The sequence below is a fragment of the Carassius auratus genome, unplaced genomic scaffold, assembly GCF_003368295.1.
Source record: "Carassius auratus strain Wakin unplaced genomic scaffold, ASM336829v1 scaf_tig00048289, whole genome shotgun sequence".
Classification (NCBI taxonomy): Eukaryota; Metazoa; Chordata; class Actinopteri; order Cypriniformes; family Cyprinidae; genus Carassius; species Carassius auratus.
In genome coordinates this window covers 1-63,131 of record NW_020527069.1, presented here as the reverse complement: position 1 = coordinate 63,131, position 63,131 = coordinate 1, and the positions used below count along the sequence as shown (strand labels likewise).

Sequence of the window (63,131 nt, the reverse complement as noted above, 5' to 3'; positions counted from 1 at the left end):
TGCCTGTGAGGAGAGTGTGCGGTTGTTTTATTATAAGTGATCAGACACTATTTTCACCTGCTGACCAAAAAAAACGTTAAAAAAAAAAATTACACAAATTTATTACACTGAAGGATGGACCTGCATTATTTCTTTGACTTGGATCACCAACAACTATACGGAACTCCATAGCAACACACAAACCATTATTGTTTCCAAGTCCGCAGTTTTCCTGCGGTTTTGGGCTATATACTGCTACTGAGGGTTGTTTTTTTAGGCTGTAGGTTGAAACAAAAACCCCACGCCCCCTTGAGTGAGGTGGAACCCCCGGAATATGATTGAAGGGTGATTTAGATTTTTGCCATTTACTCCTGGAACGTGATTGGGTGTTTTGGTTGTGATTTTGTTATGCAGACCTGGCAACCCCGACCCACAATCCTCTAGCATAGCAGCAATGTATTTTGCCAAGGTACACATCATTCAGTTTTCAGAAAATGAAAAAAAATAAGTAGTTAAATGTAAAAAATAAAAAGTAGCTGTGAGAGTAATGTGGAGGTGTTACTATTCGGCATGTGCATTTTTCATTTTTTTTCTGATGGATGTTCTATAGGAGATATTCAGGCATGTGTATTTTCGACAGAAAGAAAACATTTCTCGTCATCCTTCCCATGACCGGCATCAGATGATGGAGAGGGGCCTCCTCTCCACGGCACAGTTACTAGGGAACCAGAACTGAACCTCTCTCAAGTTTCTCTAGACACTGCAGAGCTCAGGGAAAAAAAGCCAGTGTTTCCTTTGGCAGCGGTGCTACTTTTTCTAACCTTCCCAGAGTAAGAGAGACGAGCAGCCGGGTGACCCAGGGAGGGGAGGAAGGGCAGGCCTGCTTTTCCACCCTTTCTCCTGCTAGAGATCGGAAAAATGTCTCTCCTGTCCACATGCGTCCCCCTCTCCCCCAAGGTGTACAGCCCCTCCTTTATACATAACCCGGCCTGTTCTCAGAGGAACAAAAACCTCATCCAAACCACATGTCTTTACACTTTAACTACCTCGAAAAAGAGAATGACATTAAAAACAGACAATCTAGGATGGAAACAGACTCCTTACAGGGAAGTCAGACTCAGCTCATTCCTTATCAGAAAATCTAACGTGGTCTAAAAACAACAGAAATGAGAGCGAGATCTCTGTCAAATCTCAACTGCTTCTCCAAGAAAGCAACCAGATGGAATAGAGAGCAAATTGAGGCCTTGCCTTAAAGGATTAGTTCACTTCCTGGATAAAAAAAAAAAAAATCCTTCAGAGTCATCCAAGATGTTCATGTCTTTCTTTCTTCAGTTGCAAAGAAATGAAGGTTTTTGGGGAAAACATTCCAGGATTTTTCTCCATATAATGGACTTCGATGGGAACCTGTAGGTTAAAGGTCCACATTACAGTTTCAGTGCAGCTTCAAAGAGCTCTACACAATCCCAGCCGAGCAGGGGCATATCTAGAAAAATATTTATGGGGTGGCGAGAAGGGGGCAGGTATTTTTGAAGGGGTGGCAACATATGGCAGACGTGTATATACTGAATTTAGTCACAGTTATTAAAGTTTGATGATAAATATATGTGCACACTACAAAAGGAAACCATTTACAAACTTAATCACATGTAATCAATGTTTTGCATTTGAAACTGTTATAACAAATATTAACAACATATAAGGAATAAGTCATAATAACTCAACCAGTCAAGAGCTACATCCTTAGATGTTATATGAATATGGTCCCTGAAGCATAGGTTTTATAAGCTGACAATAATAATAAATAAATAAACATTATAGGCACCAATACAAATGTACTTTTAGAAATTGTTTTTGAAAAATATGGTGTTATTGTTTTGGCAAGCTTAAATTAAACTTCTATGAAAACTTGTGTGATATTCCTTAAAAATAGTGTTTTAGTATATCTTTTTTTAAGTATATTTTACTAAGCAATTTCTTACATAATTTATTTGAGTTAGACCAACTTTTATTTGGGTGGGTTGTAACCAGAGTTTCTGTGTTTTTTTAATTAACTATTATTATTAGCTAATAGCATACTCTACTGTGCAATAGTACTATATTTCTGTTTGAGTTTCTTCAAGTTATACGGGAATTTTATTTTGACAGGTTGTCATAAAGACATTGCTGTTTCTGTCAGTCTGTGTATATGATACGAGTGAATGACGATAGTTTTATCAAATGAAATGGTGAAATCCTCTCATAGCGCACTAATGTTATTTTTGTAAGGGTTGTGATATGCACGTTTTTTGTTGAAGAAATTATAAAGCCTGTGTCATCTATAGCAGAAAGGTGGCCAAAAATGAAAGATTAATTGAATATTTGAATTAAATATTTGGTCAGTAGCCTAAACACAGATTTGATTGTCCTGTAAGTGTAACAGCAGCAATCACATGGCATTTTTAATAACATGTACATAAATTGTTTATTTTGTATTTGCCTACATTATGTATTTTAACAGTGTTATTATTAACCAATCATTATTGCCTCATTATTTTTTATATAATGCATTGTAAGCCATTTTAAAGGCTGTTGATGGCTTAAGTCTGTTTTTATAACAACAACAAAAATATGACAGTATATTAATACTTTGTAAATTATTAGAGTTTGGGGATCGCAAATCATTTGAATCAGTTCGGGAGTTAAAAGCGGATTCGCCAATCATTTGAGTCAGTTTGGGGATTGTGAATCATTTGAATCAGTTCGGGAGTGCGTAGAGGGATCGTGAATCATTTGAGTCAGTTTGGGAGTTCGGAGCGGGATCGCGAATCATTTGAGTCAGTTCGGGAGTTCAAAACGGAATTTGCGAATTATTCGAGTCAGTTTGGGGATCGCAAACCATTTGAATCTGTTCGGGAGTTCGGAGCGGGTTCGCGAATCATTTGAGTCAGTTCGGGAGTTCGGAGCGGGTTCGCGAATCATTTGAGTCAGTTCGGGAGTTCAAAGCGGAATTCGCGAATCATTTGAGTCAGTTTGGGGATCGCAAACCATTTGACTCTGTTCGGGAGTTCGGAGCGGGTTCGCGAATCATTTGAGTCAGTTCGGGAGTTCGGAGCGGGTTCGCGAATCATTTGAGTCAGTTTGTGGATCGCGAATCATTTGAATCAGTTCGGGAGTTCGTAGCGGGATCGCGAATCATTTGAGTCAGTTTGGGGATCGCGAATCATTTGAATCAGTTCGGAAGTTCGTAGCGGGATCGCGAATCATTTGCTGTCCTTATTAATTTTATAACTCCAACAATTGTTTATTTTTGTTTCTCACTAAAACATTTAAGAGAAACCTATAAGATGATGTTAATTTTAGTTTAGTTTTTTTTTGCTCTCTGAACTTTTCACAATATCTACAAATAATGGAAATGAGAGCAAAATTAAATCTCTTTCATATCTCAATTGTTTCTCAATTGGAGAAAAAATACTGAGAAAATCCAAACGAGAATCTTTGGGAAAAGATCCCCGTAATCTCACGAGTTTGGGAAGAGATCTCAACTATGTCTCAAACGGAGCTCAGATTTGCCAAGTCTGTAATGAAAACATTTCTCATTCAATTCTCTGAAGATCACAATTATCGGAGTTACAATATTCTACAATATTCATATTAATTCATAATTCAAACAATTGTTTCAATTCTATTTATTTTTATTTCTCTCTTATAACTGTAGGAGAAATATCTGAGACTTTGTAAATGCAACATAAATGAGAACTCCATAAAGCCTCCTGAGTGATGAACGAGCAACCTCTGATCAATAAAATCTTCCTCAGAGTAGCTGTTTAACTCATTTTTAATGAGTCTAGTTTTATAATCGTATCGTTTTATTATCTTAATTCCTCAGTTATTATTATTCTTTTTTTTACTTCCCGTTAAGAATTTCGGAAGAGACAAAATTAATATTTAAATGTAACAAATGAGAACTCCATTAAGCCTTTTGAGTGATGAACGAGCAACCTCTGAACAATAATATCTTCCCATGAGTAGGTGTTTTAATTGATTTTTAATGAGTCTTTTTAAAACTTCCTTTCAGTTTCTTTAAATCCCTAAAACAAGATAAATGTAATTGAGAAAAACAAAAACAATGCATACAGTATTATATTGTAATAATAATAATAACTAGTAATAATACTTGCTTTCATGGATCTTTTTCCACTGCTCAATTTAAAAGTTTATTCTCTGAAAGTAAAGTACACAAGCAAAACAACCTTTTTGATTGATTTTTTTAGTGTTTTAACTGGAAAATAAAACATAAATGCTCATTTAGAATAGTTTGTTTTCACTAAAGCGATGCTATCGAACCACATGGGCATTGCACATTTAGCACATCTTAAAGGAATACTGTTACAATCAGTACTAGTGCTCAGAAAAACACAGTACAAATCCTCAGCAATACAGTGTCAATTGTGGGTGTCCAGAGAAGAGCATAGGCAATCACAGCAGAGTTTTCCCCTAAAAGTGCTCCTCTCCACCGCCTACGATTTCTCGTTCTCTGTCTCTCCTCTGGCTGACTGCTGCTTAACTCAGCTGCACGCTCACAACTGCAGTGGAGCAACACAGGCAGCCAAAGAAAGAAGACAATTATCCTCAATATCTGTCACTCACATGACAGCCCAGCTTCTCCTAGCCACGCTTCAACAGATGCAGGTGGGGGAACAAAGAGGTTTGGGCTGCTGCTTTTAAACAAACTCTCTCTCTGTCTTTCTCATTACCTGGCCCATTTGCATGCAGACTGTCAAACAAAGGTGTTGATGGGGAAAGATACGAGAAGAAAGGAGTAAAGATTCTGTATACCGCCTCTGTGTGTGTCTGTTTACGTGGGTTTGGGCTTTTGCAGGCGCTACAAGCAAGTACAAGTGTTTTGTCGTCGCGTATCACATGCACAGTTCCCTCCAAATCGATCACCCACAATGCATCTTTTTGCACCCACGATTCGCAAGTGAAATCCAGACCCCTGTGTGGATTTAAAGATATATATCCTTCGTTCACTACTAGAAATCTGAATTTAACCTACACAAACTCACGATAAATCATCGCTTGTTGCATTTTGCCATGCACAATTTATCATGTCATCATAACAAAATGTTTTTATTAAACTATGAACATACTGGACAGCTATACAAGACTTGGATGTATTTTAAAGTGACTTTACAAGTTTCCTAGCAACAAGGAATTTGTCTATCAACTAACTGGAACATATTTGAGGCTTAATATACATTAAATTGGGTTCATGTAACAATTATATATAAAGCAGGATTTTAGATCATGGAGATTTCAGCAGACACAAAATATACAGGCCTACAATTATATATATGACAAGCAAAATTATATTAAGTCTAGATGATTTCTCCTCCAAAATCGAAATTAAAGGTATAGTTCACCCAAAATGAAAATTTGATGTTTATCTGCTTTAACACTCCTAATTGAGATTGTAGGTAGAATGTCAATGGTCCTCTTGAGAGATAGGTGGTGGTAATGCACTTATAAGTCTGTGATCAGCCATAAAGCAAGAAGAAGACGGCTCACACAACTGCTTGAGAACGTGCTTAGAAGAGTTTGAACTGTTTGCACATTGCATGAATCAAAGGTAAAAAAAAAGAAACTATATAAATACTGTTCAGTTTCTTGGACAGACAAATTTCTTACAAATGTCAGCCAGTCGGTTAAGAAAAATAAATTAAATTCAATGGGAAAACAAGTTTTTTTTTCTTACCCCACTGACAGCAAAAAGTCACTTAATTTTCAATAAAACAAGACTTAATATCTTAAGTCATTTTGCTTCTCATGTAAATGAACTGCGACCAAGACAAAAATATGAAGAAAATCAATCACCTAAAGCATGATGCCACTGAAATTAAAACGTGCAAAAAAAAAAAGTTAGAACATGATGTATTGTTAATCTGCATGATTCTGTATGAGTTTGTTTTTAGTTAAACTTTTGACTTGTTCTAAAAACATATTTTGAAATCCCTAAAACAAGATCAACTCTTGCAACTGGCAAATTAGCAGCACAGTACAAAAACAAACAAAAATTCCTAGTCTAAATTGCTATTTATGTTTTATTCTCCAGTTAAAATATAGTATTGAAACAAGAAGACTCTTGTATTCATGTTACAATGGAATGCACTGGCAGGTTTTTTACATGTTTACACTGAAAACAAGCAGAAAATATGACAAAATACATCCTTGTTTTAGATATTTTGATTGGAAAATAAGACTAGGGTTGCTACAGTGCTCGTGTGTGTGATGCATTATGCAAATTCATGCTATGACTGAAATATCTCCCCATATAGTTGTACAAACAAATTATAATCACGTGAAACGTGTTTACTGGCGTTTTGGAAGCGCATCAGAGACAACACTGCCATCGCAGTTCTGGGCTGAATTTAGCTGGTATGTAAATATGTTTGCTCGATCCTCACGACTGGGCTGCGTACAGTGAGATAGACAATGCTCAGCGCTGCTTTTATTCATTAATGGCAGCTTTTGTTCCTGTAAACAACATGAATATTTAATCCGTCCTAAGATTCCCTCTTGGTTAATGAATGTGTCTCATCCAGCACGCCTGGCTCTCTGGGGACGCGGGCCGCCGGGAACGGTTGCTAAGCAGTCATCGCGAACGCACTGCACTCTTTCATCATCAACAACACGAGCGTTCTGCACCACGGCTCGGATCCCGCACGCATGCGTGCACGCGGACACGCTCCGACCCTCCACGGGTCTCCCGTAGGGAACGACGAGATACGCGCACGCACTGATGTCACTTCCTGTGAATCTGTTGCGCGTTTGCAAGATTTTGAAACTGGTTTACGAGCAATTACGGGTTATTTATTACCATCTCTCTCCAGTACATGAATGCCACATGTTCCACCACAGACACGGAGAGAGGATCGGGCCGCGCGCACGCAGACAGACACTCGTAAACTTGTGCGTCTCCGTGCGCAATTGGTCCACAGGGAGAGAGCAGCGATCTTATGGAGGAACCCACGCCAGACCCTGCCTCAAGCAGGCTTCCAGCTGTTGTCAATTACTGCCACTTTAACGGCGCGTTAAACACACAATGGCCAATGAGGCGCTGCCACCAGAGTCACTATTTAACTGCAACACGGCCATTAGCTGATCCTGAGGGCCTGTCGCCTGCTGCTTTACCTAGCGAGGCCCAATTTAATGAAATTAAAGCTCAACTCCCTTTAATAGCCAGGTTCCCCGTCATAAATTCATTAGCTGCTGATGAGTATCTTCCCGTTACGTTTTAACGCGAGATTTACAGTGGCCTAATGAAAACCATCAAGGGTTTAAGGAGCTCGTCTCATTAGGGAGGGTTTTTAATAGACAAACAAAGACGATATGATTGCCGAGGGGGCTTGTGTTTTACCGGGGGGTCGAACAGTTATATCCGAAGGGGTTTTCCTCGTTCCCGAGCTCAGAAATCAGCCTACGCCAATTACTTTAGGTAACGTAGTGAGCGCGCGCTGTTGACTCAGGTGAGCCGGTGACTCGCGCTCGCGCAAATGAAAGGCTGCACACACACACTACTGCCCTTCAGGCCGGGGATTGCATTTCTCTCGTCTGTTTTGCCGCTGTCGGTGTGTGCGCGTTGGGGGTGAAATATATATGGACGGGGGCAGGAATGCCGCACTCCCCTCTTCCCCGGTACCCCAACGTCTCAAATATCCTCAATGTCAAACATGGTGGGCTCCAAAAATACCTCTCTGCATAGTCTCTGCTTCCACTGGATGTCCATCTATAGGTCTGTCGCTCGCAATAGCTGCACTAATGCAGAACACTATCGCTGATCTTATGCGCGCGCTTGTTATCAAAGCGACTGTCACCATCTTTTCAAAGCGACGTGGTTTTGGAAAACGATGCTGAATGCAAATAATTAAATGCATCTGATTATGATAAATGATATAATAATTATACGTTGAATAAATTATGCATTTGTTATTATTATTTATAATAGATGTTTATATAGTGTGCTTTTATTATAATTAAAAAAGCGTTAACTTGTGTGGAGGTTGTACATCAAACACAAACTTTAGGAGGGCAACACGGACAGGTTGGCATGAACAAAACTACACCAGGTAAAATAAATAAATAAATACAGCCCATATTAATGAGAATTCACTTGAAATGAAAGTAATAATTCATTTTTGAATGCAATTTTCATTATAAGTATTATTGGTAGTATTCATATGACCAGCAACAACGTTATTATCGTCATCATTATATAAAAATGTTATTAACATTTATATTTTATTAACGTTAAAATTATTATAATATGAGCATTTATTTAATATTAAAGTGGATAAACATAGTGCAATTATTACTAATATTAGCAAAACAATCCAAAATAAAATTATATTAAAATGAAAGTATTGTTTAAAATATATAAGATACAATATAAGATATTGTATTAATTACGAATAATAATAAAGTTATTATAATATTAAAGTATGAAATAAAATGTATTAAATTATATTAAAACCAATGTGTTATTAAAATTGGCATTGTGTTAATATTAATACGAATATGAATGTTACAATTTATATAATATTAAAATGTATATTGTATTAATGTTAATATTAAATGTTAAAATTAATATAATAAAAAACAGTATTACCATAAATATTAATATATTCATTAACACTTTCAGATTTTATAAGTGTTTTTGAGATGCCACGTCATACCAGTGCCGAAGCAAAACCAGTTAAGAACCACTGTCATCAAGTGTCCCGTTAAATGCTAAAACATCTGTTGTTGAGTTTGCTGTCAGCAGTGATGGACAAGATTTGTGCTTTGACTGATGACATCGTGCAATACATCAGCAACTGTTTGCTCAAAGTGGACAGTGAGATGGGACCCCTGCTGCCAACACATGTACTGTATACCGTTTGCTGTGCTTCATCCTTTCAGCATTCACTTTACTCATTCTGATGTGGATCTACCGCTGCATCTAAAAGAAGTGAATCACAAAAATGTGATGTAAGTCTTTGACCTTGTGACTTACATGCAACATCTAGACTCTGCTGCCTCCCAAACACAAACGCCTCTGGGCTGCCCATCATCTTCATGTTACGCTCTCAGACAGCTAACATAAACAGATTTTCTGACTCCAATGAAAACATACCGCACCGGCCAGTGTGTGTCTGAGAGAGAGACAGCCTCTTCTTTCAGTCAGAGACGACCTGAACACCACAAACTCCAGACCACCATCTGCAAGACCCCATCCTGCAGGAAAAGCACAAATCGAATACCTTTAAGTTTATTTCTCTTAGCTCGCTGGCAACTAGTTTTCTCTTGTTTTAAGCAAAAGTGTAACCAAATTTGGGGAGGTTTATGCTTAAAACAAGAAACTGTCAACCAGTGGGGTAAGAAAAAGAAACTTAATTTAAGAAATATTACATGAAAATAATAACTAACACAGGTTTTCTTCTAAGTAAGTTTATCTTGTTTAAAGGCTATTTAGACATTGCAAAGCTTGACAGAAATATTGATTATAAAATACTGAATACCTCAGCTGTTTCTCAGAGAAAGCAGTGAGATTAAATGTTTCTCCTGAGGGGAAAAAAAATCAACAATGACTTTTAGGAGGAACATTTGGAATAAAGTACTTAAAATATAATTCTGAAACTCTAGGATCTCATTCACTGCTCTAACAGAGGGAGATGTACCTAAAAGGCAAAAATTAAATCAATTAAATATAATATATACAGGGGCGGATCTAGAAAAATATTGATGGGGTGGCGAGAAGGGGTCAGGAATTTTTGAGGGGTGGCAACATATGGCAGACGTATATATACTGAATTTAGTCACAGTTATCACAGTTTGATGATAAATATATGTGCACACTACAAAAGGACACAGGCTATCATTTACAAACTTAATCTCATGCAATCAATGTCTTGCATTTGAAACAGTTCATATAAGGAATAAGTGACCATACCCCATAAGCACCACCACACTCACTAATGCATACAGTATCCATCGACATGTAATTAAGAGCATTATAAAAGGTTCAGTGTTATCAATATGTCAATTTATTATAAGAAACACAAGATTTTAACAGCCATTTCCAGCTGGGGAGACTCAAATGATTTTCTACTGTTTAGTGTTCATCACCATCTAACTCAACCAGTCAATAGCTAGATTTAGCATTAGATGTTATATGAATATGGTCTCTGAAGCATAGGTTTATTAGCTGACAATAATAATTAATAAATTAACATCATAGGCACAAACACAAATGTACTTTTAGAAATTGTTTTTGAAAAATATGGTGTTATTGTTTTGGCAAGCTTAAATTAAAACTTCTATGAAAACTTGTGTGATATTCCTTTAAAATAATGTTTTTGTATATCTTTTATTTCTTACATAATTTCTTTGAGTTAGACCAAACTTTTATTTTGGTGGGTTGTAACCAGAGTTTCTGTGTTTTTTAATTAACTATTTTTATAGCTAATAGGAAGTATAGCATACTCTACTGTGCAATAGTACTGTTAGAATTTCTTCAAAGTTATACCAAAATTTCATTTTGACAGGTTGCCGTAAAGACATTGCTGTTTCTGTCAGTCTGTGTTTACGATACGAATAATTGACGATAGTTTTATCAAATGAAATGGTGAAATCCTCTTATAGCGCGCTGACGTGCACATGTGTAGCCTACATCATGCATCAATATAGTGAAGAGCTGAAAACAACACGCATGCTTCAGTGTGTGTGTGTGTGTGTGTGTGTATGTGTGTGTGGTAGAGCACACATTCCCAGAGACGTGTATAACAACACCTTAAGGGTTCCCATAAGCAGGATTTTTTTGTTGTGCCCCCCTTCCTCAAATATGACGATGGAAAAAAAACCTACTATAGGGGTGAAAAATAACTTTAATCAAATAAAAAACTAAATGAATAAATTGCTCTCCACATTTACCTGTGGCTATAACTTTATTATGACTCTAATTTATTTTATAGTCTCAAGCATTCAGAAATGATGCAAAAGGAAACTAAGCAGTTTTACTATGATAAAACCATGGTTTATTTTTAATACCATGTACATACATTTTTTATTTTTTATTTGCCTACATTATGTATTTTAACAGTGTTATTATTAACCAATCATTATTGCCTCAATATTTTTATATAATGCATTTTAAGCCATTTTAAAGGCTATTGATGGCTTAAGTCTGTTTTTATAGCAACAACAACAAAAATATTAGGCTACAGTATATTAATACTTTGTAAATTATTAGAGTTTGGGGATCGCAAATCATTTGAATCAGTTCGGTAGTTCAAAGCGGATTCGCGAATCATTTGAGTCAGTTTGGGGATTGCGAATCATTTGAATCAGTTCGGGAGTTCGTAGCGGGATCGCGAATAATTTGATTCAGTTATGGGGAAAATGGTGAAATCCTCTCATAGCGCGCTGACGTGCACATGTGTAGCATACATCATGCATCAGTATAGTGAAGAGCTGAAAACACCACGCGTGCTTCAGTGTGTGTGTGTGTGTGTGTGTGTGTGTGTGTGGTAGAGCACACATTACCAGAGACGTGTATAACATAAGCAGGATTGCATTGTTATGCCCCCCTTCCTCCAATATGATGATGAAAAAAAAAACTACTATAGGGGTGAAAAATAACTTTAATCAAATAAAAAACTAAATGAATAAATTGTATTATTTACAAATCACAATTGTAGCTTTCCACATTTACCTGTGGCTATAACTTTATTATGACTTATTTTATAGTCTCAAGCATTCAGAAATCATGCAAAAGGAAACTAAGCAGTTTTACTATGATAAAACCATGGTTTATTTTTGTAAGGGTTGTGATATGCACGTTTTTTGTTGAAGAAATTATAAAGCCTGTGTCATCTATAGCAAAAAGGTGGCCAAAAATGAAAGATTAAGTGAATATTTGAATGAAATGTTTGGTCAGTAGCCTAAACAAGGATTTGATTGTCCTGCAAGTGTAACAGCAGCAATCACATGGCATTTGTAATAACATGTACATAAATTTTTATTTTGTATTTGCCTACATTATGTAGCCTATTTTAACAGTGTTATTTTTAACCAATCATTATTGCCACATTATTTTTTTAGATTATCCATTTTAAAGGCTATTGATGGTTTAAGTCTGTTTTTATAGCAACAACAACAACTACAACAACAACAAAAATATTACAGATTATTAGAGTTTGGGGATCGCAAATCATTTGAATCAGTTCGGGAGTTCAAAGCGGATTCGCGAATCATTTGAGTCAGTTTGGGGATCGCAAACCATTTGAATCAGTTCGGGAGTTCGGAGCGGGTTCGCGAATCATTTGAGTCAGTTCGGTAGTTCGTAGCGGGATCGCGAATCATTTGAGTCAGTTATGGGGATCGCGAATCATTTGAGTCAGTTTGGGAGTTCGGAGCGGGATCGCGAATCATTTGAGTCAGTTATGGGGATCGCGAATCATTTGAATCAGTTCGGGAGTTCGTAGCGGGATCGCGAATCATTTGAGTCAGTTATGTGGATCGCGAATCATTTGAGTCAGTTATGGGGATCGCGAATCATTTGAGTCAGTTTGGGAGTTCGGAGCGGGATCGCGAATCATTTGAGTCAGTTATGGGGATCGCGAATCATTTGAATCAGTTCGGGAGTTCCTAGCGGGATCGCGAATCATTTGAGTCAGTTATGGGGATCGCGAATCATTTGAGTCAGTTATGGGGATCGCGAATCATTTGAATCAGTTCGAGAGTTCGGAGCGGCTTCGCGGACCATTTGAATCAATTCGAGAGTTCAAAGCGGGATCGCGAATCATTTGAGTCAATTCGGGAGTTCAAAGCGGGTTCGCGAATCATTTGAGTCAGTTTGGGGATCGCAAATCATTTGAATCAGTTCGGGAGTTCGGAGCTGGATCACGAATCACGAAAGATTCGCGCTTGTAAATTTTCAAATTGGCCATAAACTTTAATTCGTTGCTGCCAACTGGGGTGGCAGCAGGGGTGGCAAGGCTTTCTTTTAGGGTGGCATTTGCCACCCCGGTAGATCCGCCAAGGCATTTTTAAAGTCATCTTTAAAACATTGTCTTGATAAACTTGCTTTTCTTTGAATTTGATTTAATTTAAATTCTGCTTACCCTATGCCACCCTGGTAGATCCCGGCATTTTAATATGACGATTTGCTGCTCAAGAAACATTTTTGATTATTATCTATGTTGAAAAGTCGCGCTGTCAAAAGCAGTAATGCTTTTTTTTCCAAGATTGATGAATAGAATGTTCAAAAGAACAGCATTTATTTGAAATATAAACCTTTTGTAAAAATATAGGCTTAAGTGACTTTTCTATCACTCTCGATCAATTCAACACATCCTTGCTGAATAAAAGTATGAATTTCTTAATGCATTGAATTTGGGTTATGGTGTTTAACAGTAGTCTGCCTGCTGCAATATATGCAAATAATAACCAGGAGGTTTTTGGATGTAAAATAAAACTAATTCCAACGCTACCCTGAGGCCCCCACCAATGCATCAATCAATAGGGAGTGTGTCCTCCACAGCGCCTGAGTGAAAATCCAGACATGAGCTAATGCTGGAGAAATATACACAAAAGGCTCAGAGTGAACGCAAACACACACACACACACACACACACACACACACACATTTGGAAAGCGCTGTGGTGATGTTTTATGACTGCCTCGCATTAATAAACAAAATAAACAAATATACAAATGTTCGGGAACTGTTTTCACGAGGCATGAACCAACACATGAAGTAGTAGTTTGTTCACGCCTTTGTGTTTAATAACCCATAAATGCATAAACCACACTATAAAACTCTAATATTTTTTCCCCATTCCAAAATCTGCCAGCCAAAAGGGCTTCAGCTGTTTTACAGTAATATGACCTGTAAAACAACATGTGTATACAAACGAGTCACAAGAACTGTAAGGCTGCAAAGATTGCTGACATGATCTCAACAACTGCTTGATTTTTTTATATCATCACAAAATGTCACTATATTATTGCACAGCTCTATATATAAGTATTTCCAACATTATAGCACACACATTCAGTAAACTCAAGTAAAGCGATATATAATAAATCTCATCTTGTTTACCGTTGCAAAATACAGTTTAATCTATATTATCGCAAAGCTCTATATATAAAGCTGGATATATAACTTGGTATACACAAACTTAGTATTCTCAAACAATCTTTACTTTATAAAGCAAGTTTCACATTTTTTTGTTAATATCGTAGCAAAACGCGAACTATTAAACACATGTCTATATGTAAATTTGGATGTATGTGTATAACCCACTTTATTAATTTGCATACAGTAGACTCATAGAAAGCAATATATAGCAGATCTCAAAAGTTTACCTATATATAAAGTTGTATATAAGTATTTCCAACTTTATTTGCACACACTCAGTATATACGTGTAAAATTATAACCTATAACAAATCTCAGTTGCTTGATTGTTTATATCTAAAAAACAACAAACAACCAAATAAACAAACAAAAAATATTTTCACCCAGCTCCCTATACAAATCTCAACAGCTTGAGTGTTTACATCATTGCAAAATGCAACTATATTATCGGCTAGCTCTGTTAATGCAACTATAGGGCATGAAAATACAACGATTTTCTACACATTTTTAGTAAAGTAAAATAAATTGAACATGACTTGTTTTGAAACACAGATGGTGCGAAGCCATTTAGATTTGAGTTGTGAAACTTGAGGACCATTCAGATATTATTTTAATACATTTTTATCACAATTGAGTGCAGTGTTCCTGTGTCTTGTGAGACTTGGTCTGTGTGTCGCGTCTGAGTTCATTGGTGCCACATGGGTCAGGATTATTTCAGAAACTTTAGTCCCCATGGAAGAAATCCGAGGCATGTGCATCACCAGTGTTGTGGGTGTATTTATGAGCATGATGTACACCAGATATTTTTGGCCCAGCATGAGGACAGAGAGAGTAGAGGGTGATCATTTCAGGGACGAGGAGTGGGGGCTGGTGCTCAGCGCCCGGTTAATTTTATCTAACGGCCCGAGCACAATCAAAACTAGAGATTGACTCGTCGTGAAGAAGTGAGGGCCGGTGTCAAGGATACAGAGAGAGAGAGGCTGCTTGTGATTAATCTGGCTGCATTGCATCACCGCCCTCCGGAGCAGCCAACTGGAGCACCCAGTGAAGTGAGCGCTGTCTATTCTGAGAGCAGAGCCTCATCTCGACGCCAGCCACCACCGTCTTATGACTGCTACTAAACACCAGTCGCTCTCACATCACTTTCGGGGTTTCAGAGCTTGGAGGGTGACCTCATCAGGGCCATTACACAACACTTAACACCCATCGACCAGCACACCGACACGTTTGCTTTAATGGCAGTGTGCTGGAACTTTATATTCGATATTAATTAGGTAGGACGAATACTGTATGTACTGTATGCATACGATATACTGCAGCAATAGTATGAATAGTATAGTAGAAATGCATAATAGTTTTACTCACAGAAAAAAAGCTTAAAAACAGGATTATTAGTCAACTAAAACCTTGAAATGTCATATAAACATGAGGGTTTATGAACACATTGATGATACACAGTTTTACCATCTGACACCATCGCTGTACCACGGTACATCATATGACTCCTCCAGTGCTGCAGAGACAACCAGACCAGACCCTGGAGGAAAACTCACATGGCATCACGCTAATGTGTTTCGTAAGTTTAAAAAAAAGAAAGAAAAAAAGAAAAACTTTAAGGAATTGATTCTTTTCTGAACAGACAAACCAGGCTAAATTTATAGAATGAATGAAGGAAAAAAAAAAAAAGGAAAAACTCTCATAAAAACTGTTAAACACACAATTGAAAGTTTATAGCCAAAAATTGCAAGATATGATTATGCAGTTCTCATAAGAAATGTCTGAATGGTGAGAAAAAAGGGGTTGCAGTTAATTTTACAGTACTTTGTACTTACAGTTCTAGTAGTAGTAGCCCTTTATTGTCACAAGTACCAGCGAAATTAGCCATCAACCTGTCCATACAAACACAACATACAATATGACAAGGGGGTAGACAGGACAGGAAGACAGGAAACTGAGTAAGAAATACAGCATAACTCCAAACAGCTGATAAAAACATCACAATAATCCACAAGTAATCCACACCACTCCAGTCCATCAGTTAACATCTTCATGAAGTGAAAAGCAGCATGTTTGTAAGAAACAAATCAAACCTTAAGATGTTTTTAACTTCATTTATTTATTTATTTCCAGTTCTCTATCCAAAAGTTCTGGTAATATAAGGTAACTACATGGGGTAGGGTTAAGTTTAGGGGTAGGTTCAGGGTTAGTATACCTACAGTAGCTATTGTAATTACTATAGTAAGAACTTAGTATTTACATGTGGAACAGGGTTAAAATGAAACTGCTACAGAAGAAAGAAAGATTAGATTTTTTTTGTCCATCAGGAATTGATGGGATGGTGAAAAGTGTCTGTATATGACATGTGATTGACTTCAGCTGAAATGCAAAGACAAAAATGTTTAGAGTACTGTGCACTGATAAAACAGTGACAATAGAACCAGGAAGATGAACTCAGGAAATAAATAGTTAATTATAGTCTTGTGTTGAAGTTGCACACCAGCTTGTCCTGTTCGAGTCAAATTCAGAAGTGTTTTGGTGATTTGATGTCTCAGAATTCCAGCAATGGGATCTGCACACACACACGCACACGCACACACACACACACACACACACACACACACAGCCCTTGGCTAAACTCTAAATTAAAGACCTGGCGATGTACTATCCTCCTTTGAGGCGAACAGCTAATGAAATGGAGCCACTGAGCCCCAGAGCGACACCTGACACTCTCTGTGCTGCTTTACTGTCTGTCTCAGTGCTGCTGTAAATACCTGCATTACTGAACAGCAGTTTCATCAATCCACACTGCATGATTCAAATGCTAGATCATTTTAAAAATACTCAAATCATTATATCAAATATGTATATGGTTTTTGAGTATATGAATTTGTACTAAGGGAACAAAGGGAAAAAACATTTGCAATTAGAATTTAAATGTAAGGAAGCAGAATTTAAATTAACTCAAATTCAAAGAAAAGCAAAGTTTTTCAAGACAATGTTTTAAAGATGACTTTAAAAATGCCTTGGCGGATCTACCAGGGTGGCATAGGGTGGCAAATGCCACCCTAAAAGAAAGCCTTGGCACCCCTGCTGCCACCCCAGTTGGCAGCAACGAATGAAAGGTTATGGCCAATTAGAAAATTTACGAGCGCGAATCTTTCGTGATTCGTGATCCCGCTCCGAACTCCCGAACTGATTCAAATGATTCGCGAACCCGCTTTGAACTCCCGAACTGACTCAAATGATTCGCGATCCCCAAACTGACTCAAATGATTCGCGAACCCGCTCCGAACTCCCAAAACTGACTCAAATGATTCGCGATCCCCATAACTGACTCAAATGATTCGCGATCCCGCTACGAACTCCCGAACTGATTCAAATGATTCGCGATCCCCAAGCTGACTGAAATGATTCGCGAACCGGCTTTGAACTCCCGAAATGACTCAAATGATTCGCAAACCCGCTCCGAACTCCCGAACCGATTCAAATGATTTGCGATCCCCAAACTGACTCAAATGATTCGCGAATCAGCTTTGAACTCCCGAACCGATTCAAATGATCTGCGATCCCCAAATAATTTACAAAGTATTAATATACTGTAATATTTTTGTTGTTGTTGTTGTTGCTATAAAAACAGACTTAAGCCATCAATAGCCTTTAAAATGGCTTAAAATGCATTATATAGGCTATATAAAAAATAATGAGGCAATAATGATTGGTTAATAATAACACTGTTAAAATACATAATGTAGGCAAATACAAAATAAACAATTTATGTACATGTTATTACAAATGCCATGTGATTGCTGCTGTTACACTTACAGGACAATCAAATCCTTGTTTAGGTTACTGACCAAACATTTCATTCAAATATTCACTTAATCTTTCATTTTTGGCCACCTTTTTGCTATAGATGACACAGGCTTTATAAATTCTTCAACAAAAAACGTGCATATCACAACCCTTACAAAAATAAACCATGGTTCTATCATAGTAAAACTGCTTAGTTTACTTTTGCAAGATTTCTGAATGCTTGAGACTATAAAATAAATTAGAGTCATAATAAAGTTATAGCCACAGGTAAATGTTGAGAGCTACAATTGTGATTTGTAAATAATACAATTTATTCATTTAGATTTTTATTTGATTAAAGTTATTTTTCACCCCTATAGTAGGTTTTTTTTCCATCATCATATTTGAGGAAGGGGGGCACAACAAAAAAATGCTTATGGGAACCCTTAAGGTGTTGTTATACACATCTATGGGAATGTGTGCTCTACTACACACACACACACACACACACACTGAAGCACGTGTGGTGTTTTCAGCTCTTCACTATATTGATGCATGATGTATGCTACACATGTGCACGTCAGCGCGCTATGAGAGGTTTTCACCATTTCATTTGATAAAACTATCATCATTCACTCTTTACGACAACCTTTCAAAATGAAATTTCGGTATAACTTGAAGAAACATAAACAGAAATATAGTACTATTGCACAGTAGAGTATGCTATACTTCCTATTAGCTAATAATAATAGTTAATTAAAAAACACAGAAACTCTGGTTACAACTCACCAAAATAAAAGTTTGGTTTAACTCAAAGAAATTATGTAAGAAATTGCTTAGTAAAATATACTTAAAAAAAAAATATACTAAAACATTATTTTAAGGGAATATCACACAAGTTTTCATAGAAGTTTTAATTTAAGCTTGCCAAAACAATAACACCATATTTTTCAAAAACAATATCTAAAAGTACATTTGTATTCGTGCCTATAATGTTTATTTATTTATTATTATTGTCAGCTAATAAAACCTATGCTTCAGGGGCCATATTCATATAACATCTAAGGCTAAATCTAGCTCTTGACTGGTTGAGTTAGATGATGATTAACATTAAACACAGTAGAAAATCAGTTGAGTCTCCCCAGCTGGAAATGGCTGTTAAAATCTTGTGTTTCTTATAATGAATTGACATATTGATAACACTGAACCTTTTATAATGCTCTTAATTACATGTCGATGCATACTGTATGCATTAGTGAGTGTGGTGGTGCTTATGGGGTATGGTCACTTATTCCTTATATGAACTGTTTCAAATGCAAGACATTGATTGCATGAGATTAAGTTTGTAAATGATAGCCTGTGTCCTTTTGTGGTGTGCACATATATTTATCATCAAACTGTGATAACTGTGACTAAATTCAGTATATATACGTCTGCCATATGTTGCCACCCCTCAAAAATTCCTGCCCCCTTCTCGCCACCCCATCAATATTTTTCTAGCAAACACACTCATCTACATCTTGGATGACCTGAAGGTGTCATTTTTCAGCCCTTTTTAGGTGAACTATTCCTTTAAGTATAATAGAAATGCATAAACAAAGCAAACATTTGTAAAGATAAAATGCTGAACAAATTCTGTGCGATTGTGAAAAAAAAAAATGTTGTAGTGCACAATGAAATTTGGAGAATTGAGCTGCTAGATTTTCATTTTATTTTCAGAGAGTTTGCCACATAATTGTGCATGAATCAAAGTAGCATTTTTCTCAATTTTCATACAGATAAAGCACAATTACTGTCGTTTGTTTGTTTGTTTGTGCTAGGCTGTCTTTTCAGTCCTCCGACTCTTTCCTCAGTGGATTCCAACAGCTTACCGTGTTATCCTCAGGAGAGCTTCTCCAGGTCCCACTATAAATAGACCAATTAGAGCTGTTTTTCTGCGACGGGTGTGTGGTTTCTTACAACAGCCCACTCACCCACGAGAGAGGGGTCATTAGCAGGGCTGTCACCGGCGGCAGGGCCACCAGCTCACCTGCTTTTTGGGAACGTTTCAATGCAATCAAGTCATTTTAGAGTCATTTTGCATGCGTGGGCATGGATTGCCTATTAATTTGTTTCGAAAATGCCCGTTTTATTCCTCTATAATAGATCTGTCCCCTGCTAGTGCAAGCAAATTAATTTAGCCAGTGCTGAGGGGAGTTTTACACCCTGAGACGGTATTACTTAACAGAGAAATCTGTCTCTTCCTCCGCCTCCCTGTTGCCGCAGGACATCACATAAGATGTGCGCTCACCCAATTTGTTTGCCTTTCTGCTTAATTGACTGCGCTTGATTGCTCCTGTTAAATCACAGAGAAGCCATGAAGGAACTTCGGCCGGTTTTATCGCTTTGTTTGTTTATGACGTTTTGCGTTTATTTGAATAGCATCGGAAAAAGAAACCGATTCCCATTGGGACTACAGAAATCATCCCAATTCCCTTGGCTCCCATAAGGCTTGCCAGCTTTTTGATGGTTCCATTGTGCACCGTTTCCTGGGTGCCGTGTGGTTCTGAAGCGTAAGACAGCCGTGCACCCGGAGCCCCAGGGCTGGCTGTCAAACCGGCTGGTCGTCTGGGATTACTCCAGATTGGAGCTCATTAGCGTCCCGCTGAGAATGTCGCACTAAATGGTATCAAGCAGCTATTTTAGACGAGGTAATCTCGAGAATGTGGTACTTTGTGGCACTTGAGTTATTTCTCAGAGATCTGCCAGTCGAGCAAAGGCGGGAAACAAAAGGTGAAGCGTGTGTTGGTGGGAATCACAGAACGCAACAGTTGAGCATCGTCGCTGTCAACACGCCACGGCGGTGCCAGTGGGTTTAGCGCTGTCTGCGGTTAAACAGATTGGTAAATAATGGGACAACTCATTCATCAAGCAAAAATGCAAGAAAAAAACATTTAAACAAAGATTAAAAAAGAAAAGAAAAACATTAAAAAAAATGCATTGTTGCAGTATTTTTAGCATGATACAACAAAAAGCACAAAAAAACAACAAAAAAAAAACAAAAACATTTGCATTCTTTTCCCCAATCTCTCCAGACAAACAAAGCAGGTCACCAACTTAAAGGGGGGGTGAAATGCTATTTCATGCATACTGAGTTTTTTACACTGTTAAAGAGTTGGATTCCCATGCTAAACATGGACAAAGTTTCAAAAATTAAGTTGTACGTTTGAAGGATTATTTCTGTTCCAAAAATACTCCTTCCGGTTTGTCACAAGTTTCGGAAAGTTTTTTTCGAGTATGGCTCTGTGTGACGTTAGATGGAGCGGAATTTCCTTATATGGGTCCTAAGGCACTTCTGCCGGAAGAGCGCGCGCTCCCATATAGCAGAGCACTGAGAGCACAACAGACTTCACTGATCAGAGCGAGAGCGTCGCGAAATGTCACAAAAGAAGTGTATTTTTAGTTGCCAGGGCAAGACAACCCTGCACAGATTACCAAAAAAAAACAGCATTAAGGGACCAGTGGATGGAGTTTATTTTTACAGAGCATCAACGGAGTTGTGCAAGTGTTTGTGTTTGTTCCCTGCATTTCGAAGATGCTTGTTTTACAAACAAGGCCCAGTTTGACGACGGATTTGCATATCGTTTATTTCTTAAGGATGATGCAATCCCAACGAAAAAGGGCCACGATCGTGTGTTGGAACCGCAGGCGGTGAGTAAAACTGCTTCAAATATCTTCTGCCTTCTTGTTAGTGCGTCCCCTCCCATGCCGGAGACCCGGGTTCGAGCCCCACTCGGAGCGAGTCGTTGCTGCTGCTGCTGCTCTTGTTCAATTTCAGCCTCTGGATCTGATTCTGGATCATAAATATACGCTGAATCTGACTGTTAGCCATGGTTTGTTTTGGTTGGTTTTGTCCTCACGATAATGTCACAGCTTCCAAACGCTCTCAACGCAAAAGCCTACTGGCGCTCGTGATTCTTTAGCTCCGCCCACACGTCACGCCTCCAGCCACTTGTGTTTTTCCGGGAAAAATCGGTACAGACTATCTTTCTCTTATGAATATAATAAAACTAAAGACTTTTTGGAGTTATGAAGGATGCAGTACTACTCTATAGGTACTCAAGATTAACAGGATATTGAGTGAAAACGAGCATTTCACCCCCCCTTTAAATCACCAACAGCTCAGTGATATGTTCAATTGTTTCACAATTGTTGAATTTAGACATACAAAATTCATATTCAACTGTTTTAAATGTATTATTTGCATATATTTTTTTAGCATTATTTAGCAAACAGCAGTATGTGTGTGATTTAAATTTAGCATTCTTCTCAACCTTGATTTTACACATTACACAGTTGTATAATGACAATTGTTTACGGTTCAAAAATATTGAATTTTTGCTAAAAAACTGGTTGCTAAATATCTTCTGAAGTAAATGGTTTCACGCTCTCAGCAGCAAATAAAAAAGAAAATAATAATAATTGTAATGTTTTTTCATTATATAGCAAATAGCATGTATGTAGGTATATATGTATGCATGTGTGTGTGCACGCGTTGATGCATTTAGCATTCTTCATGACTCTGATTTTATATTTGACATTTTTTTTCAAATTTTTTTTTTTTTAATATCTTCTGAAGTGAATGGTTTCATGCTCTCTGCAGCATATAATAATAATAATAACAATATTTTTACATTAAAAAAAGTAAATATTTTAATATTGAGTTTTTTGGCCATTATAATTTTTATATTCACAGAAATGAAGTATAAAATGAAGGTGAAAAAAAAAAAGCTTTTTAGAAAATTATTCTCTTCAGTTTTTGAAATTAATATTTTGTTGCGAATTCACAACTGGTTTTACTTCAAGACCCTGATTTTACAGTAGTGCAACACTGTAACATAATTGTTTATTTAATTATTTCCCAGGGATCTGTGTGGGGGAACAAAAGTGCCATCAGTGGTGAGAGGTGAAAGGCATTGTTTGTGATCACAGAACACAACAGTTGAGTGTCGTCGCTGTCAACACGCTTTGTCGGTGCCAGTGGATTTAGCACTGTCTGCGGTTAAACGGATTGCTAAATGATGGGACAACACATACATCAAGGTGCTGTCTCACTGGACCTCATCCAGCGGTAGACAATACGATGGAGCCGTGACCCTGAAACACGAGCGCTGCTAATAGTCTAATTACACCCGCTACGTCAAGAGTGCATACACGGCAAACACAAGCACTCTCATTGGAAGAGAAAGAGAGGAAATCCAACGCTGATCCGACCACCGCCTCGCCACAATATGATCCCATTTAAGCTCTTAGGCTTGACAGGATGCCAAGTGGCCACGTGTCGAGTCCCTTGAAATAAACTGTGCTGAAAAGACAGGCACAGCAGGGTCACCAATTTGTGCTCAGCGATTCTCCACTGGTTTTGTTTTACAACCCCTGATTTTATATATTAGACATCAAGTGACAAAAGTGAAAGTGACGTGACATTCAGCCAAGTATGGTGACCCATACTCAGAATTCGTGCTCTGCATTTAACCCATCCGAACTGCACACACACAGAGCAGTGAACAAACACACACACTGTGAACACACACCCGGAGCAGTGGGCAGCCATTTATGCTGCGGGGATCGATGCCTTGCCGATGCCTTGCTCAAGGGCACCTTGAAGGTGGTATTGAAGGTGGAGAGAGAACTGTACATGCACTCCCCCCACCTGCACTTCCTGCCGGCCACGGGGCTCGAACTCACAACCTTTCGATTGCAAGTCGGAGTCGCTAACCGCCAGGCCAAGTGACTCCGAAATATTGAAATACATGTTTTTCATTAAAAAATAAATAAATAAATAAATAAAAAAATAAAAAAATAATAATAATAATAAAAAATAAAAAATTACGCATATATATATATATATATATATATATATATATATAATTAACTTAATATATGCAATTTATATCAAATTATTTATTATTATTTTTGTATTATTATTTAGCATTGCATTTTTTATCCTTTTAGCATTATATAGCAAATAGTAAAATTTTCTATGGCAAAATAATAAAATAAAATACATAACTTTGAATAATACATCTGAATTAAATCATCTACAAATCAATGAATTATTATTATTATTATTGTTCTTGTTATTATAAATCCAATAGCAAAACGATTGCTATTGGGAAAAAATGAAAACATTTAGCATTATTTTTCTTAAACTCACCAGTGCTGGTGACCCCACAAGGTTCTTAACTATCTTAACCAACAAGACTTCTGTGGTCGACCACTTTCAGCCCAAAAGACCATGACGGTTGACCAGCCTACCAGCTTTACTTTCCTGCAGAGAAGAAGAAACAGTTTAGCAATGGCATGAATAAACCCACATGTCAGGTGGCATAAACTCATGCATGTCCCAATATCATTTCCTATGATCTGATATGCCTAGTGCCACTGACTTCCCTTCAGCTCGCTTCCCCCCAGCAGCGGATTGGCTTTCTTGCTCTGTAACAGCTCCTGTTTCAGCCTTAGGTCCCTGTCTCCAGCCTCCTTATCAGGTAACCTACCTGAAAAAAGTCACCTGGAGTAAATCTCCAACAGCGTATTCATAGAATATGATTCTATTATAATATAAAGCTTTGAGTCGATGCAAAATGCACAGACTCTAGTGGGGTAGCCATTAATTAGCTAAGTTGGATAATTAGCAGTAATTAAGAGCGTTTTCACCAGTTCACATTTGTTATGTCAGGCATTTCGTCAGCTGAGCCAATTTGTTAAGGTTTGGGTTAATTATTTTAAAAAGCGAATCAGATCCTTCTGAGACTGTCTTCTCATTAAGCATGTGAATGACAGGGGCCTCGGAGCAGGTAACCTCCGCGCGCTCCCCGTTAGATCCGGAATCTAATATGGAGATGCAGAAATTACAGACAGGGCACGGGATGAATTATTCAGTCAAGACTGCCAGTTCGCTGATTAATTAATCATCAAGCACCTCTCTGCTGGGGTGCATCTGAGAGCCAGGCAAATGGACTGTTTGCATTTCGCTGGATCTCTTAGTAGCGCTGGCTACAACTTTCAATCAGCTAGAGAATTCAGAGTCATAAACAAGGCCCGAGTGAGCAGAGATGTCGACATGAATTTTGTACTTATCCTTAAAAAAAAAAAAAAAAAAAAGAGTTTGAACGCAACAGGAAGTTGTTAAGTCGCAGCACTTCTATATAACTTCCAACACACCTGAAGAAACAAATCAATTTGAATTTGTTAAATGTGACTTTTTAACTGTGGTAAAAGTCAAGTAGCTTAATGCTAACAGCATCAAAAGTTGACAACAGTATTCAATAAATAGATTTCATCTTAAAAGTTTTAATTTCAGTAAATTTGCTTTTTATCCTTATAAAAGCAATAAACACTAAACCAACAAAGTTATGTTTTTAACACCTTAGTAAAGTCAGTGCACCACACAAAATCAAGTAGCATAATGCTAACAGCAGCCATAGTGATATAAGACACCAGTGTTCACTAAATACACTTTTCCTTAATAAAAATGCTCCAAATCATGTTTCAACTAACATCAAGCAACCCTGACAGCACACGCACATCACAGAGATGTCTCTTTAACATCTGCAAGATGTATTTTTAGTGTTTGCTCATCTGCAACATGTCTATAGGACGTTTCCTATCAGATGTCAAATAGACGTTTAGATAAGGTTTGTATGATTTAGAAAGTATGTAAAACTGACATCTTAAAGATGTCTATCAGATGTTTGTACACAGCAGATGCTTTCCAGATGAAGCGATCTTTAACAGACATCTTGCAGACGTATGTGTGCTATATTTGTTAAAATTGTTAATGCATGTTCATGTCAGCTCAGGTCCATTAAATAATAATAATAGAAACAAAATTTAATTCTAAAATGTATTAGTGTTGAAATTATTTAAGACTAAGATTTAAGATTGATAAATGCTTTAGACATTTTAAATTCATAAGTTCATGTTAAATAATGGAACCATGTTAACAAATGGAATTTTATTGTAAAGTATTTCTAATTTAACTAATAAATAAATTAAATAATGAATTTATAACTCAATTTAAAAAAGAATGTATAGTTCATTATTGTAACAACAGGCTGTTTAATGTTTGTAGTTATTTAATTACTATTGCTAGTTCAGATTTAATTACTATTAATTACTAATTTAATTACTATTGCTAGTTAAAGATTTAAATGTCCAACAGTTTTCACCTGGTGGACAAAATAAATATATATATTACAGTATGCAAACACCCAGAAACACCTTAGCAACCATTTAAACCTTCTAGTGTTACTGTATACTGTATAACACCCAAACTACACTGTTGTTAGCGTGTTACACTTATATGCATCCTAGTGGGAGTTTTGCACAGGCAAAATGTAACTCAGAGTTCAACTGATATGCGATCACAGCTATTTTGCAATGATAAAACTGATTTTTAAGCCGAAATAACCCACTTAACAAGATGTTTTACGACACAAAGGTATCTGCCACAGTAACTGTCAGCTACAAGTCGAAGGTGTTGAGGCACTGACAGCATTGATTTCATCCAAAAGGAGCATAAAACCGCATAGTTTTTCCTGCACTAATCAAAGCTCAGGGAGCTGAAATGTGGCTCAGGTTACATCGAGGGGCTGCTGGAGGAGTTTGTGGCTGCCTGGCAGAGGAAAGCGGCAGGAGGCCTTCGCTCGGTGTGATGGGTGGTGGGGGTTTGGGGTTAGAGACGCTCAGTGGGCCGTCAGCACAGCAGCACAGCTGCTTTTTTCAGTCCATCACAAACCCCCAGCTCCTGACACGATGAGGCCTTCTCTGGAAGACAAGGAGAGGTCAGCCAGCAGCTAAAGGTGGGGGGCTTTGAGGAATTGGAGGGAAAGGGAGTGAAAAAGAGAGAAAAAAGGCAAAAAGAAATAGCTGTATTGATGTTTCCACCCCTGAATCCCAAGCCATGTTGAGTCATACGTACGGCAACCAACCAAGAGCTACAAGTCAAGCTGGTGGGGGGATGGGGGTCCTCCAAATCCATATCCATATGGTCTGGATCATGAACAGTTCTCAAACTGTGGGTCGCGACCCAGAAATGACTCTCAGGTCTGTTTGGAAAGCATCGCGGAAAGCGAAACATTGTTTAATGCAAAAAAGAGTTGCATCTTCAATGCAATGCAAGTCAAGCACCTGCCAAATGTAAATGCATAAAAATAAGGCTCATCAACTTTTTGATATATTATATATATATAAAAAACCAAACTACATGGCTGCTGAGACCATTATATTACATACTCATGAATTTGCAAATATTAATCCAAAGTGATGTACGATGCATTAAAGTGCAATTTGAATATATGTATATATATATATATATATATATATATATATATATATATATATATATATATATATATATATATATATATATATATATATATATATATATATAAATTGCAAAAATTGCAAATAAATGTAAATGGAGTTCTCATGGTTCCAAAAATTGGATTCAATTTCCATACTTATATGTACCACTTTGGACCGAAAACTTCAGCTAAATAAGTGTGCAATTTATGCATTCTGACAATTATTTTTATCCAGAGTGAATAAAAGTGAATATGCAAACATTTCATTATAGCATGTTTTAAAAGTCTCTGTTTGTTTTTGTGTGGCTCTTAAAAATGTGAAATTGACGTCACAGCTCAGGATAGTTGCTAATGAAGGGCACGTGTTGCCATCAGTCAGGAAGCACTGACAGGATATTAATAAATGCAGGGTAATTAGTCACATGACATATATGGCTCAGGTGATTGACTAAAACAATGTGCAGAAGATCCATGCAGTGGCTTCCAGCCGAGCATGTGCTAATAGTGAATAGGGAACCGCTAAACCAAAGAAAACATTTTACAATAAATAACTTGGTTACAATATTGAGAGTCCTGAAGAAAAACCAGCCGAGGTGCCATTGGTCTGGATGATCTACGACCTGCCAAATAAATCCGCGGCACACTTCACATGCACATATTTAATGCAAATGCAAATGTTAGTAATACTACTACGTCTCCAATGACATTTAGCGCTTTTACTTTCTCAATGGAGGCTCCATAAAACAATCAGTCAGTTACATCTTGTGGTTTCCCTCCCACTGCCACCCAACCAGATAAGGCACATGGAAGTCTTTACAACCCATCTAAAACCATTAGAGATAATAGAAGCGTTAAGTGAATCCAAGCAGCCTGAAGCATCCAATGCCACCGGGTTCCTCGGCCCATAGAGCGCAAACAAAAGGAAGTTTCAGACGACCCGGGTGCACATCCAACCTAATGGGGACGGAAAGAAAAATATAAGGATTGAGAAGCATTCCTAAGCACAAGAGATCCTCTCCATCCCCCTTTCCTCATGCTCTCCTGAAGAAAAAAAAATGGAGAACCGTCTCTCTCCTTTCAAGCAGCTTGCTTTTGGATGAGCTCTCCTTTAAAAGATAGCAAAATCTTTGTTTATTCCCATTGTTCAAGGGGTGGGGGGTGGATTTTCCCCCTCTCTTTCTCGCTCTATGCTGATTTCCATCAGCTCTGCCCAGCTATTTAAGTGTGTATTGTGAAGGCTGACCTATGAAAAATTCAGAGGACAGACAAGAGACCCAAGCCATTGGCCCTCCACTGTTGGGCTCCTTGGGGATCGCCGGACTGTGGGAGACACTGCCATTTGCACACCAATTGCTGAATCCCATTCTTAAAGCCAAGCTGGGCTTAGATACCCCTCCTCCCTCTCCTCCTCCACTCTCTGTCCCGTTCTCCAGCAGTCCCTCCATGGTGTTCCTCTGTGAGCGGAGATGAATAGGAAAACCTGCTTTGGGACTGAATGAATGCACAGACTGTCAAAGCTCTCAAAGGCCTGAAATTTTAGAGCCACTTGTGTCGCATATTAACATGTATGTGAGGACTAAACCATGTGGTCGTGCTCTGGCTGATGCATATGCTGCACGGGGAATGGCAAAGCAATTGGCGTCTTAAACAAACATGAAGAACTCGAGCGCTATCTTGCCTGGAAGAGCGAAATGGCTTAATGTTGGATGCAGAACAAATCAAATCAGTTTTTAATAAGCTTAAGTGGGACGTAATGACATCAGGAGGCCGGATTAATTAAAATGCAGAGTTTGCCGATCGATTAAATCCAACTCTGGGGCTTTCTAAAAATGTGCAGATCTAATTTAAGCATTTAGAAACTCGTCTGTGCTAGAACGGTTTTTCACATTGTCAATGACTTGCACCAAAACCAAATGAGTTTTTCGTAAATGTGGCTAAAAGCGTCTCTCATAATGACAATCAACAATAGTAAAAGCAGAGGTTTGCAGTCATCTCCAAATGGGAAATCTGTCTCACTGTAGCTCCAGTAAATTGGAAAAACAAGAGCAAGAATGTCTGGCGCCAGCCAAAGAAAATGCACCTTCGGCCTAGCTGCACTAGGACATTTTTCAGACTGCGTTTCCTGTTAGAGATTCCGTCTCTTAGACGGTGCGTCACTCTTGGGAATCAGAATCGCCGTGGTATTGACTTCTGACTTCTGGCTTCTCTCTGTTGCACTGGAATAGGGACGCAAATATCAGCAACGACGTGTAGAGAGCACAAAAATAATAAAAATAATAAATTAAATAAGTAAAAAAAAATATATATATATATGTGGTTTTATTTATTAATTTTACGAAAAACCCATTTGACCTTGGTGCAAGTGAAAAAAATAAATTAAAAAAACACAAACAGTTTGTCACTATAAAAAAAATATATAATAAAAAAAAATGGTTAGTTTATAAATGCTTGAATTAGATCTGCAAATTTTTTAGAAAGCCCCAGAGTTGGGTTTTATCGATCAGCAAACTCTGCATTTGAATTCAATCGGCTTTCTGATGTCATTCTGTCTTATTAAGCTTATTAAAAACTGCTTCTATATATATATGTATGTATATAAGGCCACAAATTTATGTCACTAATTCTTCTGCTAATACAATCTAATTAAGTATTTGTTTCATGTATTCAGATCACATTTCAATTGATGTTTATGCATTTACAAAGTTGTTTATGTCATGTTAATCATTATGCATATTCCTTCGTGGGCTTATGCCGTTCTTGATAATATTACCAAATTTCAAAGTTTTATTTCTGTTCAATATGGGTGCTGAAACAAAACCAGTTTGGGAGCACTGAACTATAACATCTGCTTAGTGTAATCAGCAATGGAACATTATACATTCCTCTAGGAAATGGTTTCCAAGGTTTAGAAACAGCCCTTTGCAAACACAAGAACTATTGCACTGCAATTTGCACTTTACATCCTTGAACTAGTTCCACTATCAATAAGCAACGATTTACACAAAGAATACCGGAGTAATCACGATCAATACTCAGGAGACTTCACCACCCGAAGCCAGCGGTCTCGAAGCTCGTCCAAACCACTGGAGATTTGTAGCCGAGCATTTCACAAACAGTCTCCTCATTTGACTTCTCCCTCGCGCTTTCTCTCTCTCTCTCCCTCGCTCTCAGTTGAAAGTATTTTCCCACTGTTTAAGATTAGTACAGGGTAAACATAAAGACGGCATTTCTCAGGCATATCTCAAACCCGGTGCCCCCTAATCAAACAAAAATGCATGTAATCATCCTTTTAAAACAATCCTCATCGCCATTTAGAAACTTCAAGCAGTAGCTATGGAGAGCGTGCTAATTTAAGTTTTCTCTTGGGAATAACCCCACATTTCATAGGAAAGTATTTAATGAGATGACAGCGGAGGACAGAGGAATCAGGAAAAAAAGCATAATTTACAACATATTTATTGTTAATAAGTGATTCATAATATACAGGTTATTTACAACAACAACAACAAAAAACTCTGCGGGCACAATAACTTTAAGCTTCGTGTATATCACAATAATGAGAGAAAACGGAGAAAAGAGGTAGAACAAGGAAACAGAGAGGTGTCGAAGACCAAAAAATTGGTTAAAGACCCTTTTCTCTCCAGAAGAAAACCTATTTTCTTAAAAGGAAAGTCTTTTGTCTCTGACTATTGTCCTCGCTTGAATAGCCTGCCAATTCCGACTAAACATATTCACCATCAGTTGGTTTAAAGGCAGAGGGAAGCTCAGGGTCTCAATGGAGGCTTGGTAAAGAGGGAAAACCCAAGCAAAGGAGAATTTCGACTTGAAACAATGGCATTCCGATGCCGGCCAGGCAGGTCACAAAGGGATGTTCTCAGGGTGAATATCAAATTTCCAAAAACAGTAGGGAGAAGACAGAACCCCCACTGGCCTTTCAAAGTCAAAAGGTTGACCCACCACAGACTCATGGAGCCTGCTGCTGGAGACCTCGGAGAACGGGACGCTTTATAACACGCTGCTTCTGAATTCTGTCTCTAATGGACGGCGACTCGCTGTCAGAGTTCTGGGAGTTAGAAACAAAACCAAAAAAAGAGAAGATAACGTAACCAAAAAGGATGCAATGTTGAAGTTCACGCTGAACAAACAGGGATAATAAATATTTATAGTGAGAGCGTCGTGCTCTCGGACTAACTAGTTAAACCCTCATATGCGAGTCTTAAAAAAAATGAGGTAATCCCAGCAAAAGTGGAACTTTATAGAAGATAAAAATACACTAAAAGCAACTGAGCCTCGCTGTCCAAGATTCCAGTCTGGTGTGCTTGTGTATTTCCTGTATCCCATTGTCTCTCGTCTCCAGTCCATCTAAAGAGACTCTGTTGGCCCGAAGACTTGCTCTACGGACACCCAAAGGGTTTGCGGTTTCTCTGAGGCTAGTAAAAAAAAAAAAAAAAGTATCCAATTACTGCTGGAAAACACCAAGCCAGCCATCATCCTCACAGTTACGGAAAGCAGCCAGCGAGGTCCCAAAGTGGTTAGAGTTGTTCTGGATGAGTTTAAGTCGCATCTGGAAGTGAGAGGAACAGCAGGGGCCCCTCTGTCCCTCCCTCCCCAACCCCAGGACACCGCGGGTGGCTTCCTCCAGGTCCCACCCCCACCCTCACAGCGAGATCGTGCAGCACCTGTGGAGAGATGCGACACATGTCAGTCATCCTGTCGCCATGGAATCACCGCGGACAGCTCGCAGGAATAGCAACGGGAGCCGTGGTGCTTAAACTGCGGGAGACAGAGGGAGCGGCGGCTGCGGCTCGTTCCGTTGAAATAAAGCAAGACAGTACAGATCACGGCGAGCGCGGCCTTGGTTTGCTAATTATTTTTCACATTTGACAATATACCCAAACCAACAACATTATAAACTCTGATTCAAACAATTCTTTTAGGAGGAAATGTATATCCCATGATGCACTGCCACTGATGCATTCAAATCAAAAACACTGGTACAATATAAAACTGCAGGATATAATAAAAAGGTTATTATAGTTGGAACTGAAACCATGTTTTTTTTTTTGCATTACTTTAAATAACCTAATTAAAACCATAAAATTGCCAGATTTTCATTTAAATGAATTTGAATAAAAAAAATTAAACATTAATGAGAAAACTAATAAAAACGACAAATATCTAAGTTATTTAAAATATCTATAATAAAAAACTATAATACTTTCTCAATAATACTAAAATAACAATAAACCAAACATATATATATATATACTGTATATATGTGTGTGTGTGTGTGTGTGTGTGTGTGTGTGTGTGTGTGTGTGTATATATATATATATATATATATATATATATATATATATATATATATATATATAATATGATATGATTTTAAATATATTATAATTATATATTTTAAATGTTTATTACAAAATATTCCAATATATGTAGTTTGAGAACCATTGGAATTTTTTTTATTATTAAATTTAGTTTAACTTGAATCACTACACTAAACAAAACTAAAAATGAATTTAAATAACTATATACACATTTTAAAAAAATACAAAAACTAACAAAAATGAATGAATACAATGAATCATCTTATAAACAACATTATGATTTTAAATAATTCTATTCATTTAAATGTTTATTGCAACATTCTAAAATATAAGTAGTTGGAAGGTCTATTCGCAATGCTTCATGGGAGTGGGCGGTGACTGGTGAGCATTTTTTGGAGCAAATTCTGTTTCCATGGTAACAGTGAGCTTTCTGATTGGTGGATCATTCTCTTGGAGAATTTGGCTAGTAAACATGAATTTGTATTTAAGCATACATAAGCAAATCACTTCAGAGCTCATGATAAACTTATTTTGAAAGTTTTATTTAAAATAGCATTTTACTTCTGAAACCGACTGACTGTTATATATCTGATAGATTGGACTGTCTTACCTTTTTTCAGTGATATGTTAAGGAGAGCCAGCAGAGGAGCGCTCCTACCCATGTCCTGTGAGGAGAAACAAGGGGAAAACATTAAAATCACATCACAGATGTTTGGAATGAAGAAAAACTAATGAGACAAACATTACAGTGAAGGACTAAGAATGAATAGTTCAGGAATTAATTTTGTGTACACACACACATACACACATAATAACATATTAATATACTATATTAATCACAATATCGTTTTTGTGATTTTTTTCTATTTTAACAAATGAATGGAAGATATTTTACTGTATACAATTGATATTTTACTGTATAATCTATAGGGCATGATCTAAATGCATCTTAACCAAATGTAGAACAGATGTAAAAAAAAAAGTATTTTGAAAACTAAATAGAGATGCTTCTAAATGACTCTAAAATATTCCCTATTCATATTCCCTATACAGTTACATTATGTGGAAAAGAGCAGCCAAAACACTCTCCAAACTCTCTTTTGTGCACCACAGAAACTTTATGGTTTGGAAAGAAACAAGCAATGGGATTGTTGGGGCGCTGCCCATGCTAAGTTAGCCAGGGATGAAGTTCCTTTAATAACTTAAAAATATATATATAAATATATATATATATATAATTTTTATTTATTTAATTTTTTTGGCTAGCTGGATGCGATGTAGGGCAGGCCTTTTATTGTTTTCCCTGTTTGTTATTTGAAGATTCTGTCACCGAAGCATTGTGGACAACGATACAATGCAGTTTAACTTGAGGCAATCATCACGGTCCACGCACAATGGCTTGTGTAGATTTTATAATTATCCAATGGACATTTCGCTTTTCAAGTAAAACATGAGTCTTTATAGAAGTATTATTATATGCACAATATTTAAAAAGATAAATAATATAGTGTCCCTTCTTCATTTGGACATATATTTAGTCATGTCGGAAAAATATGTTGTCAATACCATTAAAATTAAGATTAAAAAAGGTATATAAGTATTTAGGAAATTGCAGTTTTTGCATACTTATTATATTGGGCTTTATTGAACTTAAAATTGAATTTATATGCCATTTTTTTACTACAAGTCAATTTACTGAACAATTTCCACCGTCTTTAAACTAAGATCTTAAAGGATTTCATATCCCGTGGCTCCCTCCGGTGGACAACTTTAATATTATGGCCTTCATCTTTGAATCACATTAATATGAATATTTTTTTGAATGATTACACATTTAATAATTACTTTACTGATAATACACCCGCACTAAACTCAGATTCAGTGATTTGTGGTACATTATTTCATGCTTTAAAAGTTGAATTTTCGACTTCCGTTTTTTAGTTAAGAAGTAATGATACATTATTATGTAACTTTTTAAAATGGTTATTTAACAAATGCATTGAGTCCTGCTGCCTGCAATAACAGTGTGATATAGTTATTGCCCCCCCCACCCCCCTCACTAGAAACGAGGCTGAGTAAACAATGACAGAATGCTCTTTTTTGCACGAACTGCTCTTTTAAACTCCATCTTGTGAATCATCCCGACAGTGCAGACTTCATTACTCAAACGCCGGGATTGTGTCCATATCATTGTTAAATGCTTATATCGCGAGTCTCTCAACAACAGCCAACAGAACTGTAGGGGACACAGTGGGTGCCTCCCCACACAAGAGCGTGGAAATAGCTTGGCACCGGCACGCTCTTTTACATAAACTAGTCCCTCTAGAACCTGTTTTTATATGCTGTTATATGGTTTGAATTTCCATTGACAAATTAGAATGAAATTATTCTAAAATATTCTAAAGAGAGCACGGGACCCAGGCCAAGGGATATGAAAGAGCTTTTCACAGTTTTCGAGGGCCCAAAGCACTGAAGGAGTTTCACATCAGAGCCCTGGGGCTGTTTCCCCCCCTCCTCCCCCTCCTCCCCCTCTGCTGGCGCACAGCGGACAGGGATCGCCTTCATGAGCGCCGGGCCTGGATCTGGAGAGGGGAAGGGCTGGGAAAGCGGGCCAGCTGTGGGGCCCAGTCTGGATGGCTGACTGGTGTCTGGATGGCTGACTGCTCTGTCTGGCTCTTAGACATGTTCTCTTGGCCAGCGCAACACATGCACTAAAGCATACGCACTGGAAAAGCAACACCCTTCTGCTCCATAATGCCGTTCACAGGCAGGCTCTGGTCACTTACAAATGGAAGGGGAGAAACTTGTTGGTTTATGTTTCTGTGGGAGGGGTTGCTAAGAAGAAACATTAATGATCTTAAAGACACGTATGAGACCAACAACATATGAGGTGACGCAGAAAATTTACATCTTGGCTCTGAGCTTGAGTGATGACCTATCCGTAACGAGCCCACGGCTTTAAAAAAACGATGCATTTAAAGATCTTTAACGATGCATTTTAAATTAAAATGTAGTCGTTATTTACCCAACCTCATGCTATTTTATTTTCTCTTCTTTACTTTCTGTTAATCAAAAATCTTCCTCCACCAAAGCTCTGTTGAACTTTTTAAAAACATGACTAAATATGACATTTGAAAACCACGTTTTTTTCCTATACCACTATTAAAAATATACATTGTTTCAAATCAGTTTCACAGAGAAGCACAATGTTTTTAGTATATTCATGCCTTATAGTCACATATAGCAGAGTGCAGTGATAATAATATAATAATAAAGTATTATATAGAGAGCTTTGATGGGAATTTTCAGTAATGGAATACAGAAGGCTTTTATGTTGGAGCTAAGTGGTATTTTTTGTTTGCTGGAAAAGAGCTAATATCTCATGGCCATTTTCAATATTTAAAGGAGTATTTTAGCCAGAAATCTCAATTCTGTCATTATTTACTCTCCCTCAAGTCATTTAAAATAATGTCATTTTCTTTTCTTTATTTCTGTTAAACACAAAAATATTCCTTTGCATCAAAGCTCAAAGCTCTTTCATGCATGTGTTTGATTGTAAAACATTTTCACTATGAATTACAGCTGGTTATATCATTGTACAATATAGAGTTTAATGGGATTTTTTTTTTTAAATTATTGAATATAGTGTATGAGATTTTTTTGTGCTGTATAAAAAAAATCAACATCCATTTAAGATTTATGGAAAAGAGCAGCTTGAATATTCTGCCTAATATCTCCTTTTCAACTGCAATTTTTAATCTTTAAAGTATTTTGGCCCAAAATTCCTCCAAAATTCAAAAAGTTATTCAAACTCATGCTATTTTCTTTACTTTCTGTTAAACACAAAAATCTTCCGCTCCATAGAAGCGCTCTAAACTTTTTATTGGTTAAATAAAGGAAAACTGAATGGTGTGTAAATGATGACAGAACTGCTCCTTAATGTTTAGCATTGAGAGATGATGCTCAAATCAAAGCAATGCATCTCTGACGATACAGGCCTGTCCCTCAACAAAATGCAAAAGCGGAATTCAATACATGCCAAGACAAGATCCTACTTCTTTTTTTTTCTTTTTAGTTTCCACCCTGACATTCCTCACGGAAAAAAAGCAGTGTATCACACGGACACAAGACTATGCTAATTAATTCTGCTCAGCAAACAAACACTTCCATATAAAGTGTGCATCTGCTCATGCAATGTTCAAATTGATGTCCATCATGCAAACCAAGACATTAGCTTTAAAATTAACTACGATTGATTATAAACAGCCTATATTGCATGCAGAGCTCAAAAGAGTACTTTTGATAAATGAGGAAATGTTCCAAGGCATTGATGGTTATTTTAAGATATGCAACTTGCACAAAGTGTACACTGTTTACAAATGTGTTTTTCCAGAGCCACTGAGATATCTAGCTTTTCTGACAAACAGAAAACGTTCAAAGAAATGAAAGCTCATTTCTGTAATGGATCTGCAAGTTACACAGTGTTTGGAGTGTACACTGTTTGCTGATATTTTCCACATAGATATCAAGCCCTCTTTTCTCTTCACATCGCTGACGTCCCTTTCACACAAAATGCATCCCTATACCTGTGTTCTCAGCCTGTTTGTGGAGTGTTGTTTTGAGTCATTTTCCCAGGAGACCATTGCATCTTCTCCTTTGTTTTCTGTCTGTTCTGGCCTTTAGTGTTTATTCTCAGAGCCACAAAGCTGTCAGAATATCCGACAGCCCCGTCTGAGAAATTGCATCTGACAACCTTCTCCATTTATTAGGCAAAATAGTGAAAAAACACTCAAGAGTTGGAACTTTCTGATCGGACTGCATTCTGATAATGTGCTTTTTGCAGCTTGCGTCTCTTCTACATTTGGTTGAGATGCATTTATAGCATATCCCTGAAATTATTCCATATTCCATATATATATATATATAAAATAAAAATGTATAATTATTGTAATCAAAACTGCTGCAAAGTCCAACGTGCACAGGGAGAAAGCTACTGCATTTCAGAAAAATGCAATAAAAAATAAATAAAGCAAGGAACTCAATACCCGGTGCAAAAGATGGAAATAGAGATAAATGCAAAAACAGATTTGTGGTCTCTGGTGTGTTTTTTGTGAAGGGAATTCCATGCAACTGGCTATGTAACAGCATTTGGATGTTTTAAAATACAAGTCCTTGAGAAATTCCTGTTAAGAAAATAATTCTGACCGTCCTCTTGACTATTGTGAAAATCAAACACGTCCCCTCATGAATACGATGCCACACGTCTGATTATGACATATCTGATGGTGCACAATTATAAGACCGATGGGACCAATCATAAAGTGTGAAGTGACAGGAAAGAGATTTCTGAGGTAAAACAACACTGAATCTTGGCCACGCGCCTAACGCCTGCATTTAACCCTTGCGCAGCGCTGTTGTCAGGCCTCATGGGTTAATAACGCCACTGCGAGCTCTAACGTGCCTGCAGTCAAATTAATCGCAAACTTGGCTGTTCCAACCTCCTTAGACAACGTTTGTTTCCAAAAAATACCCATGTATTCGCTGTGGCATTCAACAAGAAATTCAAGGAACAGGAGCTCTGTGACCTACAATGCTCTTGAATGATATTTTATACCGCTGACAATACATCTGAACAGTCCTGTAAAGCTTCCAGTAAATTTGATAAGAAAGCCTGGGGTAAAAACACTTACATATTAAACACTGCAGACATATTTTCTTAACGCAGCACTGTTTTGAGAAGAAATCTGCGAGAATTATTGGAGCTTCTGATTCCAATTTATTTGTGCTTAGATTTAACACAAAGAGGATCTGTAGTTAAGATCTGAATGCACTTAAATCTCATTAAAATCTTAACTACGGATCCTCTTTGTGTTAAGAGTTAGATTAAACTTAAATGTAAGTACAAATAAGGTGGAATCAAAACATTTAGTTAGCGTAATGTTAAAGAGCCAAAATGTAGTCACTTGCATAATATCAGAAATATTATCACTAATGGTACTAATAATAAAAATAATAGCTGTGGTTTTTCCTACTAGTGTGTGTATTAAATATGTGCGTGTAACCCAATTAATACTATATGATAATTAATATATTTACATTCATATTTAATTGAGGTATTGTACTGCAAACTACAGAGCCAAATAAACTTTCTCTTCTGTCAATGAGTTAATTATTATTTTGCATCTTGTTTTCTGCCAGCTCAAGACTAAGTGTTTTTAAGTGTGCTAATTAAAGCTCACTTCTGGGTGACAGATTAGTTGTAAATGTGTCCCTGTGCCTGAGGTTAAGCTACCTTGGGTTGTTCATTATTCAACCATTAAGCCATCAAAGTAAACTCAACAGTCCATAAAAACACCAATTCATCATGCTCTCGCTGCAAGTCAATGAAGTTTACCTTCTTTGTTGTCACTCTGGCCCCGTGCTCGATCCCAGTATCCCAGGCACTTGTCATTACTGGAGTCCTCTATCAGAGTCTTGTTGCCTGGGACATACCAGGTGGCATGCTGCTCTGTCATGAGAGAGTCAAGGTCAATGGTATTCACAGATCCCTTGCCTGCGACCGGGCTAGAACTGGCCAGGGCGCACTCTCCATTCAGACCGGCCTGGCAGTCGGCCTTTTTGCTCGTCTTCCCTCCCATCGGCTGGTCCTCGGAGATGCTGAACTGCTGTCTTTGCAGCTGAATCTGAGCCTGCAAAATCTCCAGAGGATGAACCTCATCCTGGCCTGTGTTGCTCAATGGTGTCCGCACCTGTTCCATGCACGGATTGTCACTGTAGCCAGCCCTGTTTTCAGAATTACACTTCATGCCAGCTCTGCAAGGCCTCGGGTCCTCTGTGCTGTAGTTGGGGCTGGCTTCGTCTAAATAATCCATGCACGGCGAAACGCCATCAGACTTGCCCACGCTTTGAATTCCACTGTCCATCGAGGTGGTGAGGTCAGGCTTTCCAAAAGAAGGGGAGACCAGGGACCTCTCCGGGGTCTTACCTCGGCCCTCCATTCCAACATTTAAAGCAGAACCCTGTTGACTCGGACTGACGACGGGGTTACCACCGCACGGAGGAGAGAAGTTTCCAGGACTGATGTGCCCGCTGTCGCGTCTCTTCTTCCCCCTTCCCTTGCCGTTGCTTGTTGCCATTTTCCCCTCGCATCCAGACTCCATGTTGTCATTCGGGGAAAGGGTGCTTGCTTCCCTTTTCGCCATCTGGCCTGTACCACTTTGACCTGCCGTCATATTGTTGTTATTCCCAGAGCAAGGCGTTTGACTATTCTGAGAAGCGTTGCTCTGGAAATACTCTGCCCCTGGGCCGCTACTGCCACTGCTATTTATGTCCTGCTCAACCTGACCTGCTTTGCGTTTGGCCTCATTTTGACTTTTCTTATTAAAAGTCACATTGAGGTTCGGGGCCCCAAGGCTGGCGATCATATTCTGGCAGGCCGTGGAGAGAGCTGCCAGACAGCTTTGGCCAAACACACTGTCTTTTGTACTGGCTTTGTTCAAATTCCCCAAAGAGAGGGCCCCAAGCTTATTGACTGACAGGTGCTGGCTGGAGAGGTACTCGGGATGGGGGGGGTAGTTCCCTGGAGAGGAGCTAAATCCTGGAGGATTGCTCTGGGGGGCTCCCTGTTGACTCGGCCCTCCAGGAGGGAAGCTGTGCTGCCTCCTCATCGCCATTCCTCCGAATTCAGCCGGCCTCCTGTCTGTGGGTGCGCCTGACTGCATGTTGCTCTCATCGGGAGACTGCATCTGCAGAGGATTGCTGACATTATTTTCGAATGGATGATGCGCTCCCGGAGAATTCAAAGACTGCATGTCCATGCTTGTGACGCCTTGCCTAAAAATAATGTTGTGTCCATTCTCTGCCTGCTCCAAGGCATGCGCGTTTGTTTCTCTACAATGCTGCTGCGGCTCAGGAAACCATGAGTTTTCTTGAGGTAGGTGGGGGCTGTCAAAGTTTCCATGAAAATTATGCTTCTTCTCGAAATTGGACTGTGAAACACTACCCAGAGGGCCTCGGCAGACCATGCCGTTTGATGTGACGTCCCCGTGGAGACTTAACTGTTGCAGGTCGGGTTGTCTCATTCTCTGCTGCTGGCTCCTCGATGCCATTTGTTTGATCATCATCGCCGCGTTCTGTTGCCGCTGCTGTTGTTGTTGCTGTGGACCAGAGCTCAAGGGTACAGGGCCTGATGGAAACCCATCAGTCACATGAGATGTAAAGTCCCCCATAGGAGATGGGAAAGCCGAGGGGGAGAGGTGGTTTTCAAGATTGGGCCGATTATGTAAGTTGTTGCTTAGGGGGCTGCAGCTCTCTCCAGCAGAGCCGTTCGGGAGATCAAACCGTGGTCTTTTTGCCATATTCAAATAAGGAAGTGAGCTGAGGTGAGGGTGATGTGGGGGCTGAGGGGCTAGCTGGGGGACATCAAACACCGGTTCCCCGAAGGGATGCATGTTATGATTGTTCAGTCTATGTATGGGCCGGTCCAGGTGGCCGTGTTGAACGTGGACCATCGGACCACCACCTTGAACGTCCGTATTGTTTGCTACATAGTCCGGAGTGTGATAAAACCGCGGAAGGGCAGGAGAACTGGGGTTCTGCCTTGCAACAGGTCCCGGCCTTTGCTGCGGCATGAGGTGGTGTCTAGCGTTAACCCCCGGATCCATTTTCCCCCGGTTCCCGAATCGGTCTGAAAACACATTTTGCTGAGGTAGCTGCTGGTCGACTTTAGAGCCGCCCAACATGGGCCCTCGGGAACCACTTCGATTACAAGTGGAAAAATGACCCCCGACCACTTGGTTCCCCGTTTCACAATAGGGCAGTTTGTGCTCTGAAGAGTCCGCGGTGGAGAATCCTGTCATATCAAAATTCCCCGTCAGAGGATCACAGGGAAAACAGTGCTCTGATCCCCCCATCCTGCCTTGTGGGAAAAGCCTGTAATGTTCAAGTCTGTGGGTTTCAGGGGATGAGGATGGCAGGCCTTGGAAAGACGCGGCGCGGTTTGGTGACTGGTCTAGTGGAAGACATGGTGCTGGAACGGCGTGGTTACCGTTAGGATGGCCGTGCGGTTGAAACTCAGGCATAGTGGCCATTCTCTGTTGCTGCTGCTGCTGTGAAATGCATTCTCGCGACTGCACCTCTGCAAGCTGCTGACCGAATCCTCCTTCAAACATATGCGGGTGACCTGCGTTGTTGTTATTGAAGCCCATGTGTCTGTCCCCATGCAGGCAAGCGGGGACGTTGTCCTGGTACAGATGTGAATGCTGGTCGTGGTTAGGAGGTTGATGGTTGAACGGTCCTTGCATGTGGAGTTGATGTTGTGGCTGAACTCCCATAGCGAGCATATCCCCATGGCCATGAGTCTGGAATCCATACTGGTCTCTATTTGAGACAAAGTTGAGTCCCTGTATGGGGGATTCATTTAGTGGACCCATCATCGGCTCCACAGCTACAGACGGCCCTTTCATATGAAATCCAGCACTGTTATAATTAGAGTTCATTTTCAGTCCACTGGATTTAAATTCCTTTTGTTAGTTTGTCACTGCAAATAAAAAAAGACAATTAAATACATTTTTTTTTTGTACTTTCAGTTTTGTATTTATTTTATTTTTTGTCTCCAGGGCACATGCAAGCCGCCGATTTAAAAATACAAGTATTATATATTTTAAATAACATCATGATTAAAAAAAACCATTTACGTTTCACATGCATGTGATTACTGATAAATATTTAATTATGCGAAAGTAAGAGATCAGATGACAATTGGAAGTACCTCAATTCCAGCATTAGCGTAAAAACGCGAACTCCTCTTTGTATATCCTTAGAGCAACGACCCTGTAAAATGCACATCTTAAAAAACACTCCTCGTTTACATCTTTATTCGATGCGTAACGTCCCCAAGTCGTTCAACACAAATCCAGAGTAGTGCAAACCAGCGCGCGAAGCACATGTCCCATGTTCACATCACCAATGCAATTCTATCGATCCCGACTGATAATTATTCTATATTAAAAAAACACTTACATGAATTCAAAAAGAGTAGATAAATGCATTAATTCGACGGTCCTTTGAGGAGAACGTCGCGCGTGCGTGCGCTCGGTCCTGTGAGAAGACTCAATGCACCGCGGTGGGTGCGCGCGCTGTTAGGAACTGGAGAGCCCAGGATCCCTTTTGTTGTCACAGTATGAAATGTATTCAGCGCAAAATTTAACCAGTATTTTCTTTTATGCTGTCCATGAGATCCGCGCTGTTCCATCAAATACTTCTGGCTCCAGAAAGGTTTTCTCATTTATCCTTGACTCGGATGCGTCGAGCCGCGGGAATCGGCAACAAGTTTGACATTCCCTCATCTGTTCCAGCGCTGATTTCTCACCAATGCCCACACAGGCACACATGCGCAGGGGGCGGGGCCTAGTGGGTGAGGGCGGGGTCTAACGCTCAAGGGGCGGGGATTCACTTAAGGAAGTCTAAAAGAGATGTTTATAACCTATTTATATACAATAAAATGGATAACTACTAAAACAAGTAGAGCACTTCAATGTCTCAATCTTCAGTGATACTCTATTTTACAAGTAGAGCTAGATTACTTTACGATTTGGGTGCCTATAGGTATTCAATAGCTAATAAAGAATATCATTTAAGATTTAAATATTTTTTTTATAAATGGATAAAAAAATGTGTACATATAAAACATTAGATTAATTACATTGGAATTAATTTTCTCCCCACAATTTACAAATTATCAAAACTACATAAATTATCCAAGAAATATGCATCAGTGCTCGATGGTATTTAATTATTGTGTGAAATACCAGACCTCTCAATTACATACAGCTACATTGTTTTATACATTACATTCAAATTAAATATGAAACAAACATAAATCAGTGTAAATCTTAAATCATTTCCAAATCCTTCATATGTAAAACAGCTATATTCCTGTATACACAGATACTGTAGTAAATATGCAGCAGTTAATTAGTAAATTAGCAGATGCATAAAACAAGCTTCATTTTCAAGCTGTGATGAATGGCAGCCAGAGATAATGAATGTGTCTTCAGGGTTAATTTCCTGTAAATAACCAGTGATTGAGATGTATTTTTAGAACTCACTTCTGCAGCATGGGTCAAATTATTTATCTTTACAAAAAAAGCTTATGAATGTATAATGATTACGAAAATGTGGAAATAAAACCCTTATACTGCAAACTAGACTATGTCCTGCAAACCCACTATGGAATGATTCGACCTTAAGATCACTGAATGGTTTTATGGTTATATATATAAGTGGCCATTTATTGATAGCTATGACTGAAGAAATTAAACTAATAAAAGGATAATAAATGGAAAGCCATAAGACTTATTTTGTAGGTCCCTTTGGTCTTTATAAGAAATCGTTACCAGTTTCTTTTGCAAAGCGGAACAGTGCCATCTAGTGCTGTTGTCAGGAACAACACTGATGAAAACTAGGAGAAATTTACATCAAACATGTTTCTGTGGGCACAAATTACAGCTGCAGAAATAAAAATGAAGCGTTTAAGGTCCTAACACCTTTATTATTACTGCATTAGAATATTAAATCCTTAATATATATGTACCATATTGATTTAAATTATTTTCCTGATCTAAATACTTTAATTTTAAAATTACCTGATGCTTTCAGGATTTGTGTGACTTGTATCTAAAGGCAAGACATTAAAGCATGGAAAACCACAATAAAAATAAAAGACCAAGCATGACTCGAAATTTATTAGATATACTGTTAATTGTTAACTTTATAACCAATTCAAGAAAAAGAGCTGAAAGAAAAAAAAATTGAAAAAAAAAAAAAAGCACACCATTTTACATTCACTGATATTTCCCGATTTTCAAACAAACAATCAGAGAGAAAAAAACAAAACAGTAAAACAGCATTGTGTAATTCCCCAAGAAAAATAAAAGAAAAAACAGTAGATTCTCCAAGTGCGCAGCTATGCTTTGATTACAATATGATTCATTCATTATATCTAAAACCCTTGCCAGTCCCCGCTAGCCTAAAAGCCATGTACAAAAGTAAACCACCCGATCCGTGAGACTGGAGACAGTATGTCTGAAAAGACGTCAGTGCACTGATTCCTCAATTATGATCTAGAGAACATATGAAAAAATATCAAAACCTGACTTCCTCCAAGCTGGATCTATGAGAAGAGGAACACAGGTAAGTGAAAACGTCTTCTTGATTGCCATAAATGTGCCGCTGAGGCCGAACCTGACGGGTTGCATGATAGCGTGAACATTCGTGGACCTTGAAATGAGAGGGACGTTAAGAAACAAAACACGCAAACCTAGAAGAAACGTGCTGTATGCCACATTCAGGCTTGAAAACTATCACAAATGTGCAATTCTAACTAGACAATCAGTGCTACAGGATCGCAGTTTCATCGCAGACATCAGGCACTAACTCTGGCCATCAGCTGTCCATGAAAGCCTGACTATTAAAACTAATGCACTGACTACAATATATGATGAAAATCCCAATCTGTCTGTCGCTCTGGACAGAGAACCGTACACGTTAAAAACCTGTTACTAATAAAGGAGGAGATAAAACAGCCCTGCACTGCGCAGGTCAAGCGCAGACAGCAGAGACACTTTTTGTTAGGCTGGATGATCTGAGCTGGTGCAGGACGGCCAGAGACGAGGAAGACAGGAAGTAGAATTATTCTACCTGCACATCCCAATACTCTGACCTGGTACGTTATACAGATATCAAGCTCTTTACAATGCATTTACAAAGTTCTCCTCTTTGTCCTAAGCGTCTGTTAAAGCATCTACGCACACATTCATGTGCAGAGCTCCGGGTTCCCACACGTTCTGATCAATCATTTTGCAGAGACTGCAAAATACACTATATAAATATATGAATTTATACCTTATGATTTAATTAAAGAAATCTTTTGGGTACAGCATGTTGATCGTAGGAATTTTAGGTTTGTCAGGCAAAAAATGCCGTTACGTTAATGCATTCAAAAATGCAAGTCAAGTACACACTAAAACCATGAGACTTGTGCACTAGAATCTCTTCCTGACTGTGCCTGTGTGACACCGAATTTAAATCTGTTGTCATGACAACCGCAGCAACATTTGCATAATATGCGCAAGGATACCAGACAGGAGTCACTGCTGTTTGCACGTCAGTAAACAGATCCATCCACCTGGAAAAGTAGTTACACCTCAGAAATGACATTTTTTTATTATTTAATTTTAGATTAAATAATAGCAAGATCAAGAATCATCACACTTCAGCTTTTAAATGTCAACACGGTTCACGTGCATTGCAACTGCATTACTGAAATAGCGATTAGAGACTATTTATTTTAAATTTTAATTATAATTATTTAGGGGAATTATTTTCTGTTAGTAAACTTGTAATGAACAGACTTTTGCAGGCCTGGAAATCACAATTTTTCCCTGACATCTCCAGGATTTTCCAAGACTGTGGGAACCCTGAGGGCGTTGCAGGTAGATTAGCGATATAAAAGCACTTTGACTGTCCTAAAGCAAGTAAGAAAAAGCAGCAGCGGCAGCGCCGGTGATTTGCTCCAGTAACTAGTTTGGATTTTGGTGAGGAGAACCTGAAGAGTCCTGAGGGGTTACATCACGCAAAGTGTCTTGAGAACATGAAGACCCTCTCAAAAACAGCCGATTAGATGCCTGAGCTCATGCAAAAGCCACCCGTGGAAAAGGTTTTGCGAGGTGGACGTGTGTTTTTGCACAAATGTGCATGCCGTGCAGTAGCATCACACATTTTACCTAGAAAAACTAGACATGGTAGGCAGGACTACGCTGATGCGAAATAAAAATCTACTAATTAAAAACATGATTAGGAATTTAAAAGAATCAAAAGAAGTGATTCTGGGCGGGGGGGAGAGACTAAACACAAACAAGAAAAATAAAGATCTGAACCATTACAAACAGATAAAACCAAACTAAAACACAAAGAATTGGTCCAATGCCTGCCAAAATGAAATCGAACAACACAACCAATACAGTAAAACTCAAGATATTTTTAACAAAGTGGGAAGTTCACTGGATCAACCTGCCTGAATCTAAAAACAGGTTGAGCGTGAAAGTGTGTCCACCTTGTCGGCAGGTGTGTGAGAACAGTACTACTGATCACGGGGTCATTCTGCGGTCTGGTGGAGGAGGACGGCGCCACCACTGGCCGGTTTGGTTGGATGCGGTGATGTCTTTCGTCAAGTGTCGTCGTGGTTGGATTCTTGAAGTTCAGCCTTATTGTTCGTGAGCAGCACTGGTGCCTCGAACCTGACCAGTATTACGAAGCTACGAGAACGGGAGAAGAAAACAGTGACTGTTAATAACACAGAATAAATACAATACAATACAATACAATACTTCAATGCATGTTTGAAGCCAGACGATTCATTCCAGCCTTCGGTCCTAACCAGGGATGAAATGATGAAGTGGTCTATCATGTGACGATCTCTATAATGCTAATTTAAGTTTTTGTGCATTTAGTTGGTTGCTTGGTTTTAAATGGTTACATTGATTCATAGAAGTTTCTTCTGCTCATTTGCATTTATTTGATCAAAAATACAGGAAGAAATGTAATGCTGTAAAATATTATCATGACGTAAAAAAAATATATATATATTTTAATATACATTTAAATCTAATTTGTTCCTGTGATGCGCAGCTGTATTTTCAGCATCATTCCTCCAGTCTTCAGTGTCACATGATCCTTCAGAAATCAGAATAATATACTGATTTATTATCAGTGCTGGAAACTGTTGTGCTGTTTAATATTTTTTTGGAACCTGTTATAATTTTTTTTCAGGATTCTTCGATGAATAAATAGCTAAAAGGAAAAGCATTTATTTAAAATGGAAAATATACAGCTCTCAAAATATACAGTACCGTTCAATAGTTTGGAGTCAGTAAATGTATTCTATCTTTCTTTATTCTTTTAAAGTAATTAAAACTTTTATTCAGCAAGGATGTGTTAAATTGTTAAGAAGTTTATGCAAATATTTATATTGTTTGAAAATAATTACAAATAAAAAAAATGCTTTTTTTTTTACTTTTTATTCATCAAAGAATCCTGAAAAAAGTACTTTAGCCAACAATGATAATTCTACTAATAAATCTGCATATTAGAATGATTTCTTAAGGATGTGACACTTTATACTGGAGTAATGGCTGATGGAAATTCAGACTTGAAATCACAGAAATAAATTATATTTTAAAAGATATTAAAATAGAAACCATTATTTTTTTAGCAAGTTTTTTTTTTTTTTTTTGCTGTATTTTTGATCAAATAAATACAGCCTTCATGAGCAGAATAGACTTCTTTAAAAAGTCTTACTGATCCCAAACTTTTAGTAGTGTGTGTGGAGAAATAAAATAAATATATATATATTTTTTTCAATCTAAGTACTGTTTATTGTTTGATCATAATTACTAGTGTAGTTAAGTTACATTAGCAAATTAAACATTATTGTAAAGCGTTACCAAATTATTGCCTTTGCAACAATCTGAAATAAAATAAGTACTAAATTAGTGTACTAAGTACTATTTAAAGTACTAGTATTTAAAATAAGTATTAATAAAACTAAGACTGAAATAAAAAATAAGTAAATCAAATTACTAAAACTGACAAAAAAAAAGTCAAGTCTAATTAAAAAATAAATAAATAATATATAAATAAAACTAAAATAACTAAGGCTTTAACTAAGGGTATTACATTTTTTGGTTCATTTGTAGGTGGTTTCTTACAGACTCGAGTCAAAAGAGAGCAAACTCGCATCTCTAGATAGTTTGTTGGATTTTCTTTCAATTGTATTAACATCTACAATATGAAAATTGTAAGCCTGATCACTTAGAAACAAGATGCATGATTCAAGGAATTATTCACTGATTATTCAGATTCATTCATCTGTAGCACAAACAATGTGTGCTGATTTACATACAAAACTTTAATATGTAGGATAAAGGTTTGTTTGAATCAATAACACCAAGTGCGACTAACAGAAATAGTGTCTTTAATTAGTTGTGATCTGCCATGATTGTCACATCACTGCAGCATCAAGTTTTCATCGTGCCTGGTTAGGACGCCGTGTGAATTCAATCAAGACACTGCAGGCGTTTTTTTTTTTTAAACACTTACACGTGTACAAATGCACACACAAATCAAAGAGAGCAGAAACACGCTCACATGCGCCGAGTACAAACACACTCTGGAAAAATCAACAAACACAAAAAACTGTGATTAGAAACCAAGAATACAGTGCAGAGAAGCAGAAATGGGGCGATGAAGAGAGATGAGAAAAAAAAAAAAAAAAAAGATTGGGCAGAGATGCTTGGAAAGAGCGGCCGAGGAGAACTTCATCTCTTCCAGATCGTTTTCAGGCAGAGCCAAACGCAGAGGGAGGGAGAAAAACACAAATATGAAGCGGCTGTGTGCCGTTCTGACTCTCAAAAGACACTGAATTTCTCTCTCCAGAAGGAAGTCTATAAAATGAACTTCATAAGTGCCTTACAGAGATGCTGCAAAATCAACATAAGATTTGAGAAACTCATCAGAAACCACATGACCAATGTGAAAATAAAGGTATATTTCTCTCAGAAATTCAAGTTTTGTCATCCTTCCAAATCTGCACGAGTTTCTTTCTTCTGTGTAAAACTAAAGAGAGGTTCAGAAAGTACAAGATGCTTGTTTGAAAGTATATCATGGCTGTCAAGCTCTGAAAAATCTCAATAATAGTAGTCCAACAGTAGTACAACTTGTGCACTACATTACAAGTCATATAAAATCAAATGATACCTTTTATGTGATGAAAAACTTATTGTCTGAAACATTTCCTTCAACAGTGGCAGTCAAATCTCCTTTGCACATCTATGTTTGAATATGCAAATATACATTTAAATAAACAATATATATATATATATTTTTTTTTTCAGTCACACAAAGCTATTTTATGGTTTTAAAAGACTTAAAATACAGCACATAAATCATATAAACTATTTTTATGATGCTTTTTCACAGCTTGATAGCCTGTGGCCACTGTATGAAAAACAAGTGTGGAGATACTTTAAAAACATCTCCATGGAAGAAATTCAGTCATAAGGGTTTGGAACGACATGATGGCATTTTATGTGTGTATGCACTAACCCTTCAGGACAAGAACAGTGGAAAAGAAAACGATGGCTCCTGTAAACATCACAACCTGCCTCCATTTAGATAGATAGAAGATCACCAACTCGACAGAAGAACACTGCTTTTGGAAGCTACAGGCATTGGCCACCACACTTGCTTTAAAAATCAATAATCTTTTACCTTTCAACTGGAGTCTAAAACCATTAGAACTTGCAGATGAGGCTTTTTCAAGGAGCTGCGAACACCTGCATTCAATTTGCGCCGTTGAGGCACTATTTTCCTCTGGCCTGAACGAACGCTATTGGGCGGTTCAGCCAAGAGTTTGTCTGAAATGACTAACACTTTAATTCGGGTTCCATTTCTCCACACGTCAGCTGAGAGGAGAACACCAGAAGAAAAGTTAGTTAGCTGAAGAGATGGGTTAGTGGGTGGCGGCGGATGAAAAGAACGAGAGAAAGAATGCACGACGGAGCGGCCGACTCTCCTCCGCTGTAACTTACAGAGTCTCTCCACCTGCCTTGTGTTACTAAAAAGAATTCGGCTACTCTTCGGCTGCTGTCGTGCCTCGTACGGATCCCTTTTGACGCATCTAGAAACAAAACATGCCATTAGGTGCTATCTTACCGCTTGCTGACCACCAGCTGGAAGGAAAATGTTATGAAACAAAATAGCCAACAACAGAACATGAAAAGCATATTTGAACGAATCTCAAAAAACAGAAACAAAAAATTTGTGTGTATGTGCTTTGAAATGAGGATACAAAGTAGTTGTATTTTTTATTTTTATCAAATGTAAATTCTAGGGGTGTAACGGTTCACAAAATTCACGGTTCGGTTCGATACGATACACTGATGTCACGGTTCGGTTCGGTTCGGTACGTTTTAGATACAGCAAAATGCAAAAACATCTCAACTTTTCAGAATGCCGCAAGCGCACCGCGGGTCATGTGACAAGAACTAACCAATCAGCTTCATCCTTTCCCATAACAACGTTGAAAACTCAGCCAAGATGAAGGAACAGCTGATTATAGTTGTATATGGATTGCAATTTTGAAATAAATTTAGTAGCAGAGCTACTGCAAGCGATTTTTAGAGCTGCAAATCCATTTACCCTTTGCTGAAATTTCCGCGTCTCATGGAGAGAGCACGTCATTGTTGCTTAGCAAAGACAGACGCCTCATGAGCGCTTCTGCCCGAGCGCTTTGGAAAGGAGGAGAAAGACGTGCTTAGCGTTTTCCACGCGTTTTTAGGAGCGATATGTGAACGGACCCTAAGGCGCTCGCTCACTCAGCACGCGCTGAAGGCTCATTGCAAAATGTCTAATGCATTTAACAGACCAGAAATATAAGATCCTAAAATAACCAACAGGTCTGGTGTTTGGGTGCACTTTGGATTCCCTGTAAGCTATAATACTGGTGTCTAAATGCTGCAGGCATAGTTTGTTGCGTGCATGTTTCTCCTTTTTTTCGTCTTTTCCCAGATACTGACACAATAAGGTGATGTCGGCGTAAATGAGTTGACATGTTTCAAGTATTCACGCTGGTGTTTATTTTATTTTTTATTTTTTTGAAGCAATGAAGCAACCGCGCGAAGCCCTCACTATATAGGATTTTAGAAAGAATGCAGAGCACTAGTGTAGTGTGCAAACTTACCACAGTGTGGATTTCAGAAAGTGTGCAAAGACTTCACGTGCACACTTACCATAACATGGATTTACAAATAATGTTCTAAGGAGGGGCTCTCATGTAACTCTGATCGAGCAGCTCATAGATGGAATCATGCATCTCAAACAATATGTTTGAGAGTCATCTTCTTTTTCTAGTCTGTTAAACGCATTGGCCATTTTGCAACGAGCCTTCAGCGCGTAGGCTGAGTGAGCAAGCGCCTGACTGAGTCATAACATAACATAAACATATAAGTTTGTTTTTTTTTCTTCTTCCGGAGTGTCAGGGGCGTTGCCTGTTACGTCGTTTGGGTTATTGGGCTACCTTGTTGAACGCATATCATTATATTTCTCTTTTTTTTTTTCAAATATAATTAATTAGTCCAACGAACCGTTCGGTATGCATAATGCGTACCGCGTACCGAACCGAAAGCGTCGTACCGAACGGTTCAATACGAATACGCGTATCGTTACACCCCTAGTAAATTCATGTCCAAGTCTGGTTAAAGCTGCTGTAGGTAACTTTTGTAAAAAATATATTTTTTTACATATTTGTTAAACCTGTCATTATGTCCTGACAGTAGAATATGAGACAGATAATCTGTGAAAAAATCAAGCTCCTCTGGCTCCTCCCAGTGGTCCTATTGCCATTTGCAGAAACTCCATCGCTCCCGGTAAGAAACAACCAATCAGAGCATTCGTAACTTTGTTTGTGTTCAAAATGTAGAAAAATGTATATAATAAGCGAGTACACCATGAATCCATTTTCCAAACCGTGTTTTTGGCTTGTCCTGAATCACTAGGGTGCACCTATAATAAGTGTTTATATTCGGACTATTTTAGATTGCTTCGGGGGTACCGCGGCGGAGTAACCCAGTACCTTTGTGATTCTTCATAGACATAAACAGAGAGAAGTAGTTCCGGCTACGATGTTCTTCCGCAAGACGCAAGCAGTTCTGTTTATTAACCGCTAGAGCGTCAAAAGTTACCTACTGCAGCTTTAAATAAACATTACTTATCAGAAAAAGAAGAAAAAACTACTGTATTTTATATTTTTACATTTACCATTGAATTATTACCTTAAATTATTGGTATGCCTGCACTATGTTTCTACTTGCTGTACTGGAAGCTCCTGACACAAAGACGAATTCCAGTTAAACACTGCAATAAAGCTCTTTCTCTAATCAATGTAATCAATATTCTATTTATTAAAGCCAAGTAGTAATCTAATCAAGTGTTTTTAAGCATTTTACATTTATTTCTAAATATCTCAAGGCAGTAATGATTTACACAATAAATTTTATTTGTGAAATTATGTTAAGCTATTCTTTTTAATACTACAGTTTTAACTATTTTATTATAGGTCTAGCTCAATTGGTAGAGCAAGGTTGGCGGTTCGATTCCACGGGAACACATGATAGGTAAAAATGTATAGCCTGAATGCACTGTAAGTTGCTTTGAAAAAAGCGTCTGCTAAATGCGTAAATTTACATTTACATTTTATTTAACTATTTTCGAATTTTTCAGATCATCAGTCATCAAAGCTTGATAAATACTGGTCACAGACACAGAGATTTACTTTAAATTTCACCAAGCTGATTACTCACTAGAAACTCCCACAGAACATGTTTTCAGGTCCAATCTTATTTTGAAATAACAAAGTGGTTATATCCAAGTGTGTGTTTTGTTTACTTTTTTAAATTAGACTTCTCTTGAACTCCATCATATTGTTCATTTACAAACATGCATGAAAACAAGGGATTAATTGCATGAACCAAATCACAGCCAAACATAACCAGTCATTTCATGATGGAGGCATTGTCATTTCCTCCCATTCATTCTCAATTACCCCCCACCAAACTCACGGCACGCTTTAGTTGGTCTGTTAAAACTCAATGGGCTCAGGGGAGGCGAGAGAGACCTGCTTTACCTGCTGGTGTAGCTGTTGGACAATGTTTCTACAGAAGAATGAGTGTTTTATACATATTTAATGCTATATTTTGTAATACTGGAGTGGTTTTAGTTTTGTACTACAGATTTTTACTCATTCTTTTCTATGAATTCTTTTCTCATCCAATATTTTGAGGATCCCAGCTTTTGAGAAAGACATTTTCATAATGAAACATCTTTAAATTTTCAAAATGATTTCAATATTGCAATGCAAAAAAGAAAGAAAGAAAAGGAAATATATAAAAAACTTTTATATATAAAGTAATAATCTAATTAATTATAATTTAATTACATTTATTAAAATACACTTACAAATCACTACGATAAAATTACAATTAACTAACTTTAAAACCTTCATATGGACAATTGTGCCTTACTGAAAAATGTTACGATTATTTCTTCACACTACAAGCGATTGATATTAATGAACAACAGACTCTCTTTTCTTTATTTCAGGGAGAAATATGATGTATTCATGACTCTTTTCACCCAATCAAACCCTTACTCTCAGCAAGGAGGCACTGAATGGGTTAACGTTGACATAATCCTCACTGGAAACATATTCACCATCATTTCCATAAAAGAGGTTTTGAAAAAATATACCCTGGAAGATTTCTGTAAAGCACGGCAAAGCCAAAGTAAACTTAATTCGTCAAATATTGGTCCAAATACATACTTTCTGCTTGGCAACTGGATAGTACCAGTGTAAAAGATGTTTGTTTAATATAAAGTTTTACTACATATACTGTTTGCTTTATCAATGCCAGCCTTTACAACTGAAAGCAATTACCAGATGAATAGGAGAAAGATATAACTCGTAACGTGACTGATGAGTTGACGGTTAAGGAATCACTTTATTGGTCTTGGCTAACCATCGCTTAAGAATAAAACTAATAAGCGACTACGCCTTCGGGATTTGGATGAGAATATACTGATCGATATTTCCCAGGCAGTGAGAAGTTTGTGGTTTTCTTTGGCTGCATGCTGAAAGCGATCACAGACCGTGTCAGAGTTTGGAGAGACTGCGTGCCGTTGGATCGTCATATTTACTGGTTAGAGGAAAGAATCTGGGCCAAATACTATACCCTTGAGCTGGGACGCATTCAACGAAAACACACAACTGAAAATAGAGAATATGAGCATGCTTGCCAATGGTGACCAGCTGGAAAAAACCCAATATAGCTCAAATCTATAACCCCTTCAATAACGTCCAGAAGCCAAATTAAATTCAGTGACTACTGACGTCTACAGTCAAATAATGACCCCTGGTGCTAATATCACAGGTACTAACATTTTATTCCAAATATAAACGCCCACATTATGCTGTAAAATGTGTTCAGATGTGCACTGTAGGCTGATGATGTACAGACGGTTTCTCAATAGCTCACTGATTTTCTATTTCAACTGTAGTCTAAATTTAATGAAAAGAGACTATATAAAACTAAAGCTTTCTTTATGATTTAACACAATTTTCTATTTCCTTGTGCTTAGTTGAAAACAACAGTAATTGCATTCAACTAATTCTCATTTTCAAATGGAAATGAATCATTCACACTATTTTAGTCTGAATCATTTGGACAACTCACTAGCTATCTTTATACAAGATGACTTAATCCAGGATTATTAACATTATCTAGAGTATATATATATATATATATATATATAGATATAGATACATAGATATATATTTTTCAGCTAGTTGCCACAGCAATTTATCATTTTCTTTTAGTTTTTACCTTGAAGTACTAAAATACCTAAATATTAAATAACTGATTAAAAAAAAAATAATAATTCAAATAATTTCTCAAATAAAAAAACAACTATATTGACATTAAATAAAGACTAACACAAAATTACTGAAATCTTAACAAAAATTTAAAGTTTAAACAGAAATTTTAAAAATTGAATTCAAAATATTATTAAAAATTATAATGGTATATCAATGATCCTAAAACATCACTGTTTGGAACTAAAATCTAATCAATAATTGAATTAAAATTAGTCTGAATAATTTTGGCAACTTACTGAATCAGTTGGAATGACAATGACAAATAAAATTCACTCCCTGAACCTAATGCAATTATTTATAGTAAGTAATTATTTTCAAAATTAGCTGTAATTTTTTACACTTAATTCAGCCCGATTATTTAAAAAAATGATAGCAATTATACTAAAGGCAGTGAAATGACACCTTCGACCTTTAAAAACCATTCATGAATGGATAAAAAAAAACATGGAAAGAACAGCGTTTCATGATCTGTACTGCTGGGAATAAGGAGGTCTGCCAAGGAAGGGTGGGAACAAATGCAATTGAGAAAAATACACATGCTTTGGACCATAATCCTGTGCAAATGTTCTTCTCACCTCCTCCAGCTGTCGCTGCGTCTCCTCCTCCATCCGGCGGATGTCCTCCATGGAGAGCTCCACCCAGCTGTCAATCCAACAGAAGAGCTGACGGTGGAAGTTGGTGAAGATCCTCTTCTCTTGCTACAAACGTAAAATAAATATCTCAAAACTAATTCAAAACACACCTTGAGATTTTAAATATGACATGATATAATATGTTGTTTGGACCACTTTAAGGAACCGTTTTTTTTTTGTTTTTTTTTATGTCAGCATCACATGGGTGTGAACAAGAGCACTTTGGACTAGAGATGCACCGATTGACCGGCCAGCTGATTTCCCGCACGATCGCCCAGACCGGTCTTTCTGATTCCAAGCCGGCCCATTTTGAAATCACAGCCACGCTCACATACGCATGTAAACAAAAATGTCATCGGTGTGTGATTTCTTCACTGTGAGCGAAGACACAAAATGTGCAATTTGTAATATGTGTGGGGCCAAAATAAACAGCAGGGAAACCACCAGAGGGCTTGGTTTATGCTTGCACTAGACAAGCAGATTTTTGAAAGTGGCAAGTGGCCACCAAAAACTGATTCAGAATTTACACAAAGCACACACAAAGTAACTCATAGACAATTATACACGCATACTGTGGTAGAAAAACAATGATATTTATAATATATGATATAGGTAAGCAATGGAGGTGTAACAATATTCAAACCAAAGCAAAAAACCGTGATACACCACCCACAGAACATACCCAGCCATGATGGCTTTGAAGGAGGGTAATAGGGCTGCAAGATTAATAGCACGCGATTGTCATGGGCATTTAGTCAGTAAAGCCGGTTCTATGTTTAGCAGTAAATCTCCATCACCTGCTTTCAGATGGAGCAGCATTTACTACATAGAGCCGTAGTTCTCTGACAGGCCATGCAAAATCGCGTTCATAATCGCAGACGATATCATTGTAGGATTATGAAATCATTTGCAATATTAACAGCTGTTCGCGTATCTTATCAGTGAACTACGGCTCTGTGTAGTAAATGTTATGTTTCAGTGTGTTTTTATGGAATACGTCCACAGAGTTATATCTTCATGACTAGCACAGTCAAGTTCACTTGTGCATATTATATATATATATTAGTGTATATACTATTTATCTCATTTAAGATGTATTTGGTTTAGTTATGCTGGAGTAAAGTGCTTCATCATAGGCCTACTACAGCACGCAGTGTGAGCAGCACAAACAACAATGCAGAATATTAATAACAATGACTGGGACTGTCATATACATAACATTATAATGAGAACACTATTAGATTTAAACGCTGTGTATTTGTAGAGTATAGTTGCCATGTTTCGCTGTAGGATAGCAGGCATCAAGAGTAATTCTACACATTCCCACAGGTTTAGTGATTATAAAGCAGGCAATTCCCACAAATGTATGCACTGTAGCATGCAGGTTGAATCCAGATTAGTCATTTTAAAACTTTCTGTGCGACTGGGATTGAGTGGTACAGCATCATCTCTCACTCTCTCAGAATGCACATATGGCCTCACATCCATAATATCCACGTTGAGTTTGCTCTGCAAACAAGTCGATTTTAACCCATAAGGCACTCGCACACTCTGAGAGATGGTCTTCAATGCACTTCTAATGGGATGGTTATCAATTTATAAGACTTTTTGTTTTGTGAATCATGTAATTTTACTTTAATATGACATCATACACATTGCGCTACCCCACTCATATGGCATTAATTTTATTTGTGTAAGTCTTACAAAGTCCTAAAAAGCCTTAAATTTAAAATAATTAATGCAGATACCCTGTGAAGACTGAAATAAAATTCCTTCTTTGATATTTGCTGATATTTGTTTTGAAAATGATTTCTATTGATGTTTCAACTCCTATCCAGTTTACTGTACGAGATTTTATATTCTGGCTAGTTCAAATTCATCTCTGGCTACCAGGTATTTTGAAACTCTGCAAGCACTGAAAATAATTCCAATCAAAGTTACAGTAGAACTGTTGTGTGTGTCAGAGAAACGCAGCTGTGTTTTGTTACTGAAATTAATGCACTTTTTTTTTTATTGATTCAGTGACCCATTCATATCAACAGTGAGTCACCTGCCTTTTTCTGAATGAATCAGCCATTTGAAAGAATCGGTTGAATGACTGAAAAACTACTATTAATACAGTTGTTTTCTGCGATCTATTGGTGGTTTGGTTTCATATTTAAAAGTATCATTGCATTTTCCCCAACATTTCTTATTTGTATGTTCAAACAAATATTTAAAACAATCTTATAACATTATTTATGCATTTGCAATTTTGTGGTGTAAATGCATTAATGGCACCTTTCAGATTTCAGCATTTAAACAGTCTGTGTAAATACATCTAAAGCCACTTCAGATGCTGCTTCTGTGTTTCCTCTGCAGTAGAAAGATGGGGTTTGTTAACACTGATTTCATTTGAATGTTAACAACTCTACAGTGTCTTTTATTCTAACTGAATTATTTGATACAATGTAAGAATATTATATAAAAGATGACAAATACAATTAATAAAGCTAGGAAAAAAATTACATCTGTTTTGTTATATACAGCAACTAATTTCCAGTTAATTATTTCTACCTCTTTCCAGTCACAGAGCACTTTATTTTACGAGTTAAAAGAGGAAGAAATCCTGTAAAAGTGCAGTTTGAGGGAAATTTATATGTTTATTAATTTCTTTTATTATGAAAATAAAATTTTGCATTAAAAAAAAAAGATTTTGCTGTCAAATACAGTTCTTAGAAGGAAAATCAAAATATGCAGAGAAAATTGCAATTGGTGCATCTCTTTTTTGGTCTACTAAATATCTCTTTTTGTGCCCTATATGTGTTTAGAAAACATGAGAGTGAATAAATGATAAAGTGCTAGCTTGAATGAGCATTGTTTATTACCTTGTGGATGAAGTTCTCTATTTTAGTTTGAAGGCCCCACCACTTGAACTTGACGGTGACTAGTTTGTATGCACACATACGAGGGGTGTCCGTCTTAGCCAAGAGCTCTTTCTGTTCGAGGAGAAACCACACATTGTCTTTATACAGAACTGAATTAATAGAGAGTAAAAATCTCTGATAAACTAATTAAATAGAGCCACTCACCTTCCAGTCTGGCCCTAAAGGTCCCCGGCCAGTTTTCTCTGAGTGAAAGATTGCTGGGTCCTCTGCCAGTTTATAGTCCTGAGAGAACGACAATTTGAGTCACTTTTATTTCCTTTATGGTAAATATTTCTCCACACTGCCTTGATTTAGTCAGCATAGATGTAATTTCAGAATATAAACTATGAATAAAATATATATATATTTTTTTTTTTTATTACCAAATACCAGGAACAAAAAAGCAAAAACAGTCCATTTTGATTTAATTTTATCACTGTTGTCAACTACTTTTAATGGAAAGTAGCTAAAACCTCCTTAAACAGTGGCTTAAATGATGCTAGATGAGGGCACGCATTAATTAACATATTCATGACATCACCATACCGTAGTTGCATTCTTTTTTTTTATTTTAACCCTTTATATATGACAAAATCACCATACACTATTCAGCTTTGCCATCACAGGAATAAATTACTTTTTAAAATATATTCAAATAGAAACTGTTATTTATAGTTCAGTGAGCAGGTCAGCGGGAGAAGAGGAGAAATTAACAACACACTCCTGCTAGTCAGCACACAACAACGCTGGACTCCAGTCAAACGGACGCAGCTGTATTTATGCATTTGGCACCGTGCCAGAATAAGGTCACATGGAAATGCATTTGGATTTATTCAAAGCAGCTGATGTTTGGCGCAGTGTAGTACACGAAACCGGCAGCTAGTTTGTTTGATCTTGAAGCTTGAGATTTTAGCAGTGATGTCTACAACTTCAAACAGACCAGATTGTTCAGTAAATTTTAGAGCAGGATCAGGTCTCCCCGTAGTAGATAAGAGAAAAGAAGAAGCATTCTTGATAAACTACTGAACCTTGAGTAATGCAGGTTAGAAGGGCAATGGTCCACACACTCTAAAGACACGTCACCCTAATCCAGTTTTACGTAACACACCGGCTAAAAGCTGAATCACAAGTCACACACTAGCCAGCCTAAACAGTATGCAGGATAAGGATTAGCATGACTCAAATCACTGCACACTGGAAACAGTGTGCTAAACTTGCTGTTTCTAGTGTATTTTTAATGTGGTTAACATTGCTTCTAAATGCCGAAAAATTTGTGACATTGTGATTTTTTTGTAAGAACCTAATCAATACTGTAATTATTTGGATCTGCTAATGCTTACAAGCAAACGAACAGTACACAACAAAGGGTTTGTTTTATCAGGACAGTTTTATGACATGATAATATGTCTAAATAGTTAAAGCATTTCTGTTCAAAAGTTTGGGGTCAGCAAAATGAGAGTAAAATGTAATTTATTCCTGTGATGCAAACCTGTATTTTCAGCATCATTACTCCAGTCTTCAGTGTCACATGATCTTCAGAAATCATTCTAATATGCTGCTCATAAACATTTATGATATTTTCAGTGTTGGAAACATTTGTGCTGCTTCATATTTTTTCAGAACTGTGATACATGAATTTTTTTTGCCATTATTTGACAAAAAGCTCAAAAGGACAGTGTTTATTTGAAATAGAAATCAACTGTATCGTAAATGTCTTCACTGCCACTTCATTTGACAATGTATACTTAGTCTCTTTCAAAAACAACAAACATCATACTGACCTCAAACTTTCTGTGCAGAGAATATTACATAAAACACAATATTAAACTAAGTGGATAAATCTGATTTTGCAAGATTAAGATTATCTGCATCAGCCGATAAGTGTTTATTCATGAGTGATTAACAGAAGCACTGAGGTTGAACATTAAATAAATAATTCCAATGGACTCGTTTAGTCATTCTGCCAATTATTTTATCCAAAAGGGCCTTACAAATGAGGAACATCACATGCAACTAGCCTACACCATAACCTCGAATGCAAAAACTTCTTAAAATGTTTGCTGCTGAGGGCAGAGCTATGCAAATTAGTTGCAACTGGTTGGGTAAAATAGCTCATTTTTGTAGTGCAAGCTGACCACAGGATGACCAGCAGGGATGGACTGTAGGCTATATATTCAAAGAGGGTATTGCTACTAAAAGGCACAAAGAATAAGTTCAGAGCATTTCTAGACTGATGTAAAGTGAACTCACTCCAGGTTCGACCTGAGACCGATCGGCTATATCGATATGCACAACCTCCACTGTCTTCCATGTGGTGGGATCCAGATCATGTACCTGGTATTTGGCACAAACAAACACACAAATCAGCTTGAGTATGAGATTACAGATGCATTCAGAACATCATATAACAAAAAAAACTTCTCACTCACATTCTCTAAAGAGCCTGTGTCAGGTTTGTGCCACGTTTCAATTTTAATCATGAAGTCATCTTTCATGTATTCATTCTGAGGAGAAGATGCAGTGATGTTTACATTCATGAAATGTGGTTTCATCACAAACAGCAGCATGAATTCACTTTAAACTGTGGTTTAACAGCACATGCAATGCAAATATTCTGAAGTCCAGCAACTTTAGAGCGATTCAAATCACATTTTTAAACTGGCTTTAATGCTGGAGGGAACAAGTTCCTAGAAAAACAGGAAGTACAAAGGCTGTACTCCAGTTTCTTCGTAAACTGGCGTTATGATTGGTGTGCTGAACTAAAATAAATACACAGAGTGTTCCCAAAACATATTCAGGCACTTTACTCACCCTAAAGACATCCAAGATGTAGACGAATTTTTTTGTTCATGGGAACAGATTTGGAGAAATGTAGCATTGTATCACGTGCTCACCAATGGATCATTTGAAGTGAATGGGTGCCGTTGAATGAGAGTCCAACAGCAGATAAAAACATCACAATAACCCACACCACTCCAGTCCATCGGTTAATGTCTTGTGAAGTGAAAAGCTAAAATAATCCATAATAACACTTCCTCCAGTGTCCTGTTGTTCTCTCACATCAAAATCCAACCACATATTTGTTTCGAGCTGTTTTGGACTGTTTCACGTGTAGACAGTGCTTGAGCTGTGCTTATTTCTCTCCTGATTCAGACTTTTTTTCCAATGGATTATAGGCTCATATTTTAATCCAGAACCATTGGTTTGAAGTAAAAAAAGGTCCTGATGGATTTATTTCTTACAAACATACAGCTTTGCACTTCTCCAGACATTAACTGATGGACTGGAGTGGTGTGGATTATTGTGATGTTTTTATCAGCTGTTTGGACTCTCATTCTGACGGCACCCATTCACTGTAGAGCATCCACTTGTGAGCAAGTGTTGTAATGATACATTTTCTCCAAATCTGTCCTGATGCACAAAACAAGCTCATCTATAGCTTGGATGGCCTGAGGGTGAATACAGTTTTAGTATATTTTATTTTTTTGGCTTTAAGTCACACTTGCCTCAATGTTATCGCATACTGTGACATTTATTTAAACAAAGAAGACAAGTTTGAAACTAAACAATAAAGACATGCAGATACAAACATTCATTCACACACTTACAATTGCATCTAAATACTTTTTAAGGTAACTGTGTCAATTCATACCCTAAGAATCAATTAAATGTTTGGCTCGATTAAAAACAACTTTTCCATTGATGCAAACTGCAGGCACTTCGTAGTAAATGGCCATGCACTACAGGTTAGTATACAGTCATAAAAAATAGCTAGTTTTCGTACTTACAGTCACAACTGAGGAGAATGGAGCGGCATGCAAAAATAAAGAAGAAAAATAATCAGGTGAAATAATAAACCATTCATATTTCCACTGTCAAAACAGACCAATACAAAAGTGGCCCGAAACATACTCGAGAACATAAATGCAAAACGCTATAGCTACAAAATACGTCAAAAATGCAATTCAAGTAAGCACTGCGTTCTTAGTGCATCAGACTCTTCAGTTCTCTTTCTGTCATTTATTTAACTTAATGTTTGTTAAAAATAAATAAAAATAACACTTTTATATTGACAAGCTATCAAAAAACAAACAATACAGTTTAGCTCTATGCTTTGGTTGAGTAATCACGTCTGCGTTTGCATACTTGCTGAGTATGTTTCCAGCCTAATTCTTTACCAAACAGCACATTGTGAGAACTTTGTGAAACAATCAAAAAAACACTGTATGCATGACATCTGTGCCAATATGTAACTCATTACATATTGCTGTATTCAATAATAATATGATAGTGACGGATCGTGTGTATAACAGATGAAAAGGTTTCCACTCACTCGTACGACAGTATGGATAAGCATTCCAGGCTTTTTCGTGGAAAACTAACGCCCCCTCTGGTGCGATCATCTTCACAAAGCCCGCACTTTACTAGACGAA

General features: G+C 37.6%; 2 protein-coding genes across 2 annotated transcripts; both read right to left on the bottom strand.

The window, feature by feature from the left end:
* Positions 1-38,991: 38,991 nt before the first annotated feature.
* On the bottom strand, positions 38,992-42,976 carry LOC113089015 (transcriptional activator MN1-like). Its single transcript, XM_026255915.1, has 3 exons — positions 42,632-42,976; positions 42,381-42,442; positions 38,992-42,149 (listed from the first exon to the last, which is right to left on the bottom strand). The coding sequence occupies exon 3, from the start codon at positions 42,106-42,108 to the stop codon at positions 38,992-38,994; it is 3,117 nt and encodes a 1,038-aa protein (XP_026111700.1). The 5' UTR covers positions 42,109-42,149; positions 42,381-42,442; positions 42,632-42,976.
* A 1,301-nt stretch (positions 42,977-44,277) lies between these two features.
* LOC113089014 (phosphatidylinositol transfer protein beta isoform-like) lies at positions 44,278-63,119 on the bottom strand (the record flags this gene model as incomplete). The annotated part of the gene is made up of 8 exons (XM_026255914.1): positions 44,278-46,926; positions 55,736-55,858; positions 58,660-58,770; positions 58,864-58,941; positions 60,949-61,032; positions 61,128-61,202; positions 62,487-62,494; positions 63,032-63,119. Coding segments are annotated over 8 exons (618 nt in total), but the record flags the coding sequence as incomplete, so codon positions are not given.
* Between the last annotated feature and the right edge of the window lie 12 nt (positions 63,120-63,131).

Excerpts from the sequence above, each read along its gene's own strand:
- LOC113089015 (XM_026255915.1), bottom strand. The coding sequence starts at position 42,108 with ATGAACTCTAATTATAACAGTGCTGGATTTCATATGAAAGGGCCGTCT.